A 60,948-nucleotide genomic window follows, 5' to 3' on the forward strand; every position below is an offset into this window, starting at 1 on the left:
TCCCTCAACTCCCAATATGAGGATTGCAACTAGGAGCTGCTGCTTTGCTCTCCAGGTGTGTGTGTTGCTCTTTTGGGCCTCCCCTGAAGCTCCACCATCAGCCCCACCCCAGCCTGTAGACCCAGTGTTCAGTGCATCCTGGTCTCACCTGAATGATATTATGAGCTGCTGCTGGAGAAGGGTTCCAGTAGATAGTCAGGCAGATGGGAGCAGGACAAGAGGGGGCCCCTTCCCACACCTGTAATGTCAGGCAACCATCAGGTGATGGTCCGGTGGTTTGTTAACTGTCTCTCTAAAATAACAATTGGGCACAGCTGGCTCCAGGGAAAGGCAGTCTCCTAATAGATAGAAAACACTTAAAACTGGTGATCAGCAGCTTCCTGATAAGATCTCAGGAGTTGAGCAAGTGGGCTCAAGCATGCACACTAAGAGGCAAAATGGCAGTTTAACTGGTATGTGATCTTCTAGAAACTTTCGGCTCGCAAGGGAGGAATGCCTCAAGTGAGCATGCGTACAACTCCCATAAACACACTGCACATGCAGACAGCCCACTCCAAGGGAACAATCAGGGAAAGAGGGATTCAATCTCAGAAACATGCCAGTGTATAAGACCCCAAGTCAAATGTCAAACTGTGCACTTGATCTCTCAACTTGCCTGCTTGGTCCTTTTCCAAGTATGTTTTACTTTTTTTCGTTCCTGCTCTAAAGCTTTTTAATGAACTTTCATTCCTGCTCTAAAACTTGCCAGGACTTTTTTTCTGCTTTATACCCCTTGGCCAAATTCTTTCTTCTGAGGAGGCAAGAACTGAGGTTGTTGCAGACCCATATGGATTCTCCACCGCTAACAGACGCACCCAACATGCTCTCTAGCTTGTGCTGCCAGGAGTAGTCTGCCCAATTTGCTCTGTGCTCATGGCTGCCTCAGCTGAGCTGTGGCTGTCTTCTCCAAGCCATGGCCACTCCCCCAGGCCTCCACCTGCCCCTCAGCTTGGACTTCCCAGTCAGAAATTCACACTCAATACCAAAGGGAAGACTGATTTTTCTAGTTCCAAGAATAAAACTTGAGCAGGTTCCTTCTCTCTACATGAGTGGACTTTACACAGCCTTGGATTTTTGAGAAGGTACAGTACGTTAAAAACATAAGCCAGCTGGCCAGGCACCATAGCTCACACTTGTAATCCCAGCACTTTGGGAGGCCAAGGCAGGAGGATCACGAGGTCAGGAGTTCGAGACCAGCCTGGCCAATATGGTGAACCCCCATCTCTACTAAAAATACAAAAATTAGCCGGGCATGGTGGCACACGCCTATAGTCCCAGCTACTTGGGAGGCTGAGGCAGAAGAATTGCTTGAATCCGGGAGGCGGAGGTTGCAGTGAGCTGAGATCACGCCACTGCACTCCAGCCTGGGCAACAGAGCGAGACTCTGTCACAAAAAAAAAACAAAAAACAAACAAAAAAAATAAGCCAACTTTAATATGGTCTACCCACAACTGACCCTCATTGGGAAGGAAAAGAGGAAGACTCCTGGCTAAAATAGAAAGTTAAAGTTACAGTTACTTAGCCAATTAGACATACACATTTTAAACATAGCATTGACATCTCATGTCTTCTACTCATATTATATTCTGTTCCATTAGACACCTAAATTATTCTATTATGAGAAATTCGCATCAGGCAGTTTAACGACTAAGATCTGCAGACTTTAATTACTTCGGAGATATTTGAGCAACCAAAGAAAGTCTTACTACAAAATGGAGCTTATTTAAGGGGCTCTAGGCCCTGAAAAGAATCTGACTAGCAAATCAGGTAGTTAGCTTTTTGCCTACAGAGCCGTTGATGGAGTACACACCTCACAGATGCTCCCATTGTCTCTCAGTCTGGTATGTGCGGTTTTCTTTTTCTAAACACTTTCCTTTTCAATTCCCCAAAGCCCCCTCAGCTTCCCTTACCTGATTAACTTCTGCTTACCCTTCAGGTCTCAGTTTAGATACTATTTCCCTTGGGAAACTTTTCTTGACCTTCAAGAATAAATTGAATGGACCCTAGAGGACTGCCTTGAAAATTTAATAAATTAATAAAAAGACGGCCGGGTGCAGTGGCTTACGCCTATAATCCCAGCACTTTGGGAGGCCAAGGCGGGCGGATCATAAGGTGAAGAGATCAAGACCATCCTGGCCAACATGGTGAAACCCCATCTCTACTAAAAATACAAAAATTAGCTGGGTGTGGTGGCGGGTGCCTGTAATCCCAGCTACTTGGGAGGCTAAGGCAGGAGAATCACTTGAAACCTGGAGGTGGAGGTTGCAGTGAGCTGAGATTGCACCACTGCACTCCAGCCTGGGTGACAGAGTGAAACTCCATCTCAAAAATAAATAAATAAATAAATAAATAAATAAAATAAAAATCAAAAGAACTGAATTTAATGTTCCTCTTGAATCTTCCCAATGGAGCTGTCATGCTCAGTAGAGCATTTGTGCACCACACAACCCTAGGGGAGACCATTTACATCTGAGACTATGTGTGGTGCAATGCACAACCAACACAACTCTATGTGGCTTCCCTGCTCCCATAGCTTGTGTACTCTGAGTGCCATCTGCCAGAGTGCCATCTGCCCTTGCATAGTGAGGGCGTGTTTACTCAACTCTTTCCTGTACTGACTGCAAGTTTCTTGAGGAAAAGAAACTGGACTTGATCATTGTTATATCCCCAGAATCTAAAACCGATCTTGGCATGTAGTAAGCATTCAATAAATGCTTGATAATTAACTTACAAATAATGTTTTAAAAATTATTAAGCCCACAAATACCTCAGAACAAAAATCATCACTGCTTCTTGCTTTCTATTTTGCCTTCTTCCATTTCTTTCCCTATCTTCTGCTACCCATCAGTCAATAGCCGCACCTGAGCCCTATAGGTACCTGCTATTCTATCACTGAGCAGGGAAAGCCTTTCATGATTATATTAGTTTCCTAAGGCTGCTGTAACAAAGTACCACAAATGATGTTGTTTAAAATGACAGAGACTTATTGTCTCACACTTCTGGAGGCTAAACTTTCGAAATTAAGATGTTGGCAGGGCCATGTTGCCCCTGAAACACATAGAAAAAACATTCCTTTTTTTGCCTCTTCTAGCTTCTTTTTTTTTTTTCTGGTCATCTTTGGCATTCCTTAGCTTGTAGATGCATCACTTCAAACCTCTGCCTCTGTTGTCATAAGACCATCTTTGCCCTCTGTGTCTCTGTGATGTCACATGATCATCTTAAAGGACGCTGATCATATTAGGCTAGGTACATCCTAATGATTTCATCTTAATTTGATTAAATCTGCAAAGACCCTATTTCCAAATAAGGTTACATTCATAAGTACTAGAGGTTAGGATTTCATATATTGAGTTCTCTATATATCCTTTAGAGGAGGGACACAATTCAACCCATAACAATGACACAGACAGTGGTTCTCAAACTCTCACATGTATCAGGCTCACCTGGAAGGTTTGTTAAAATACGGATTACAGCCAGGCACAGTGGCTCACGCCTGTAATCCCAGCACTTTGGGAGGCCAAGGTGGGCAGATCACTTGAGGTCAGGAGTTCAAGACCAGCCTAGCCAACATGGTGAAACCCCATCTCTACCAAAACTACAAAAATTAGCCAGGCATTGTGGCAGGTGCCTGTAAGCCCAGCTACTCAGGAGGCTGAGGCAGGAGAATTGCTTGAACCCGGGAGGCAGAGGTTGCAGTGAGCCCAGATCACACTACTGCACTCCAGCCTGGGTGACAAGAGCGAGGGTCTGTCTCAAAAAAAAAAAAAAAAAATAGAGATTACTGGATCACATCCAGGGGTTCTGATTCAGGAGATCTGGGGTGGAGCCTAAGAATTTCCATTTCTAACAAGTTACCAGTTGATGCTGTTGCTGTTGGTCCTGGTAGCAGACATTGAGAATTACTAGAGTAGGACCTTGCAACTCAAAATGCAGTCCTTGGACTAGGAGCGTCAGCATCACCAGGGGCCCTGGGAGAAATGCAGACCCTCTCCTGGACCATGCCCCAGGCTTTCTGAATGAGAATTTACATTCTAACATTAAAGTTGGAGAAGCCTTGATCTAGGAGGCACTGCCCCAGAACAAGCTGGAAAGTCAGCTAGCCTCCGATATAGAAGGAAGGTTCTATAAAGTCAAGCCAGTAGGCTCAGTTCAGTCAAGTTGGCCTTCTCATAGAGGTCTCTAAGAGCCTCAATTGGTATCTGGCTCTCAGAAGAGTTTCTATTGGGTCCACATCCTAAAACCTGCTCATTCCTGGGAGATACCAGGAAGTCATGCCTGAGGTCTAATTTTCAGACAAGCAACAGAACATAAGGTTGCACACACCACCTTTGCTAAAGAGACAATAAGGCTTATTCAAAGAAGCCAATGAAACATACACTCAGAGATGGTGACAGGCCAGAGGGAATTATGAGACCCGCAGAGGTACAAAAGAGCAGATAAGTAAAATGTATTATGAAGGAGTTTTCTTGGCACTTTGCCTGATCTACTGACTTATTTTTATTTCTTATAGTGCAGTTTTGTGGATAACTATTTATTTTCATGACTGCTTTAATTGGAGAAACAGGTTCACTTTGTTGTGATAAGGTTTGTGTTTCAAAAGCAAGGAAGAAAGTAGAAAACAATACAGTTCCTGCGAGTTCCTCTGAATGCACTGAAAGATTGTGCAATTCTCTCTAATATAGTTCCCAGTGATATTTTTTGGGGTGAGGCATTTGCTCTGGAAAAGAATGGTTTAAGTAGTTCCTATTATGGTTTCTAAATAAAGAGCCAAGCCCTGAACTGACCCCTGAACTAATGTGACAGAAAGCTCTGGCATTCAAAATGGCTGCAGTGCTTTGGGCCACACCTCTCTTCACTGGGCCGGGTCCATAACCTTCCAGCTGCTCTGAACCTGAGCCGGAGTTGTTTGCTAATTACCTATTCATTTGTACCCATTGTCCACTGCCAGAAGATACACCTCCAAAGTCAGTTTCTCTTGTGAAAATTTGACTAACAAGCAGTGGCATATTAGAGTTTCAGAGCTGACACCCACCTGACAACATCAACTCCAATCCCTCCTTCTTATAGGTACAGGGAAAGAAAGTGACTCAATGTGGCTCATGTAACCAGCCTGTGGCAGAACCTGGAGTCAATCCCAGGTCTATGGTCACTTCCAGCACTTCCCATGCCACCTCTTTATCCTGCCCTCTCCCTTGGAGATGAACTGACTTTGGAATTAACCATAAATTACCTGCCACAAACCCTTAGCAGCTTACACTTGAGTTCTCTGTTCCTAACCAACCCAAGCTATGGTATTGGCACAGAATTCTGTTTCTAGGGCTATGCCAGGTCAGGGATACACACAGCACCCAAAAATCATGCTATAGAAGGCTATAATGCAAGTCTGGCTATTCTGGAGCAGGTATATGAATGGAGCCAGCCTGCCATACTAGGTTCTATGGGAAACTGGGAGCACATGCCCCATGTAGCAGGGAAGCTAATATTTACCTCCAATAGCCAGGAGCCTTTGGGATTGAGGACCCAGTGTTGCCAGTCATATCTATTTTTAAGAGATGTTAGAATTTTGTTTGTTTATATGTGAAATCACTTGCATTTTAAATATTGGCTCATATTTTTAAATGTCTTTTAAAACACTGGCAGGCTAAACAAAATCCAGCCCATGGGCTGCCAATTCATCCTCTGCAGCATAGCAACAGTGAGGGATGAATGCTAAAGCCAGGCAGACCAGTGCGAATCCCAGCTCAGACCCTTGGTATGGCCATGGGCAAGGGAACCTCCCAGCCCTTCTACCTCCTAGCACTAATGGTCCAATCTCATAGCATTCTTGGGAAGACTGCAGTAATATAGGTGAAGCACTTAATGTGCTGCCAGTTACATCAGTACGCAAGAAAAGTTAGCACCGCCATTATAATAACCCTGAATCATAAAGACCTGAATGCCCTTAGTCAGAGCACCATCCAGAAAGCTCTCTAAGGCAAAGCCAGCACTCGTCTGCTAAAAGCCCTCTGTCCCTCTCAGCTAATTTCTGAACCAGTATCTTCCATGGCTTTGTGATCCCTGCTGGGAATTCAATGTTAAGGTAACATAGCAGCTTGTCATGTACTTCCCTGTGGCGTTTCTCTCTGGGGAGACAGAGACAAATGGAAAGAATGGACGAGGCGGGCTGCTCAAACCACTCTGGAGAGCCTTGGAGGATGCATGGACAGAGGAAAGCACAGCTTCAGCCAGGAGGCCCCAGGGTGTTTGTTCCAGGAGATAAACATCCTTCCAGGAACAGTTTAGATCATCTCATATAAAAAAGTGGCCTCTGACCCAAGGCAGTTTTGTTCTGTTCTTTCTCAGCCAGTCAAGTGTAAGTGAAGAATGTGGCTGAGATTGGGATCTGGCCTGGAGTGCCTCATAGGGGGACACGACGGTTTAAATGCGGCTGAACATTCTTTGGAATGCTGCCTGACTGGTGCTTTAGGTGTTACTTAAACTCTTAGCAAAGACAAAAGGAATCGAAAACAAGGTATACTAAACTGACCATTGTGCTATAGGGGCCTAGGGAAAGCTTCCCCACCCCCCTCTAAAATTTCCCTGAGGGCCGGGGGCGGTGGCTCACGCCTGTAATCCCAGCACTGTAGGAGGCTGAGGAGGGCAGATCACCATGAATATTCAGTGTGAATATTCATGTGAGGAGTTTGAGACCAGCCTGGCCAACATGGTGAAACCCTATCTCTTCTAAAAATACAAAAATTAGCCGGGCATGGTGGCAGGCACCTGTAGTCCCAGCTACTCTTGAGGCTGAGGCAGGAGAATCTCTTGAACCCGGAGGCAGAGGTTGCGGTGAGCTGAGATTATGCTACTACACTCCAGCCTGGGTGACAGAGAGAGACTCTGTCTCAAAAATAAAAAATAAAAATAAATAAAATTCATTGAAAAATCAACTCACAAAAGGCAGATTGATTGAAGAAAAGGCATACAAATTTATTAACATGCACACAGAATGAATTGCAGAGCGATTACCCCACCCCAACGGGATTCAGAAACTTATGTACCATCCTGGCAAAATAGGTTATGGGGTGATGGAGAAGAGAAATTCTATTATGGGAATTGCTGGAGAGAATGAATGGTTCAAGGAACAGAGATGAACTTGTATGTTATCTTGTGAAAGGGTCTGTTCAGGATCTCAGACAGATGAAGAAACTTCTTTTTTCTCTTTTTAGTAGAGATGGGGTTTCACCATGTTGGCCAGGCTGGTCCTGAGCTCCTGGCCTCAAGTGATCCGCCCACCTCGACCTCCCAAACTGCTGGAATTACAGGCGTGAGAGACCATGTCTGGCCAGATAAAGGAACTTCAACATCAGCCTGTCTTTGGGACAGACTGGGGGGGCCAGATGGGGAAGATCAGAAAGACCTTGAGGCTTCTTCAGTTAAGTATGTCAATGAGCATATTTTGAGGTATCAGTTTGTGAGCCCCAACAATGTTTTGGTATAGGGGGTCTTACGGAAATGCAGGGAAATTTGATTTCACTTACCACAGGGTCAGAGATGTATTTCTTTCATGGGTACCACAGCTGCTGAACCAAGCAGGTCTTCTCAGGACATAACCCACAGTGAGCATGTTAGGATGCAGGAACATGTGCAGGGCTCTGGCAAGAGGTACTGAAACATTGAAAACGGCCTTGATAGAGTATCTCTCTTTGAAAGAGGTTTAAAAAAGATACACTGAAAGTTATTTTGCTTAACACTGTCCATATAAACCAAAGAGGGCATTGAAATTACCAATGGCCCTGTATCTCTTGGGCAACAGATAAGGCTTATTTTCAAGATATATCTTTCCGTAGATCCTACTGTCCTGAATAATTTGTAGATTCCTGATGTATTGAATATTGAGAAATGCTTTTTAGTCTATGCCCAGTTATTTTCATGGATGTTGAAGAAAATAGACTAAGAGGAAGGGTTTAATATTTATGCAGCTACAAGTGTCCATTTTTCCCCCAGAAAATATACTACATAACACACACACTCTTTTCTTTTTTTTGGCATTATACAATTCTCTTCTCAGTGCTACAAAAGAACTAATTATTCACAGCAAGGAAAGCATGCTGTAATATAGTTGCAAGGGGCATTTTGTCTAGTTGTTAATTAGCCAAGTTTTTGGTGTCAGACAGAATTGAGTTTCAAATCTCACTCCACCACTTCCTAGATTTGAACTTGGGCAAATTATTTAGCCTTTCTAATCTTAGTTTCTTATAGCTATAAAATGAAGCTAATAATAGGATCTCTGCAAAGATTGTTATGAAAATTAAATGAGCTAATAGTTATATAGCATTTAGCAGGATTTGGCACATAATAGTGCTAAATCAATGGTAACTATTGTGAAACCAGAAAATCTGAGACAGATCTCGGTTAATTTAGAAAGTTTATTTTGCCAAGGTTGAGGATGCACTGGGACACAGCCTCAGGAAGTCCTGATGACATGTGCCCAAGGTGACCGGGGCACAGCTTGGTTTTATACATTTTAGGGAGACATGAGATATCAGTCAATATATGTAAGCAGTACGTTCGTTCCATCCAGAAAGGTGGGGACAACTCAAAGCAAGGCCCCCCCACTGGGGGCTTCTAGATCACAGGTAGGTGAGAGACAGATGGTTGCATTCTTTTGAGTTTCTGGTAAGTCTTTCAGAAAGAGGCAATCAGAATATGCACCTATCTCTGTGAGCAGAAGGATGACTTTGAATAGACTGGGAGGCAGATTTGCCCTGAGCAGTTCCCAGCTTGAAGGGGCCCAAGATATTTTCCTTTCACACTATTATTAAAATTTCCCTCCAATTTAACTCTTTCAATAAAACTCACATAACCAGTGTTTTCTTAAGGTGAGGTATACCTGTACTCAAGATGTGCTTAAATTCTGGTGAAGGAATGTTGAAAGAAATAAACAATTTCCTATGCCACTCAAAAGACCACAAGGATGGCTAAATAGTAGAAAGGCAAGTTTACTGGCAACATCAGTTTGCAAAACGGGAAGAGTCAGTCTTCAGTGTGTACCAACGGTATCCTCTCTTTGAAAAGGGAAAGGGCAGGTTGGGTTTTATGCCTCACAGGATCTGTATTACATAATAGTCATACATATTTAGCAGGTCTGGGGGGAAAGCCATACTTCTTTATGAGAGGAGTTGAGTGCATGCACAATGGGCAAACATATATATATAACACGCATCTCATGTTCATGTAGGGGCAGGGTTTTAGTATTAAAATGCGGTGGAGTTTGGCCCTTTACGCCAAAATGTAAACTATAGGACACAAAGACATAGAGATTGTGTGTAGTCTCTGTAAGCCAGCTGAAACTGGCTTGAGGTCTGCAGTTGCTAATCAGAAAAGAATGCTTTTCACTCTGTCCAATCAGAGTTGTAGTGGTCTGCGTTGTAAATCAGAGTTAGGAATTTGCCTGATAGCACCTATTGTTAGGGAGTTTAACATGCTCAAGGTTTTTCTTGTAGTCAGCATTTAGGAAGTTGCTGTGCCAGCCAAGCCCTGGACCCTTGACTCATAGGTAACTTTTGTTTTCTTAACCTTGGGATCCATCTTAGTTGATAAAAGGGCATCTGTTTTGGTCCGGCAGATCACATCTACTAGTCTACGTTGCTCATATTGCAGTTAGGATCCAGTCTCAATGAAGTCTGGCTACATAGTCTCAATGACAGCCTTGGAAACTCCTCCAGGGGTCATGAACATAGAATGGCCTTTCATAGTTTCCTGAGTTGGAACAAGACAGCACAAGGTCAAATACAAATCAGAAACAAGAGTCTTAATTCTTATTTCAATTCCTGTAATTGAAAATAAGGGAAGAGTTCTCCCCATTTCCCTTTAATTTTCAGAATTTATCTATCCTTTGCAAATGTATATAAATCTTTACAGTAGCTAAGTAAGCCTCTTGCCAGTCTCATAACTCAGAAATATTTCCTCAAGAACCTCAAAGCCATCTTTTTAAATGCAAACATCAGGAAAAAATTGCTTTTCTATCTTCCACTTCTATGGAAGAGTTAGAGTCTGATGGGGCTCAGGACACACCACTCAAAAAAAGACTGTAGGAAACTAGAATATGTCACCCGAAAATATGCCTCTTTGGCATATTGATTATTTTGAGCTGGTTATTTTGAGAAACTGAAGACACAGGAGTAGCTCTGAAAAGTTGGATGTTCATAAGAGAAACATATGTCTGCAAAGGAAATCACCATTTGCAAGGGTCTCTTCATCTTTGCACCAGGAAAAGAAGGCTAAATCACTAGAGACTCTTAAACAATGGAGAAGGTATCTACTTAAATCTGCAAAACAAACCTTACCTTTGTTTAAGATGCTTTCCCAGGTCATTTCATCTAAACCAGGCCCTCCTCCACATCTTTCCTTCCAGAGAAAGATGGCATCTAAGCCTGAAATTTAAATGCTTTCTTTGAGATATACTCCAGAGATTTACTGATTTCTCTGGGTTTTCTCCCATGTGTATGTGAGGTATACATTTTAATAAGCTTCTGTCTGTATTTCTCTTGTTAATCTATCTTTTGTTATAGGAAGTCCCAGTTTAGAGAACATTATTTTTTTTCCTCCCCTACTAGCCTAACTTTAGTGAGTACTTAGTGCCTTGCAAAACTATGTCCTGTTGGAAAGAGATAAGAAACTTGTTTCTCCTCTGGATAAAACCAACATAGGTGGTCCCTCAATTACCATGATAAAGTTAGGATAAATGATGTGTGACAAGTCGTCTTACTTGAGAACTAGTTATTATTTATCTCAAAAACAGGTTCATAATTGTCATATCTGCTTGGCTATTACTACGGTTTGAAAGTCCACTCCAAAACTCATGTTAAAATTTGATTGCCATTGTGATAGTGTTAAGAGGTGGGACCTTTAAGAGGTAATTAGGTCATGAGGGTTACACCCTCAGGCATGGATTAATGCCATTATCTCAGGAGTGGGTTAGTTTTCTTGGGATTGAGCTCCTGATAAAATAATACACGTCACCCCATTTTCTCTCTGCCTCATTGCTTGCTTACCGTATAATGCCTTCTGCCACAGGATGACCCTTGCCAGATGCCAGTCATGCTCTTGGACTTTCCAGCCTCCAGAACCATGAGCCAAATAACCATCTTTTTTTTTTTTTTTTTTTTATGAATTACCCAGTCTGCTGTGTTATTCTCTTTTTTTTTGTTGTTTTTTTTTTTTTTTTTGAGACGGAGTCTCGCTCTGTCACCCAGGCTGGAGTGCAGTGGCATGAACTCAGCTCACTGCAACAACCACCTTCCAGATTCAAGTGATTCTCCCACCTCAGCCTCCCAAGTAGCTGGGATTATAGGTGCTTGCCACCATGCCCAGCTAATTTTTGTATTTTTTAGCAGAGACAGGGTTTCGCCATGTTGGCCAGGCTGGTCTCAAACTCCTGACCTCAGGTGATTCGCCCGCCTCGGCCTCCCAAAGTGCTGGGATTAAAGGCGTGAGCCACTGCACCCAGACTGTGTTATTCTCTTATAGCAGCAGAAAGCAGACTAAGATTCCTATGTAAAGGGGTATAATACCTTTTTCTCTCTGCAGTCTCTTAGTGGATTGCCTGTGATGTGTATCACATTCTGGTTTAATGCTTATTTAATAACAAAACTGTTTTTTTCCTCCACTATCTTCATACAGACGTTTTCTGGGCAGAGAGAAGATGTTTTCAAAAAATTATATTTCCCAGCCAGGTACAGTGGCTTACACCTGTAATCCCAACATTTTGGGAGGTTGGGGCAGAAGGGCCGCTTGAGCTCAGGAGTTTGAGACCGGCCTAGGCAGATTAGGGAGATCCATCTCTACAAAAACAAAAACAAAAAAGAAATTAGCTGGGCATGGTGGTACATACCTGTGGTCCCAGCTACTCAGAAGACTAAGGTGGGAGGATTGCTTTAGCCTGGGAGGTTGAGGCTGTAGTGAGCCATGATTGTTCCACTGCACTCCAGCCTGGGCGATGTGTGTGTATATATATATGTATATATATTTCCCCAAAGTTGGCAAGGCCTTTAACCCCCACTATCAGTCACTAGATGTAGGTCACCTGAAGAAAGGGGGTACCCTAGATGTGCAGGCATCCTGCAGTGAAAGCAGCTGAAGGTCATCTGCCAACAGCACTCCCAGCAGCTGGGACAAGAAGCCCTTCTTTGAAGGGGCAGCAGAGTGGTAATCACAGTTTTCATTATAGCTTGGTTATACTGTTTTGTTTTGTTTAACTGCATTTTTCTTTCAAACTGCTCTCAACACTTCACAAACTAGCACATTTTTCTCACCCACTTGCTGAAGTCTCTTAAGAAGTGAAGTTCTCCTTGCCCTTCTCATGCCTATTTTTCATAATGAAAAGTGACATATGACAAGCCAGTGACAGTGACAGATAATCATACAGGTCTTCTGCTACTATAATATTGCTTACTCTTTATTTTGCTACCATAAACAGATGCTGTGAAGCCAAACCTGAAAACTGTTTTGGTTTTGTTTCTGGAGAATGACTTCTCAGAGCTCTGCCCCATCACAAGAGCTTCATGAACTTTCTCAGGCATATTCTACTCCCACGCTCCAGTACCAAAACTAAGATTTTGTAAGAGTACATGAGCATGTTGTATTAGTCAGCTTTTCAGAGAAATAGAATAATAGGATATATACAGGCAAATATAGAAAGAGATTTATTATGCGGGTTTGACTCACATAATTATAAAACTAAGCCCCACAATCTGCTGCCTGCAAATTGGAGCCGCACAATGACAGTGACATAGTTCCAGTCCAAGCCTGAAAGCCTGACAACCAGGGCAGCAAGTTGTGTAAGTTCTAGTCCAACTTCAAAGGCACAAGAACCAGGGCTACTGATGTCTGAGGGCGGGAGAAGATGGATGTCCTAGCTAAACAAAAGAGAGAAAATGCACCCTCCCTCTGCCTTTTTGTTCTATTTTGGCCATCTTCAGATTGGATGACCCTGATCCTCATTGGTGAGGGCTGATCTTCTTAATTTTGCGTACGTATATTCTGATGCTAACGTCTTCCAGGAACACCTTCACAGACAGACCTAGAAATAATGTTTTCACCAGATACCTGGGCATGCCTAGCCCAGTCAAGTTGACACATAAAATTAACTATCACAAATGTCTCAAACCACTGTTAACCAACTAAAGCCAGAGAGAATCTGGGAAATAGACCTTCCTGCCAGTGCACGGGCCTTCCTGCACCTGCCCCTTAGCCTTCTCCCTTAGTTATGTTTAGGAACCTCTCTGGCTATCTCAAATCATAGTCAGCATCAGGGACATCATCACAAAAGAGTCAATTACATAGTCAAGGGTGAATCTCAACTGCAGCTACTATGGAGGCAGTTTTGATGTCTGGATATTGTAGGACATTTCTAAGCTGGGTGATAGGTATATAATTTCTGGCCCTAGTAAAGTTGTCAGTTTAGCACTCCTGGGGATTCACCCATGGATCTCTTTTATTTCCTGCAAGAGAAGCCTTTGAAACATACAGTGCATTAAATAACCCTTCAAATTCAGCTGGCCCTCAGAGTATCATTTTATCCTTTTGTGCACATCAGGAAAGGGGCACTTGGAGCCATCAGAGCTCTAGGCCAGAGGTTCCCAGATTGTCTCTTCAGACAGATACAAATAAAAAGAGGACTGGGTGGCTTATTTCAGGCAAATAGAATTTATGATAAAAAGCATCAAATGGGCCAAAGAAAAACATTTTATATGGAACTAAGGTACAATCCACAATAAGGATCTAACACCTGGAATCTTTATGTGACAATAATGAAGTAGTTAGAAACATAAGGGGAAAAAATGCTTGAAACACAATATTTGTAGGAGATGTTTAAACACAAATATCTCAAACTGACCGCTCAAATAAATAAAATTGTCAACAAAAATTAGAAGATCTAAATCATAGAATCTTTCGTTATAAAAAGAAAGTATGCCATTTTTTAAACTTCTGTGAAACATTTACAAAAAAAGATCATAAATAGGACACAAAGATAAACTCAGTAAATTTCAAAGCATGAAATTTATATGAGCCATTTTATCATGTCACAAAGTAATAAAACTTGAAATTAAACAAGCAAATAAACCATCCACTTTAAGGTGGAGGGGAAACTCCCAAACAGTTATTGTGACAAAATAAAATAAAAATTTTAGATATAGACTATTATTAAAACAATAAAATGAGGCTGGTTGCAGTGGCTTACGCCTGTAATCCCAGCATTTTGGGAAGCTAAGGCCGGCGGATCACCTGAGGTCAGGAGTTCGAAACCAGCCTGGCCAACATGGTGAAACCCCATTGCTACTAAAAACTACAAAAATTAGCCGGGCATGGTGGTGGGTGCCTGTAATCCCAGCTACTTGGGAGGCTGAGGCAGAAAAATCACTTGAACCCTGGAGGTGGAGGTTGCAGTGGGCCGAGGCTGTGCCACTGCACTCCAGCCTTGGTGACAGAGCAAAACTTCGTCTCAAATAATAATAATAATAATAATAAAATGAGAACTGTTTTATGCACTCATGTAATAAACCCAAGTTACTGATTACCTGCTAGATACTATATACGGTTCTAAGAGCAGGATACACAACACTGCTCTAATGGAACTTATATTCCACCAGTACAGTGGGGAAGACAGCTTATAAACAAGTATATGAATAAATAAGAAAACATCTGGGGGTAACACTTGCTTAAATAACAATGAAACACAATGATGTGACTGAGAGTGACTGGCATAGGGGTGGCACTACTTTGGGTTGGAAAGGCCTCTCTGAGGTGGCATTTAAGCTGAGATCTGAACATTAGAAAGAATTCATCTGTGAAGATCTTGGAAAAGAACATTCCAGCAGAGAGATGACCTACACTGTATACCCAAGTTAGAGAACTGGATGCAGGAAGTGCAAAAATGAAAATACTTTAATTATTCATAGAAAATTCTTTGAAAAGGAGAAAGAAAATTATGAAGATAACAACCAAGATAAATAAGTGCAAAGTCAAACAAAAAAGATAAGATTGATAAATCCAAGATTGAGCTACTCTGGAGGAAAAGTACAAAAGATAAGCATCTAATCAATAATTTTTAAAAACACATATAGATATAAAAATAAATATAGAAAGCTACACAATTTTTAACAGAACTAAGATAACTCTAATACAAAAGAGAAAAAGAAAAGAAACAAGAAAAAGAAAAGCATATCAAACTTTAGATCAATCTTATTTATACATCTGGAATCATAAACCTACTAAATTGCATCCACAGAATATTAAATGACTATGCTTCATAACCAAGAAATCTTCATTCCAGATATACAAGGATAACTTAGAAAAAATATTAATATAACATGTTACATCATTTTTTCACAGCGGATAAGACATATCTTATAATCACAATGAATGAATAAAGGTTTTTGATAAAATTCAATACCTTTTCTGATTTAGCATTACTCTGGCAGCTTGGAGGAATAAACTAATGTGGATGCCTTGCTTCACTCAATATGGAGAAATGGTAAATGATATATGATGCATATAATTAAAAGAATAGCTAAGCTGAAGAAAAAAAGAAAAACAATAATATGTAAACAATAAAGGAATTTAAAGCCAGAATTATGAAATAATGAAATAATATAGTGATAACTTTGGGGATAGGAGTGAGGGTATCAAATCCAGATATTGGCTCTAATAATCATTCAGGGAAAGGACAGATATGGTTTGGGGCCTGCCTAAGGTGGTAAGCTATCACTAAGATCACTGCATAAAATGGGGACCTTGAGAGGTACCCTCCAGTGAACTAGAAACAAGAAATTCTCTGCCCAGAAAAGCAATAAGGAAATTTGAATCTGCCTAGGACTCTGATCAGAGGAAAAATTATTCCTTTAAAAACCAAAACCTCAAGACTGTTTTTAACCAAAATATAAACTACGCAGGTGGCATAGGCATCCTCAAGTCCAAGAAATTAACGTAAACTGGTTTGAAGCCAGCAAATCAACTTGGCAGAGGGAAGTGTGCATTTCCAACATCTAGAGCCAGAGTCAGCAAACTAAGGCCCGTGGGCCAAATACTGCCATGGCCTGCTCTTGTAGACTTTGTGTGTTAAGAATGGATTTTACATTTTTAAAAGGTTATTACTAAAAAAAAAAAAAAAAAAAAAAAAGGAAGAAGAGAAGGAGGAAGAGACAGAGACTGTGTAGCCTGCCAAGACTAGAATATTTACTATTTGGCCCTATATAGAAAAAGTTTGCCAACCTATGATTTACAGGACAAAGAGAGCCCAAAGGGATAAAATATCCTTACTAAAGATCAGCTTACAATAAAAGATTACCCTGCGACTAACCCATGCCCTATTTAGGAAAGTCAATAAACTCAATGACTAGTAGGATTAAGTAGCTTTGCAAATTTTAGACGATAGTACAATCTGAAGAGACTATAAAAATAGTATTTTTTAAATAATTAAACTGTATTCTTAGCTATTCTGGAGGCTGAGGCAGAAGAACGGCTTGAGCCCATGAGTTCAAGGCTGTAGTGCTCAATGATGGTGGCTGTGAATAGCCCAGGCACTCCAGCCTGGGCAATATAGCGAGACCCTGTCTCTAATAACAATATTAATAATGAAAGTGACAAAGGGAAATAGTTTCTTATGGTTTTTTTTGTTGTTGTTTGTTTGTTTTTTTCCCGAGACTGAGTCTTGCTCTGCCACCGAGGCTGGAGTGCAGTGGCGCCATCTCGGCTCACTGCAATCTCCGCCTCCTGGGTTCAAGCAATTCTCCTGCCTCAGCCTCCCAAGTAGCTAGGATTACAGGCGCCCACCACCACGCCTGGCTAATTTTTGTATTTTTAGTAGAGACGGGGTTTCACCATGTTGGCCAGGCTGGTCTCAAACTTCTGACCTCGTGATCCACCTGCCTCAGCCTCCCAAAGTACTGGGATTATAGGCATGAGTCACCGCGCCTGGCCGGAAATAGATTTTTAAAAAAACTTTCATAAAAAATGTAGTAGTTGGAATTATAATTCAAAGGAAAAATTAGATAGCAGATGTAAACACAACTGAGGAAGTAATCAATGGACTAGAAGGTAAATCTTAGAGGATTAACCAGAATGTAACACAAAGTGATAAAGGGATAAAAAATATGAAAAAGAAGTTAACAGTTAGGAAGAACAGACTAAGAAAGAATGATTAGTTGTAGTTCCCAAAAGAAAGATTAGGGGAAATGAGAAATAATTATTTGAAGATAAAATTATTGTGAATTATTAAGAAACAATAAAAATGTAAATCTTTATATTCAAGAAATACATTAAATCTTCAGCAGGATAAAAATAGATAAATCCAAAACTAGGCACATTATGGTAAATTATTAAAAACAAAAGAAAAAGAAAATAAAAATAAGCAGAGAGTGACCGGGCTCCGTGGCTCACACCTGTAATCCCAGCTTTTTGGGAGGCTGAAGTGGGTGGATCACCTGAGGTCAGGAGTTCGAGACCAGCCTGGCCAACATAGTGAAATCTTGTCTCTACTAAAAACACAAAAATTAGCCGGGCCTGGTGGCACGTGCCTGTAGTCCCAGCTACTTGGGAAGCTGAGGCAGGAGAATCTCTTGAACTCGGGAGGTGGAGGTTGCAGTGAGCCGAGATCATGCCACTGCACTCCAGCCTGGGTGACAGAGCAAGACTCCATCTCAAAAAAAAAAAAAAAAAGTCATCAGAGAGAAAACATAAATTAACACTGTGGCCAAGATTGCTATATAGCCACCCAAATATATTCTGAATCGTCTGAAAAACCAGAGTTGTAGTTGAGCATAAGGATGCTAATGTTAGCATTCTATGAGGAAAGCATGTCTTCTAGATATGACTTTAGAATCATGTAATATTTTACATAATTATGAAACAAACTTAAAGTTTAAAAAAAGCAATCCCTAAAATTGGAAAGTAAAAGGAAACAATCCTAACATGTATCTAAATAGTGACATAACCACACAGAGAGAGATTGGTCAGACTTTCAGAGGGAGGCTGAGGCAGGAGAATGGCGTGAACTGGGAAGGCGGAGCTTGCCCTGAGCCGAGATTGCGCCATTGCACCCTAGCCTGGACGAAAGAGCGAGACTCCGTCTCCAAAAAAAAAAAAAAAAAAAAAAAGTGACTTTCAGAAATAGTAATTTGACTGTATATCACTAGTGGTATATACCCTAAGAGCAAAAACAATGACATAGAACAATGTTAAACTACTCACAGTAATCATGTTGTTAGTGGTAGCAATGGTATTATCATGTGGGCATTGTGGGATAAAGCTAAAAGAGTAATTATGGTACTGTATTAGTGTGTTAGGGCTGCTGTAACAAAATACCACAGACTAGGAGCTTAAACAACAGAAATGTATTTTCTCACAGTTTTGGAGGCTAGAAGTTCAAGATCAAGATTCTGTCAGAGCTGGTTTCTGGTGAGGCCTCCCTTCCCGGCTTGTAGACAGCCACTTTCTTACCATGACTTCACATGGCCTTCCCTCCTTGCACATCGGGAGAGAAGGAGAGAGAGAGATCACTGTCTCTTCCTCTTCTTCTTCTCCTTTTTTATGATAGAGACAAGGGTCTCACTATGTTTCCTAGACTGGTCTCAAACTCCTGGCCTCAAACAATCCTCCCACCCTTGCCTCCCAAAGTGCTGGGATTACAGGTGTGAGCCACTGTACCCGGACATGACTTTTCCTCTTCCTAAAAGGATACCAGTCCTGTCAGATTAAGGCCTCGCCCTTATGATCTCATTTAACCTTAATTTCCTCCCTAAAGGCCTTATCTCCAAATACAATCATCCCTTGGTATCCATGGGGCATTAGTTCCAGGGCTACACACCATATCAAAATCGGCAGATGCTTATGCTCCTTATATAAAATGTATTTCATATATAATATAAAATGTTATTTATTTAAATAAAACCTACCTACATCCTCTCATATACTTCAAATCATGTCTAGATTACTTATAATACCCAATACAATGTAAATACTGTATAAATAGTTGTTATACTGTATTGGTTTTTTAATTTGTGTTATTTTTTAATACTGTATTATAATTTTTTTTCAAATATTTTTGATCCTCAGTTGATTGAATCCATGGATGTGGAATCCACAGATATGGAGTGGCAACTATATAGTCACTGGAGGTTACAACTTCAGCATATGAATTTTGGGAGACACAGTTCAGTCCAATAACAAGTACCATTGAAAATTGAAAATTTTCACATAGGAGAAACGAAATACAGATGTAAGATAGCTAAGACTAAGTGAAAAACCTGTAGTCCTAAATGTGAGTAGAAACTATCAGTATGAGCATATATATATATATACACACATACATATTTGTAATATAACTTTATATATGACTATATAATTTATATATATTATATCTATCCATTGAAAAGGCCTGAAAGAAAAGATAAACTCAGTAGCAATGAGACCACTAGTACCCAGATTATAATACCATTTCCTATTCAAATGAACCAGAGATTCTTAGAAAAAAATCTTTGACTCTAGGCCTGAGAAGGGAAATGTAAAAGCTGTACATATAAAATTTTGTCATCCCTGGTAGCAACCAAATTATTAGTTATCATTTCAGTGGGTTTATGAACCAACTTGAATAGTCTTCCCCAGCCAAATATAGGATAGTTTTATTTTTGGAATTGATTTTGACTACAGAGTATCTGAGCTTGCTTGCCCACTGGCTAGAATTCTATTAGTTACCTGATATCCTTTCAATAAATTCCTCTTTTGCTTTGAGTAAGTCAGAATTATTTTTTACTTTCAACTAAGAAACCAACAAATGAAACTTGCCTAGCATGACTGAAGGCATAATTGATGTTCAGTAAATGGTGATTTCCTTCCTAGGAGTCAAAAATCTACTATGACTTCTTTTCAGATTTTAAAAACTGTGAGGGAAACTTCCTGCCTATGAGGACTTTCCTCTTTCATGAGGGAGATTCTGCCTCTGTTCACATCCCCTGCAGCTCCCCTACTCTCCTCTACTCAAGGGAAGAAGGTCTGGAAGCCAACTGATCACAGTCCAAGGTTTTGACTGGGCCCCAGTAATCAGTGGGCAGGGCCACTGTCTCAAAATGTCAGCACCCAGTTCCTGTTTTCCCGCATTTTCTGCTTCCTATCTCCCAGTGGTAAGCAGACATAAGATCTCTTAGGTCTTCCTCAACCTGATGCTAGAGGGTAAATGCATTTAGTATTCCTCTCAGAGGTTGGATCTCTCTATCAAACAATATGCCTAAAATTTCCATTTGAAGAGAAGTAAAAAATCCCAGTTACACACTGAGGCTTAAGACATGCTCAAGTTCATCTTTTACCAGAAAACCCTGCATTGGGAATTATCAGGTGCTGACTTAGCTAGTAATCATATAATTCATTGATTCTCATTTCCTGCTGTTCCTTTCCTGGCACAGAACTCCCTTGAGAAACTAAAGGCAAGGTGGGACCATTTAAGGACTCAGATATTCTTGGGTTCCTCACAGAGGAGAAGATGGGTGATACCACCAAGTAACACCAAAACTCCTCTCTCATTCTTACAGAACCACCAAGAGATGGGAAACAAAGTGCAAAGGAATATAGCATGGATACTGACATTTCAACACAGTGACTCTGACGTTTATGCTTAGGGGCTCTGACAGGTCGGCATAGGGTAGAAAGGAGCAGAGGAGGAGGCCAGTGGGAGGAGAAGGAAGGCAAAGCGAGAGCATGGCCTCATCTGCGGTCTTCACTCGATTCTCTTTACCTCACTCCACTCTCCCCCATTAATTCCCACCTATACATCCAAGGAAGAGAGTGATAAAAAGGGTAATGAGGATGAGTCAAGTTCAAAGGTATTTTATTGGCCACATTCTTTTTTTGGGTGTTCATGTCCTGGGAATTTCTCTTTTGTACCTCTGGTGTGCTAAAAGCACACTTATACCACCTATGCTCCAGATTTTAAAGAGAGGCTCATTTCTCTCTCCTTTTGTTGGCATGGTTTTCCTTGGATTCATCTTTTCTTGCTGTCACAAAGTTAAAATAACAAAGCCTGAGAAAGAGGTATAAACTTAGGGGGAAAGTACCAAGACGGTCACTTGGACATTTATTATTATTATTATTATTATTATTATTATTATTATTTTAAGGGTCTTGCTATGTTTCCCAGGCTGGTCTCGAAATCCTGGCCTCAAGTGATCCTCCCACTTAGCCTCCCCAAACACTAAGATTACAGCCATGAGCCAAGACACCTAGCCAGGGCCTAGTTTTAGCATTAATTTTGCCTTTAGATTAGACAAGAAGAATCTTTCAATGGTTATCCCTAGCTTCGCAATGGCCTAGGGTAGTATTTGAAGCCAAAACATTCTTATAAAATGCATGCATTTGCCTGGCCCTGTCCTCTGAGCATGATGTCTCCCTTGTGGCACTCATGGACAAGGGCAAAGCTCTGGCAAGACAGTATTTGGGTGTTCAGAACCTTGAGCCCAAGCCCAATACTACCCCCAACCCCAAATACCATGTCTTCCAATTCAAATAACATGGATGATAATGGGTCTGCCATTCTAAAATCATGTCTGGCTAATGGCTTGGCAGGTGAATAATCTGCTATGAGCCTACCTGAGCAGTGGCTGCTCTTGGGACCAGAGGATGCAAACACACACAGCTGTGAGGAAGCCCCAGCTCTTGGGAACTGTTGCTGCAATCTCCAGGTCTACTGGCCTTGCTTCACTGTTTTCTGATGTCTCCATCAGCCCCATCCTGATGATCTCCTGGTACTCCCCAACTTTAAGGAGACCTGTTTGCTATGGAAGCTCTAGGAAATGCATAATGGTATGAGGTGATGGCTTTCAATAATGGGCCTTCACATTCTGAAGATGATGTGGTTGAAATGTGAATGGATCAGTCTGCTTGGGAGATGATCTTTCCAAGACAAGCTCCTGAACTGATGCTGCCTTATCTTCTTACGTTTGTTCCTTTGTTCCCAAGTCACTTACTGGGACTTCAGATGCCATCTCAGGTCCTCTGCTTCCCTCTTCTGGTCAATTGAAGGGAATCTTTATAGCCATTTAGAGCTCAGGGGAAGAATTAATATATGATGCTACCTAGTATAGAACCAAATAATAATCTCCTAGTGATCACTTTTCAATTCACAAAAAGCTACACCCAGGAAATAGGGTAATTAAAGATAACATTATTACCTATTAAATATGCTCACACTAAGGCAGTCATAACATCTATTCTACTGTACAGAACCAGAGGGAAGATGTTGAGCCAGCAGTTCTACATGTGATATCAATGTGTGTTTTTGTAGAAAGGGTTCTTTTGTTAAATGTATTTGGAAAATCTTAGGGTAAAATAAGTTACACAGGTTTCTTTACTAAAAAATTGCTCAGGGCCTTTAAATTTATAACGTGAATTGTGAATCTCCCAGGGGGATATGGTATATAATTTTTGATTGATGACTCCTTGATTGGAGAGAATTCCAAGGATTAGCATTCCATTCTGTAGAATACTCTGGGGGAAATGTGACACTAGACATTGAAAAGGTGAACTTAAAAAAGAAAGATCTTCACATTTTGAAATGGCAAGTGTCATCTCACCTAAGCCAACAGCAGGTCCGCAAAGCAAATGACCATTAGTACCTCTTGAGTTGATATCAGCCTCAAGTTTTTTTAAACCACAAAGCTTAGAGTTGGGAAAAGGACCCTAAAGGCCCTAAAGGTCCTTTGCAGACCAATCCCTCCATTTTGTAGATAAGATGACTGAGACTTAGAGAGCTATAAAGTATAGTCTCAAAACCCAGTGAAGAAATATAATTTTACCATGTATTGGTGGGAATCCAGGATACACCACTGTTTAGCTGAGAGGAGCTGTCCATCACAAAAAGCCTGCATTTTGACATATTCGATAAGCAGGTTTTTGTTTTTTTTTTTAACTTAGTTTAAGCCAGGTGTGGTGGCTCACACCTGTAATCCCAGCACTTTGGGAGGCCGAGGTGGGTGGATCACCTGAGGTCAGGAGTTCGAGACCAGCCTGACCAACATGGTGAAACCCAGTCTCTACTAAAAATACAAAAAGTAGCTGGGCGTGGTAGCACATGCCTGTAATCCCAGCTACTCGTGAGGCTGAGGCAGGAGAATCACTAGAACCCGGGAGGTGGAGGTTGCAGTGAGCCGAGATCATGCCATTGCACTCCAGCCTGGGCAACAACAGCAAAACTCCATCTCTAAAAAAAAAAAAAAAAAAAAAAAAAAATAGTTTAGAAGAGTATATATCAGGCCATCCGCTTCACTGGAAAGATGTACGCAAGATGCTGCAGCCTTTAACAAACAAGATCCAACTTATTATTCATTTATAAACCCACAGAAGGCACTTTTATAAAAAGACATCATCCTCATTCATGCATCAAATGGAAAGTCAGGAAATACAGTTTGCGTTAAACTCCAAAGGGCTTTGATGCTTTTTCATAAATGTTAGCACATTTGGGAGAACACCACAGCCTTCTGTGTTAGCTGAGACTATTCTGGTTGCTAGTGACAAGAACCCAGCTTGAACTAGTTTAGGCAGAATAAAAAGGAGGGTGGGGAGTAATTTATGGGAAGGCTCACATAACAAAAGGAAGAGCTGGCCGGGCAGGGTGAGTGAAAGAGCCATCAAGATTATCACCTTCACCTCTTGCATTTCTCTCTGTCAGTCAGCTTTACTCTTCTACTGCAGATGGGATCTGCCCCCTCATGGGGGTGGTGGCTCTCTTTGGCTCATAATTTCACATCTTCCCTACCAGAAAGCAATGGTCTCTAGTTCAAAGGTCCCAGAGAAGGGATCTGATTGGCCTTGCTTCTTCAAGGTGTACCTTTCTGAGGTAAGGGAAATAGGTCTTAATAGAGGCAGATAGCCTGGTGGGTATCAGTATGGGTTCTGAAGTCAAACTGCTTGAGCTCAAACACTGGCTCCCCTGCCTACTAGCTGATTGATCTTGAGCAATTTACTTAAGATCTTTTACCTCAGTTTCCTTATCTGTAAAATGGGGACAATAATGGTTTACAGGTTTTATATCACGATTAAATGAGAAAATATGTAAACAATTTTATATGGTACCCATCACAAGGCAAGTAATCAATAGTCATTAGCTTTTCTCATTACTGGTTCAGCTTGGAGGGTTAGGAGGTCATGCTTAGATCAATCACTACGGCAATTCAATGGAAAGATTAAGAGCATAAGCTCTATGGTCTGATGATGTGATTTCAAGTTCCAACTCCTGCACTTACTAGCTATACCTTATGCAAGTTGCTTAACTCTTCTGTGCCTTTGGTTTCTTCATCTATAAAATAGGGATAATAATCATTCCTATCTTGTAAGATGGTTGCAAGAAATAAAAGAGATGACAAATTTGAATCATTTAGCATCTTGCCTAGCACACAGTAAGCATGCAACAAAGTTATTATTAAGGCTGTGCAGGCGGTCTACCAAAAGATGATATCTTCCATTTGAATCATGACAGTAGGCGTATTTCATTCATTTATTCAATAAATACTTGTTTAGTGCTACTATTATGCTAGGCACTGTGCTAAACGTTAAGAATACAGGGTGATGAGCAAGACAGATAATGCCCTGAGTTCATGAAGCACACGTTAGTAAGGCTTTAAGCAGCGCGATATTATTCTGGGCAGGACAAACAACAAATGTCCACTATACCTACCAACTATTAAATCCCTAACTTCTGGCTGGGTGTGGTGGCTCACGCCTGTAATCCCAGCACTTTGGGAGGCCGAGGCGGGTGGATCACCTGAGGTCAGGAGTTCGAGACCAGCCTGACCAACATGGAGAAACCCTGTCTCTACTAAAAATACATAATTAGCTGGGCATGGTGGTGCATGCCTGTAATCCCAGTTACTCAGGAGGATGAGGCAGGAGAATCGCTTGAACCCAGGAGGCAGAGGTTGCAGTGAGCCAAGATCATGCCATTGCACTCTAGCCTGAGCAACAAGAGCGAAACTCTGTCTAAAAAAAATAAAATAAAATAAAATAAAATTAGCTGGGCGTGGTGGCACATCACTGTAATCCCAGATACTCGAGAGGCTGAGGCACGAGAATTGCTTAAACTTGGGAGGTGGAGGTTGCAGTGAGCCGAGATAGTGCCATTGCACTCCAGCCTGGGCAACAGAGCGAGAGACTTGGTCTCAATAAATAAATAAATAAATAGACCCCTAATTTCTCTGTTGATAACAAGTCCTTCAGATTTCTTATCTTCTGCCTTGTCTCAAAAACATAGTCACACTTAACCATTATATCTCTTTCTCCTTGTAAAGGGATACCTCTTTCTATTCTTGGTAGATAATTATGACTATGTATGAATGTACATACGTACTGTATGTATAAATTGTATTATATGTATATATTCTTTATGATATTTTGATGATCTGGTAGATCACTTACCTGTTAGGAGTTTGGGAGACCTACCACCTTGATTAGCCTCAAATTTAGGAGTAAAACTAAGACAGCAGAAGGTCAGCTTCTCCAAAAGATAAAAGAATCCTTCAAAAGTTGGTTAGTAAACTTACCTCACATTATATACAAAAATCATTCTTAGGTGGATTATAGATTGAATGGAAAAAGTAAAACAATAAAGCTTCTAGCAGATAACATAGGAAAATATCTTTATGAATTCTGGATTAGGAAAGTTTTCTTAAACAAGATCCCCAAAGCACTTAAAATAGTTTGAAAAAGTTGACTACATTAAAATAGTTTGAAAAAATTGACTAGATCAAATTCAAGAACTTCTGTTCATTAAAGTGCATCACTAAAGGAGAGAAAAAGCAAACCTCAAAGTGGAACACCATTTTTCAATACGTATAATCAACAAGGGGTTCAGGGTTCATATCTAAGATACATAAAGAATTCCTACGAACCTACCAGTCAAAAGAAAACAAAAACAGACAACACAACAAAAAAAATGGGCAGAAGATTTGACAGATAATGAATATGAAATGAGCATTAATTCTCAACCTCATTTGTTAGCAGGGAAATGTACACTAAAGCCATACTGATACACCACTATACCTCACTAGAGTATCAAACCAAGCTTTCAAGGTTGTAGAACATCAAGAACTCAAATGTTGTTGATGGAAGTGTAAATTGGCACAATTACTATAGCAAACAGATTGACATTATCAAATAAAATACAAGATATGCATAATTTATGACACAGCAATTCACCTCCAAGTTATATACCCTCATAAAACATATGTTTATGTGCACCAGTATACATGTTTAAGAATATTCATAGCAGTACTGAATAATAACTCCAAATGGAAACAACCTAAATGTCTATCAAGAGTGAAATAAATAACAAATTGTGATCTATTCATACTATGAAATACTATATTATGAGAAATAAGGAAAAAAGTACAGCTACATGATATATAGAGGATGAATCTTAAAGACACAATATTACATGAAAGGAGCCAAACAGTACAGAATATATACTGTATAATGTACTTTATATACAATTTTTGTTTTAAGACTGAATCTCACCATGTTGCCCAGGCTGATCTTGAATTCCTACGCTCTTGCAATCATTCCCCCTCAGCCTCTGGAGTAGCTGGGATTACAGGCACACGTCACCCAGCCTGGCTCTATACACAATTTTTTAAAACGCAAAATTAAACAAGTTTTAGGACTAAAACTATCAAAGAAGAATAAGGAAGTAAATACTATAAAAATCAAGAGAGTATTCACTCTTGGGGAGAGTGAGAGGTTACAATCAGGAAAAGGTTTTTACAGCTATTAGTAATGTTTTATGGCTTGACACAAGTAGATTACACTGAGGTTTGTTTTACAGATTGTTAACTCGTATATTCATTTTAAAAACCTTTCTGTATGCATGTTATATTTTACACACACTCACACTCAAGAGTAAGTATAGTGCAGACACAATGGACAGAGTCAGATAAAGGGTAGGACTGCTCAAGTTCAAAGTCACAGAGCTCTCTAAAGGAGGGTTGAAGATCACCAGCTTAAAGATGATCACCATCTTAGAACAAGCACTTATGCAACTTGCTGCTAAATGGGAAAAGTGGTGGCTTGCCCAACCACATTATATATTCTATTGATATAACTTGTAGAGAGGGATTTAGTTATAGAGAAAATATACAACAAACATTAAATCCATAGGTTTCAAATGATCAAAGCTAAAAGTCTCCCAGAACCCCTATCTAGGGGTGCATGCGCAACTCCACAAATTTGTAGTCATTGGAGGGGAAACTCAAGGGACAGATGGAGAGTTCCAATCATCAGAGCCTCTGCTGCCAGGACATCCTTCATCCTAGCATGCCCGTTTTTCACTGGACCTGGGCAACTGACTTGCTCCCCAGCTGCCACAGCTTCTCCAGCAGGAATTGCAATCATGTCTGCCCTGCACCATCACCTCCTCACCATTGTAATCATACCATTTTGCATCCTCCTTGTCTTCCCACAGCTTTCATGTAATCGAGGGGTTTGTATGCTGGTTTGTTTGGCTTTGGCTAGGAAGAGAAAAGTTTCTATCATAAACATGCTCCCTACATTTTCCCCATGCTGTTTAGTTCATGGACCCTTCCTATATCACTCTCATACTGCCCTTCACGTCCTCCCTAGTGCCAGCAGCCAGGGATTTTTTGATGTTTATTGGGTACTTATAACTCTTAAGCTTCATAATAATGAATGAGATGGGAGTATTATTATCCTTACATAGGCTTAGAGGGGTTAGGTACTTAATTTTCACATCTCTGCTTCCTTGCCCCTACTCACACACGTCCCATACAAATCTAATAATTTTTAAATATTTTCATTGAAATAAATATATTAAAGGCAATTTTGAAAGTGAATTTAATTTCTAATCACACCATTCTCACTCATTTTTCTGTTTTTCAAAGTTTTGCCATGTACATATATAATTATATGATTATATACATATTCTTTTTCTCGTTTTTTTTTAAATCAGAAATCTTTTATCTTTGTCTTGAGCTTAAATAACTCTCAAGATCTCGTTTTGGGATACAGCTTAGCATTGCATTGAGAAGATAAATAATAATCTGCTTAACCATTCCCATATTATTGGGTATTTAGGCTTTTTAGTTTTAACTAATAAATATTGTGTGCAATAATACATTTGTTAAAGTGAAATATAAAATTTTACATTTATCCCTGTTAAATTTAACTTCATTAGCTTTTGGCCAATTATTACAACATATCAACAGCTTCTTGAATTTTTACTTTGCTATCCAATGTGCTTGCATGATTCATGGATTTGATGAGTCATTAATTAAAGCATTGAAAATGGCAGACCCAAGGACAGAAGCTTACAGAGGTATATGTGCCAAAAGGCACACTGGAATGTTCAAAATAACACCCATGATATTTCCAAACTTGCAACAGCCCACATGTCCATTAGCTGCAGAATGTGCAAACAAATACATATGCACAGAATGGACTACAATATAAGAATAAAAATGAATGCACTACAGCTAGAACCATTACTTGGATGAATCTCACAAAAAGAAGCCAAACACAAAAGAATACTTACTCTATGGTGCCATTTTAATAAAATTTAAAAAGTAGACAAGACTGATTTATGATGTAAGGTATCAATATATTGGTTACCTTTAAGGAGGAGGGGCAGTTTGTGATTGGAAAAGCATGCAAGGTAGGCCTTTGAGATGCTAATGAATGCTTTACTTCTAGACCTGGATGATTGCATGGGTATGTTTATTTGGTGATAATTCATCAAGCTGTACTCTTAGGATTTGTTAATTTTTCTGTGTTTTGCAATTCAGTACGAAGTTTATTTATTTTGTTTTTATTTTTATTTATTTATTTACTTAAGATGGAGTCTCACTCTGTGGCCCAGGCTGGAGTGCAGTGGTGCGACCTTGGCTCACTGCAACTTCCACCTCCGGGGTTCAAGAAAGTCTCCCTGCCTCGGCCTCGTGAGTAGCTGGGATTACAGTACCTGCCACCATCTCTGGCTAATTTTTCTATTTTTAGTAGAGATGGGGTTTTGCCATGTTGGCCAGTCTAGTCTTGAACTCCTGACCTCAGGTGATCCACCTGCCTCGGCCTCCCAAAGTGCTGGGATTACAGGCGTGAGCCACTGTACCCGGCCCAAAGTTTATTTTACAAATAACAAGAATAATGATTTCAAAAGTTCATAGTGACAGCTGAACACAGTGCTGTGTGCCTGTAGTCCCAGCTACTTGGGAGGCTGAGGCAGGAGGATTGCTTGAGCCCAGGAGTTCAAGGCCGTAGTACGCTATGATTGTGCCTTTGAACAGCCACTATGCTCCAGCCTTGGTAACAGATCGAGACCTCATCTCTAAAAAACAAAAGTTGATAATGATGCTAACAATTATACATAAATCGATGAAAATTAAAAAGATAAAAATATAAGATTGGAGCTAGCTTGGAGTGGTAAATAGTGAGTTCAGTTTGAATATGTTGAAAGGGAAGTATTGGAAGAACATGCAGGTGAAAATGTTCAGTAAATAGTTGTATACGGGTCTGGGGCTCAGGGTAGAGCTCTGAGCTGGAGAGGAATATCTGGGAGTCATCAGTGTATTGATAGTAATTGAAATCATGGAAGTAGATGAGATCTTATACAGACCGAAAAAAAGCAATCTGAGGAGAGAACCTTAGGGGATTGTCTAGACTTATAGAAAGAAAGTTCATGAAGGAGGTGAAGAAGGAGCATTCAGAGAGAGAGAAGACCTAGTAGAGAGCAGTAGAAGCCAGGGGTAGAGGTTTTAGGAGGAGGAAATGACCCCAAAATGCCAAATGCCAGAGATACAGACAGCAAGTTAAAGACTGAAAAGTCTCCATTGGGTTTAATAACTAGGTCACATGTGACTTTGGTGAGAATAGAGTCAGTGGCATAACGAGGTCTAAGATGGGTTTTCCACACGGATGTCATCTAGGAAGATGGCAGAGTTTGGGAAGAGAGGAGGAACTTAAGATTTTGGGGGAGGTTGGTGATAAGGAAGTGCAGAGAACAAAGTAGCTAGATGGCATGAATATTGAGTAGTACTGGTCTAAAAGCAGCGTGGGGCCTGGAAGAATGCTGACTATCTACCTTCCCACTCTTTGGTATATAGGACTAAAAAATTCTCAGCCTCTATTCAGGAGGCTACAGTCAGAATATATGTCAGGAGAACACTGGGTTTCACACCAGATCAGGAAGCTGAGGAAACATTCTATGAAGTGATTGAGGGAGTCTTTTTATTATGGATGGTAATTACGCTTGAAACTGAAGAAGAACAGACTAATAGTCTTCCCCCCTTGGCTGCTTAAGCTTTACCTCTTGTAGTCTGAATGTTTATCTTTGTAACCATTGTAATCAATTAATGAGAATCCTTAGGTAGAATATTACTCTCCTCTTCCCTTTCTCTGTCTGTTCACTTCCCGGGCCCTTGGCTATCCAGTAATTCTACATTCTTGTTAGTCCCAATCTACTCCTCAATCAAAACATTTTCTTCTTCCAGCCCCAAACTTCAGATTCCTCTTCGATTTTTTGTTATATAGAAAATTCAAAGCCAGTACAGCCCTCCTGGGTGGGAGACTAAGGTGTGTTCTGTTAATTCATGAAAAATCAATTACACAGAAAAAGTCTGAAGATACAAAAGCTGTCATAGATTCCAGGGAAAATTGGAATTCCTGATTGGTCATTGAGAAGAAATCTAATGGTCCAGGGCCTGATTCCAGACATGTGCTGTATGCCCATGACCATTATGTTCAGAGGTTCCTGTATCCACGGGACTTACTTTTTCATGTGAATAGGATTTGATGGGCAGATGAGCAGAAGGAATGTGAATCCATGTTCTAGTCCATTTCCCTATGGCTTCAATTTCATCCTCCACCTTTTGAGCAAAAGAATGACACCATAAAAACTGCTTTTCCACTTCGTCTTCTACTTGGTTGCCTCATTCTCTTTCCATTCCTTCTTTGGGGATTTGCTCCAGTGGGTGGCACAAGCTAGAGTGAGAACTCAGTGGGTCAGAGTATGGGGAAAGCCTGGTACAGTGTCTAACATGAAACACAGGTGATTTTCTTCTTCCCAAAGTGGGAAATCTGGGGCTGGGTGTGGTGGCTCATGCCTGTAGTCCCAGTACTTTGGAAGGCTGAGGTGGGCAGATCACTTGAGGTCAGGAGTTCCAGACCAGCCTGGCCAATATGGTGAAACCTGTCTCTACTAAAAATACAAAAATTAGCCAGGCATGGTGGTGCGTGCCTGTAATCCCAGATTCTTGAGTGGCTGAGGCATAAGAATTGCTTGAACCCAGGAGGCGAAGGCAGTGAGCTGAGATCGCACCACTGCACTCCAGCCTGGGTGACAGAATGAGACTCCATCTCAAAAACAAAACAAAACAAAACAAAAAACCAAACTGGGAAATCTGGTGGGTGGGAGGTACCTGACCAATGAGTTCACACAGGCTAATCTTTCAGACTTCTGGGGTTCATTCCAATAAAGATTCGATTTAATTAAAGAAGAATCTATAAAGTGTCTATTTTGCATGCAGAGCAATATGGGAAATACATAGAAGAAGCATGTGTAATAGGCTGCATAATATCCCCCAAGGGCCTCAGGTCTTAATCTCTATGATTAACCTCTATTTTTCAAATATGTTAGTGTTAACGTATCTGGGAAAAGGGTCTTTGCAGATGTAATTAAGTTAAGGATTTTGAGATTAGAAAATTATCTGGGATTATCTAAGTGGGCCCAAAATGCAATCACACGTATCCTTAAAATAGAGAGGCAGGCCGGGCGCGGTGGCTCATGCCTGTAATCCCAGCACTTTGGGAGACTGAGGGGGCCGGATCACGAGGTCAAGAGATCAAGACCATCCTGGCCAGCATGGAGAAACCCCATCTCTACTAAAAATACAAAAATTAGCTGGGCGTGGTGGCAGTTGCCTGTAGTCCCAGCTACTTGGGAGGCTGAGGCAGGAGAATCACTTGAACCCGGGAGGCAGAGGTTGCAGTGAGCCAAGATCGCGCCACTGCACTCCAGCCTGGCGACAGAGCAAGACTGTGTCTCAAAAACAAAACAAAAAACAAACAAACAAAAAAGAGGCAGAGGGAGATTAGACACAAACACAGAGAAGACCATGTAAGGATGCAGCAGAGAGAGATTTGAACATGCCAGCCTTGAAGATGGGAGCAATGCAGCCAACGAACCAAAGAATCCTGGCAGCTGCCAGAAGCTGGAAAAGGCAAAGAATGGATTCTCCTCTAGAGTGTCTGGAGGGAGCACGGCCCTGCCAACACTCTGATTTTGGCCTAGTGGTGCTGATTTCAGACTTCTGGCCTCCAGAACTGAAAGAGAATAAATTGCTATTGCTTTATGTCACCAAATTTGTGGTAATTTGTTATAGCAGCCACAGGAAATTAATACAGCATGTAACAGTTTGGAAACAGCCCAACTCTCTGGAAAGGACATAGGAATAGGTATGCTGGCTTACACACACACACACACACATCCCCCAAGGTGATGAAACAAATAATACAGGGTCAAATCCAGCACTAAAGTGCATGCCATCCAGCAGCAGTATTTTATGGTGTAAATGTCTTAGTTCACTGGAATCCCTGGTGTCATTCAGTGCCTCTCACTCAGCATTTCCACACAGGCCCACCTCACACATGACACCACCCTTCACAAGGCTCTGCACAAGGACCAATCAGAACCTCAAGCTCAACACAGACAAGAGTTCTGTTGGAACTCTAGGAAGAAAGCCATTCTCTGAAACCTTTCTGGGGCTGGAGCACTTGTCAAGAGTAAACAGAAAAGGAATAAAGCTTGCCTCTTTTTTTGAAAAACCCAGCTGGACAATGGGCATATTCAATGGCCAAGGCCTCCTCTAATTGCTGGCTTGGGAAGAACTGGAGATAACTCAGCAATGGAGAGACAAGGAGGGCTCCTGGGGAACAACTTGGAGACCGAGGAATCTTGCTGAATGCCAGCAGGTTGTAGACACCAAGTGGTGGCTCTTTAGTTGCCATTACAGCCCTGAGGATTGAGTGCCGATCTATTTCATCTTGAGAAGTTAATATTATTTAATCACGGAAAGTAAAGGCTCCATGTAATTTCATTGGAGCAATCAATGAAAGCATGAGAAATGCCACGCCAGGTCATAACAGTAAATATCCCCAGCACCACATTCTGGCTAGCAGAGGTATCAATGGAGGTCTGTGGGTAGACACTCTCAAAAGGTTAGGAATGTGTACTTCTCTCCCTTCCCGAACAACTCTAACTCGTCTAAAGTGTGACCCATTAGCACCGTTAGCATCCACTAGTTGTGTAATCCTTTGGTTTGAGAATTTAGGGCAAGAACTCTGGCTATTATATTTTCTGCTTACATGCTGAAAAAGGCAGGGCTTCCCTTCATAGTTCAGAATGGTCAGTGGTACCTTCATAAAGTCCTTAACAACCAGTCCCAGATTAAGGTCCCTGTCAGCACAAGCCTTGTCCAGGTGACAGTTTATTTTCTATTGCCCTTCCATACGGAGAAGAACAATGTGAGCTGTCCCAGTGACCACTATATTATGCTACTTCTGATTGTGGTTGCACAGGCTGAATTAACCTCCCTGTGATTTAGAAGTGGAAGGGTCTGAATTTCATTATAGATACAACTTCCATGTTCTTCTCCTTGGCTGGGGCACAGGGATTTTCTTGGAGGGGTCTTGTCATTACTATGCAGATTGCTTTCCTATCATTTGATTGAAATTTCAGGAAGAAGGAAGGTCATTAATGTAACTTCTTCCTCAATTTCTCATTTTAGAAAATCTGGAAGCAGAGCCAGTATAATTCAGCGTTACTGAGCCCACTGAGCTCTCCAGGGAAGTATAAATTGAGCACAGAAGCTCTGAAATGGATTGTAACCACAACATCAGAGGTATTCTCAAAAGATCCATTCTCTTGGAAAAAAGTTTGCCAAGTGGAGCTGGATCCACAGCTGCCACTCAAGGCCTGTTTTCCGCAGAGTGCTGTTAAAGAGATTTTACCTGCTTCATAACCCATCCAGTTGTGTAAAGCAGAGGGTGTGAGGGCAGCCACTGCAGGGGTGAGTGCGTGGGTCATTCTATGGGTCTCTTCAGAAAGAGAGCTGCTGTTATATCAGACCTACAAGAAGCAAGGCATGTGTTTCCCAATGCACCACCCTGTCATTTTACCCCTAGAGCCCATTTGGCATCAGCCAACATAAGTAAGGCAAATCTGTTGAAGGCAAGAGACTTGTCAGGCCAAGTTCCCACCACAGGTTTTAGCTCATTGTAGCCTGAACTGGACATACTGTTATGATTGCACTTCATTCTCCTTACTTAACCAGGATATCAAGAGCGATATAAAGGACATTTACTGAAGTATCAAAATAGTATGAGATCAGAAAGAATCTAAATATCTAATAACAAAAGACTGATTAAACTACAGTACATCTATATCATGGGATACCACATATCCAGTAAAAAAAAAAAAAAAAAAAAAACATGGGCCGGGCGTGGTGGCTCACGCCTATAATCCCAGCACTTTGGGAGGTTGAGGCGGGCGGATCACTTGAGGTCGAGTTTGAGACCAGCCTGGCCAACATGGAGAAACCCTTTCTCTGCTAAAAATACAAAATTAGCTAGGCGTCGTGGTGCCCACCTGTAATCACAGCTACTCAGGAGGCTGAGGCAGGAGAATTGCTTGATCCTGGGAGGCGGTGGTTGCAGTGAGCCAAGATCATGCCATTGCACTCCAGCCTGGGCAACAAGCAAAACTCCGTCTCAAAAAAAAAAAAAAAAAGAAGAAGAAAAAAGAAAGAAAAAAGAAAGACAGGGATTAACATAAACCATATGAAATTACTTCAAAATATATTAAATGAAAAGGGTAAGGTGCAGAAACTATGTATCATGGGAACACTTTAGGTAAATACAAAATTATTTGTAAATGTACATATCTATATACTAGTATATAAATGTTATACATATAAATTTTATGCTAGACATTTTTTTTCCAGAATATTCAAGGAAGCGTCAAGAGTGGTTGCTTTTGGGGATATAGAGCTTCTTACTTTTACTTCTTTCTATATTTTTTATTGCTAAGTATATATTGTTCTTAATTTTACTTTCATAACAGCTTTCCAAAGTCTCTCCGACCATCCCTCAGAAGGCTTTCCAGCCTCTTCCTCTTGACTCCAGGGTACCTTCTATGGTTATGTAGGCTGCATTCTGAACGTAAGCTCCTAGCCCGTGGGACAGAATCCAGTCTGAAGCACGCTTGTCTAGCTGTGAACCCTGTCACTGTGCTGTATCCACTTAGAGGCACATCTTTTTTTAATTCCCCAAAATGCCACCATATGCGCTGGTGGCAGCTCTGCACAGCTCTTCATTCTACCTTTCCCTACCACCCACCCTTTATTTCTGCCACAGTTTGATTTGGTTCTTGCTTCTCACCTACCCTCTTCAGTTTACCTCTTCAGAACATCCCTCATATCCTGCCTTCCTACGCTTAGCCCAGGAATCAGTGAAACTCCAGGCCCATCCACTGCCATGCCCAGCCCAGGCCTGAAATCAAGCAGCCCTCCCAATTTACCCGAAGGGAAGCCATGCTGAGGTGCTCCTGTTGCCCCAACTTCTGTATGTGTACCTGCTGGTATTTATCACGCATAGTTTATGGACAGCAGCTCTAATTATCCACACAAAGGGCAGTGGGTATTGGCACATATCATTCAAAACAGCAGATGACCACAAAATTAGGGCTTCAGGAAGTTGTCCTTGGAAGGTCATTGGTGATTCTTTTTAATATAGATTTTGCCACCGTAGATTTACTCGAATTAAAATTAACTCATATTCTGTTTCGTATCTACTGAATGTAGTAGGACTGAAGTAAAAAAAATCTACCAGCAATTAAATTGACCAGAGATAAAAAAAAAAATGTGTTTGGGACAATCTGCCTAAAGGGGGCTATATTTAAAACCACATTTAGATTTTTCCTTTCTGTTTTAACATAGGAGCCTTTTCTCAATACTAATATTCAACCTAAGGCCAAAGTACACTTTCTTCAAACTTTTTTCTTATCTTTTATAAAAATCTTGTGTGAGTGCATATGCTATTAGTGAAATTGGTTTTACAAAGCACCCAAAACCTACTCTTATTTAGTTGTAGCCACTTGAATGTCTGTCAGCTTCAACTCACTTTCTTTGCTGCTCCAGTCTTTGAAGGGAAACATCACCAGCTTATTGATCTTTACATTGCTGGCACTAAATACCATTATTTTGGCTTGCTTCTTTGTCACAACTATAAACATAAATGAAACTTCACATTTTGACTGTTGACTTAAAGGCTTACGGTACCAGAAGGATAAAGGTTTCCAATATATTAATTATAATCACTAGGGGTGTGTGTGTGTGTGTGTGTGTGTGTGTATGTGTGTGTATTGGTGGGGGGGGGCTTGTTTTGTTTTGTTTTTCTTTTGAGATGGAGTTTCAAAAGGCTGCAGTGTAGTGGCGCAATCTCGGCTCACTGCAACCTCCACCTCCCGGGTTCAAGCGATTCTCCTGCCTCAGCCTCCTGAGTAACTGTGATTACAGGCATGCACCACCACGCCTGGCTAATTTTGTATTTTTAGTAGAGATAGGGTTTCTCCATGTTGGTCAGGCTGGTCTTGAACTCCCAACCTCAGGTGATCTGCCCATCTCGGCCTCCCGAAGTGTTGGGACTACAGGCATGAGCCACTGTGCCCAGCCGTATGTGTGTGTGTGTGTGTGTGTGTGTGTGTGTTTACTCATCTTTTGTAATGGTTATGCTTGACTTAGCATATTGGCACATTTTATCAGAGTAATATATATCCACAAAGCCATACTGCTCCTACATGTGAGAATTTAGTTTACGCATTTATGAATGGGTCTATCCGTATCCATTCATGAATGGACATCTTCTCTAAAAAGTATAAAATAGATTATTGTATTCTACAACTATGAGAGCATTAAGAAACAGTAAGTTTTCTTTCTTTCTGTTTTTCTTATTTTCATGGGGTCTCTACTGCCCTGCATGTGGCAGTCTGTATGCTACATGTGATCCCAGAATTTCTACCTAAGGAAGGAACAAGAAGTATCTACCTAGCCCACAAAAAGACATGACTCTAGCAGCAAACTGCAGCTTGTAGCTCCCAGATAAGTTTGTCAGGATGGAAATGTCAATTTGAGCCAGTGTGCTTTCTGTTTTTATAAGACAATTTAGGGAGGTGGAATGGTTGTCACAGCGTAGGAGTTGTTATCAAGAGTTTTAAATTCAATTGAGAAGGAACCAGGAGGTACATACATAAGCAAGGAATGAGAAAGGCATTTCATAATTTAGCAAGAAACTGACACTTCCCTCTTATCCTTTACTGCAAATATTTTTTCTTTTTCTTTTTTTTTGACAACTGTTATAGTTTTACTTTATTCTAGTTAACTTCTTTTTTTTTTAATTTTTTTAGTGTTTATTGATCATTCTTGGGTGTTTCTCAGAGAGGGGGATTTGGCAGGGTCATAGGACAATAGTGGAGGGAAGGTCAGCAGATAAACACGTGAACAAAGGTCTCTGGTTTTCCTAGGCAGAGGGCCCTGCCGCCTTCCGCAGTGTTTGCATCCCTGGGTACTTGAGATTAGGGAGTGGTGATGACTCTTAACGAGTATGCTGCTTTCAAGCATCTGTTTAACAAAGCACATCTTGCACCGCCCTTAATCCATTTAACCCTGAGTGGACACAGCACGTGTTTCAGAGAGCAGGGGGTTGGGGGTAAGGTTATAGATTAACAGCATCCCAAGGCAGAAGAATTTTTCTTAGTACAGAACAAAATGGAGTCTCCTATGTCTACTTCTTTCTACACAGACACAGTAACAATCTGATCTCTCTTTCTTTTCCCCACATTTCCCCCTTTTCTATTTGACAAAACCGCCATCGTCATCATGGCCCGTTCTCAATGAGCTGTTGGGTACACCCCCCAGACAGGGTGGCGGCTGGGCAGAGGGGCTCCTCACTTCCCAGACGGGGTGGCCAGGCAGAGGCGCCCCCCCACCTCCCAGACGGGGTGGTGGCTGGGCAGGGGCTGCCCCCCACCTCCCGGATGGGGTGGCTGACCGGGCGGGTCTTTTTTTTTTTTTGAGACAGTCTCTCTCTGTCACCCCGCCTGGAGTGCAGTGGCTCCATCTCAGCTCACTGAAACCTTTGCCTCCTGGGTTCAAGAGATTCTCCCACCTCAGTCTCCCGAGTAGCTGGGATTACAGGTGCCCACCACCATGCCCAACTAATTTTTGTATTTTTAGTAAAAACAGGGTTTCACCATATTGACTAGGCTGGTCTGGAACTCCTGACTTCAGGTGAAGTCCACCTGGCTTGGCCTCCCAAAATGCTGGGATTACAGGCGTGAGCCACCGCACCTGGCCTACTACAAAGATTTTTAAAAATCAGTGATGATAACTGTAATTGCTAACAGGTATGCCATGTAGAGATGACCAGAGTTGTTCTGTGATGAGAGGAGCCTTGTTTGTAACCAACTTATTGCTTCATGCCTGAGAGCAAAAGTGGCTTAGGTTTAGCTGGGGTTAGATCTAGGGACTGGCACTTACTAACTATGTGACTTTGGAAAAGAGGCCCACTTCGTTACCTACAAAATGGGGTTCATAATAGTGCCTATCTAGTAAGGTGACTGAATGGATTATGGCTAACAATACATGTGAAGGGTTTAGCACAGTGCCTAGCACATAGTAAGTGCCCAATAAAAGTTTATTTACTGTTTTGCTTAAGCATTTGAAAGCAGTTTACCTTGTTAAGTAGGCTAACCCATTTTGAATATTTTTCAACAAATGCTCTCTTCCCAAAACATATACAAGTAAACTACAATGAAGTCTGGGTGAAATTATTATAAATTCCATATTAGTGGTGACCTAAATAAATGAGGTGTCACTGTTTTCCACTATCTGTGTCAATACTTCCCTCCTTTTGTACAGATCATTGAGAGCTGAATTAGCCTAAATAGAATGTTAAAGTTGTAATGCCCAAGTGGACTTATTTAAGGAGTGATTATGGCTAGAAAGTGGTCTGTAAAAATAACTCTCGCCCTTACATCACATCACTTGCTTCCTGCGGCGCCTTGAAGTTGTCCTGACAAACAGGCCTGCCCTCCTGCAGACCCAGGATTCTATTCTGCCTCACACATCCCTAACACAACTGCCAGCTGAGTTCTAATTGCAGAATCTTCATTACCAGGGATGATTGAAACTATAAAAAGAACCCAGCTGAATTTTTCACATCCTGCTGGGTGAGCACAAGGACCAGCTCTCCTGTTCCTGCTCCCTCCCCCAGCAATTATCCTTGGTACATGTGTGGTCTAGCTTTCTGCAGGGAGCTCTGAGCAATTGATAGATGTTATCTTCCTTCTCCTCCAAACCTCCCTGCCCAGGAGGTGTGTTGATGACCGTGACAAATATGCCTGGTCTTCCTCCACAGCTGTGGAGACAGGAGGTTCATTTCTCAACCTTTCCTACCTAAGTATCTTGTCCAAAGTCACCTAGAAGTGACAGATCAGAGAGAGGTAAGAATCATTTCTCCTAGCCCCCTAGGCCTTTGTGACAACCTATTATACCCTATGTGAAAATTTGCCTTTTTTTGTTTTGTCCTTTCTTATTTCAGTGAGCATTTCTAAAGCACCTGCTGAGTGCTCAGTACTGCATTAATTGTAGTGAAAGGGGATATCCAGAAATAAGAGGCCACCAAGGAATTTAAAATCTAGTTGGAAGGCAAAAGGCAGGACTGTTCTTGGTTCTGTAGCTAATAACTTTAAGAATCAAGGAAAAAATGTATGCAAATTTTACATAAAATTTATGCAAAAAATAACTTTTCCTATCTGAAAGAGAGAGAAAAAGAGCACATGTATCTGTATATTTAGAAAGAAAAAGAAATGTCTGGAAGGAAGTGCATCAGAAAAGTTAATGGTAGCCATCTCTGAGACGCTGGGTAACAAAACGTTTGAGAAGGTGGTCTCTGAAGACACAATGACACAATCTAGGTTTAAATCCTAATTCTGCCACTCACCATTGCCTTGTGCATGTTACGTTTCACCTAAGTTTCAGTTTTCTTACCTATACAATGGGATGGTAATTTAGTATCTGCTAGGTTTGTTGTGAGGATTAAATAGGATAATATAGATAGAGCATTTAGCAGTGCCTGGCATTTAAATTCAAGTGCTCTAAAAATGTAACGGTTTCTAGTGATGAGATGTTGAAGGAGAGGCATAAGAGGGGAAGTCTTCGAGGAGGCATGACTTGAACTGGTCCCTGGTGAATGGTGAAGACTAGAATAGTCAGAGGGGAGAGCCAGGGGTATTCTGGGTTAGGGAAACATCTTGAAGGAAGAGACAGAAAGGAGCCTCGGCTGTTCTCAAAAAGAGAGAGGCCTGTACATGAACTAAGAAAAAGGTTGCATAAGGAAACACACAGTGGAGACAGAAAGTTTCGTTGCTTTCTCTTTTGCCCCAGCCCCTACGCATGCACAGCCTCTCCCATCATCAACATCCTGCATCAGATTGGTATATTTGTTAAAACTGATGAGCCTACCTAGGCACATCATTATCACGCAAAGCCTATAGTTTAAATCGAGGTTCACTCTTGGTGGTGTACATTCTGTGGGTTTGGACAAATGTCTAAGGACTTTTATCTAGAAGGTCTTGTTTTTTCAACTCCCTGATTCCCCTCCGCAAAAAGAGACGCAGCAATTAAGACAGCAAACAAAACCAATAAACAAAACCACCTGCAGATAACATCTTGAACAAAACCAGGTATCAAGGCACCTCCATAAACTCCAAAATATCAGAGGGTGAGGCCAAAGCCCCAAGTAAAATGACCTTATTGATGTCAACAACAAACTAGAAGGAAGCAGAGGAAAGACAAGAAACATATGACAGTTCCAAGAGCCAGGGAAATCAGAGATGACTAATAAATACTTGGCCTCAAAAAGAGGGGACTCCACTAAGGGGATAAACTGCACAGACCCAGCTGAGGCTGGGAGAGGTCGACTCAGGCTCTAAATGGTGGTTTGTAGTTGGCCAACTTCCCCTTCAGGGGGAGATTCAAAATAGAGAAAACTTTTTAAATGATTCTGCCCACCCCAACATTATTGAGAGGCAGAAAAATTGAGTTCTAGGCCAGTAGAGGGGTGGCATGTTCACTGTATGATTCTGGAAGCCTGCTGTGAGGAGGAGGGATGGACAGGAACAGAAAGGAATACCTCAGTGCCCTTTCTTTCTGCCTTCCCATCAAGACAGTACAACGCCTATGGAAAAAGAAAACAACAACAAAACCTCAACCAGTATCTAGGACAGAGCTATGAGGACTTAGATTATGGGGGCAGGGTCGCCTTATGAAGAGGAAACAACCAGCAATGATCAAACCCAGGCTCTGATCCGTTGACTCCCTTCATCCTCCTTACAATCAACAGGAATGACCCCAGTGAGAGGCTGAGATTAGGCTTCTCCCCTCTAAGTCAAATGTCCTGTCAAATAGCTGACACCTACATGGCAAAATGAAATTACAGTGAAAAATACCAGATAACTGAGGAATGCAACCACTAAAAGAAAGGTAATAAACTTCATCACTCCTACTAGATGGGATAGATGTTAAAAAATTAAAATAGGCCGGGCATGATGGCTCATACCTGTAATCCCAGCACTTTGGGAGGCCAAGGCAGGCGGATCACTTGAGGTCAGGAGTTTGAGACCAGCCTGGCCAACGTGGTGAAACCCCGTCTCTACCAAAAATATAAAAATCAGCCGGGCGTGGTGGCACATGCCTATAATCCCAGCTACTCAGGAGGCTGAGGCAGAAGAATCACTTGAACCTGGGAGGCAGAGGTTATAGTGAGCCAAGATTGTGCTCCTGCGCTCCAGCTCGGGCGACAGAGTGAGACTGTGTCTCAAAAATTAATTAATTAATTAATTAAAAATTAAAATAGGCATAACATATACTATCAAAGAGAGAGATTATCGTATATTATTTGTTGTTGTTGGCTTTTTTTGTTTGTTTGTTTTTGAGATGGAGTCTCGCTCTTGTTGCCCAGGCTGGAGTACAATGGCATGATCTCGGCTCACTGCAACATCTGCCTCCCAGGTTCAAGCGATTCTCCTGCCTCACCCACCCAAGTAGCTGAGATTACAGGTGCCTGCCACCATGACCAGCTAATTTTTGTATTTTTAGTAGAGACGGGGTTTTGCCATGTTGGCCAGGCTGGTCTCGAACTCCTGACCTCAGGTGATCCACCCACCTCGGCCTCCCAAAGTGCTGGGATTACAGGCATGAGCCACTGCACCCGGCCTGATCGAATATTGTTAACATGAAGTGAATACAATCATTTTTAAAAGAACCAAGCAAAAATACCAGGTAGAAAAAATATAACAGCTTAATTAAGGAAATTAAGTGAAGAGAGAAAAAGCAGAATAGATTCAGAAAAATTTGAATTTGTGAACACAAGATTCAGCTGAGGAACTTCACAAGGCACCAGGAAGAAAACAGTGAAAAAAAAAATTAGAATAAAAATATTAACATCCATGTAATAGAAGTCCCAGAAGGAAAGACAAAGGAATTGTGGTAGATTGCAAAACTATGCTCCTCAGTGAATCTCACCTCTTACAATGCATGATCAGTCCCATCTCACATTCATGCTGAACTTGATCATTTGCCTTATTTTGACCAGCGGGACATCAATAAATGTGATGCAAGCAAAAATGTGTTAAGTACATGTGCTTTGGGGTTGGGGTGGGATATGTGATCATGTAACTTACTTTAGCCAATGAAATATCAGTAAATTTGAAGCAAACAGGCTTAGTAAGCACTTGTGCCAAAAGCTGCTTTGACCATCTGAGGAAGCCTACTATAGCTTTCTTGAGGACAAAAGATCACATGGAGAGAGGGGCCTAGCCACTGCTGTCTAGATGAACCCAGCCCTCTGGATTCTCTTCAGCTGAAAGCAGCCACATGAGTATGGCCAGAGAAGAGCAGTGGAACCACCCAGCCAACTCACAGAACCACAAGAAATAACTGTTGTTCTTGCAAGCCACTAAGTTTTGGGTAATTTGTTATGTATTTAGCAATAGATGATTGATATGGGAGATAATATATGAGTAAAAAAGACCTAAAATTCCCACAATAAAAGATTTTAGATGAAATAAATATTTTAGATAGAAAGACTAACACAATACCAAAAGAACAAGAAAAAAAAAAAGGCAGAAAAAACCTCCCTTAGGATTTATAGTATAATTCCAAAAGGCAATTCTACAATCATGCAGAAAGAGAATATATGACTTACAAAGTAACACAAATACATTTGACATCATTTGTCTCAATTGTGACATGGGAATCAATATGTCAATGGAGTGTTATTTCCTTTTTTTTTTTTTTTGAGATGGAGTCTCCCTCTGTAGCTCAGGCCGGAGTGCAGTGGTGTGATCTCGGCTCACTGCAACCTCCGCTTCCCGGGTCCTGGTTCAAGCAATTCTCCTGCCTCAGCCTCTGGAGTAGCTGGTAGCTGGGATTACAAGCACGCACCACCATGCCCAGCTAGTTTTTGTATTTTTAGTAGAGATGGGGTTTCACCATGTTGGCCAGGCTGGTCTTAAACTCCTGACCTCGTGATCTGCCTGCCTTGGCCTCCCAAAGTGCTGGGATTACAGGCGTGAGTCACCACGCCTGGCATAATGGAGTGTTATTTTCAAGGAGTAAAAATAAAAGGACTTCTAACCTAGAACTAAACTTTCCCATTTAAATGTGAAGATTCAATAAAGATATTCTTGGGTAAACAAGGCTAAAGGAACTTTAACATGCAAGAGACATTCCAAAAAATACTCCTTGGCTAAAAACTAAAATTAACTCATCAACTCAAAAAGTTAAATACAATAAAGAAGAAAAACAAAACCAAAATTGTTTTCTTCAAAAAGATTTGTAAGATAGACAAACCTCTGGCAAGAGTAATGAGGGAGAAAAAGTAAGATACAAATAAATAAGATATAGAATAAAAATGGAAAATAACTAAAAATATAATAGATTTTAAACATAATGAAAGAATATTATGAGGAATTATATGCTAATAAATTTGATTACACAAATAAAATGGAGGCAGAACTTTCTCAAGCAAAATTATTGAGGCAAGAAGAAATAAAAAATTGGAATCAACTATAATCAATTAAAATAGTCATCAATAACTTTGTACCTAAATGTGCACACACACACACACACACACACACACACACCCCTCTTGCATGCACACCCACACACGCCTCAAGTAAATTTTACAAAACTTTCAAGGAATAGATACTCTCTCTCTTATCAAAGATGTTTCAGAAAAATTTAAAGGCCTGAAAGTTACCCAACTCATTTATATATAAACCGGGTTCCAAAATTGAAAGGACACAAAAAAGCATCCTGTATGCTAGCAACAGCCAGCTGAAAAATATAATATAAACAAAATACTATTTTCAATAGCCACAAAGTAATAACATATCTAAGAATTAACCTAAAAAAAGAACCTCATAGGGAAAATTTAAAAACTCTATTAAAGGACTTAAATGTTTATGCACAAATAAAAAGACATACCATGTTAATGAATGGGGAAAGTTCAAAATTATAAAGAGGTTATTTCTCCTCCAACTTAATTTGCCTACTGTAATTTTAATATTTTAAGATCTTAAACATATACATGGAATGAAAGTTTATAAATAGCTGGTAATCTTGAAAATAATGAGTTCATGACAAGAGGGAGAGATGACAAAAGAGAAATAGGGCAGAACTCACTGTGGCAGATATTAAGTATAGAACATAAAGCTGTAATAATAAATATATTGATATACTGGAGGAAAAAACACATGAAGGTGTACTGGAGACAAGGAGATCAGCTGAACTCTCAGATGATCACAAAAGTACAGGCAAGGAGTGATGAGTCTCAGCATTATCTTGGTAGACTAGCAGTGGGAGCAGCACAGCAGGGTCTGTGAGATATATTTTATCAAAAAGCCTTGAGGATTTCCCAACTGAATGGATATAGGAGTCAAGGAAAAAAAAAAAGATTGAGTTGTGCAATGGGAGATGAGTCTGACAAGATGGATTAAAGATAGACTGTGCGGGATCCTTTATAAGAAGTTAATCTTAGAAAGGTTAAGTGTTGGGGCACATAGGAAATGAATCAACAGAGAAAGAGGCCAATTAAGCTAATTGGAGAAACACCCATTAAACTGTTGCAATTGTCAGGTAGGGAATGATGAAGGATGGAACTAAAACTGTGGGAATTGGGATGGGAAGCGGAGAGGTTGAGATGAGAGATATTTAAAATGTTGAATCTAAATGACTTGGTATATTAGTTAAAGTGGATAGCAAAAGAGGAGAAGGGTTCAAGAAAGCTCTGAGTTTTCTAGCTTTCTTAGGAGGTAGGTGGCAGCAGCCTTAGTCAAGGAAATTCAGGGGTCACCATTTCAGCCAGAAGTCAACTTAACTTTGAATATCCAAGTTTGGATGCTTCCTACAAACGGGTAACCGGAAAGGAAGCTCTGGAACTTCAGAGAGAGGTTAGGCCTGCAGATATAGAATCGAGCATCTGACCAGAGTGTGGGAAAGTAATAGAAGCCATGGATATGGCCATATTTCACAGGAAATGAACATAGAAGAGGAAAGTCAGGTGGTCGAGTTCTCCAGGAGTCTGTGGTCCCAAGGCAGAATCCAGCACTGCCTTTGAGAGGCCCAGGGAATGCCAGGAAAAGTGAGAGCCACACTTGGCAACTGTCACATCACATCTGCTCTCTGTGGCATGGTTTCCTCACTGACTATCAGAATACATAAATATATGTAGCACATCAAACAGACAAATCCACTCTGCACAGATCTGCCTAAATATTTAGACAGAGCAAAGCAGTGACAGAAATGATTAAGAAATTGAAATTCCAGTCACTAAAGGTGATCAGTGAAACAGAGAACAACTCTCATTTCAACCTCTCGTCATCAGACCCATGGTTGACTTGTCACTTCCAGAATGAGCAAAGAATAGTTCAGCAAATGTGGGAGGCTTTGTAGATTTCTGATGGTGTGTGGGTTAGCCCTTAATTCTCCTTTGGTGAATTTTCTTCTTGTGGCATTCCACCATCAGAGGTTAGACTGGGGAAGTGAGCAAAGGGCAGGGGATAGGTGCAGTTAAAAGAATATTGAATTTGGCACCAGAAGATTGAGTTGAAGTCCCAGATCCACGGGTTACTACCGATGTGACATAGCCTCCCTGAACCTGTTCTTATCTGTAAAATAAGAATGTTAATTCCTGACCTGCCTACCTCCCAGTGCAGGTGAGAGTCGAGAGCTAATGTGTGCCAGTGGTTTTTGAACTGTGTTCTTCAGGGTTCTGGGCTTCCTCTCTGAGACCATAGGTGCCACAGCTACAAGGGGGAATGAGCTTAAGTGGTATAACCAGAGGCAGTGCTTTAGCTCCCCCATGCCTGGCTATCCCAAAGCAGCCCGACTTTTATCTGTATCTGCTGCTAAAAATACAGAGGGCAAACTCACTGCCCTGAATTAATGTTGGATGAAAAAGAACATGTGGCTGAGCGTGGCTCACGCCTATAATCCTAGCACTTTGAGAGGCTCAGGTGGGCGGATCACTTGAGGCCAGGAGTTCGAGATCAGCCTGGCAAACATGGTGAAACACTGTCTCTACTAAAAATACAAGAATTAGCTGGGCGTGGTGGCATGCACCGGTAATACTAGCTACTCAGGACGCTGAGGCAGGAGAATTGCTTGAACCTGGGAGGCAGAGGTTGCAGTGAGCCGAGATCATGCCACTGTACTCCAGCCTGGGTGACAGCGCGAGACTGTGTCTCAAAAAAAAAAAAAAAAAAAAAGAAAGAAAGAAAAACAACAAGTATCTGAAATGAGCTTTTTGGATTATCTGTGAACTGCAATTTCTGGTATCCTCTCTTCATCATCAGATAATTAAGAATTCATTGTATGTGATTTTTTATTATAATAAGTTGGCTCCTAGTACTATCCTAAATTACATCTCCTATAAGACCACAGATTTACTTATTGTGATTACATCTATGGACCGGGTGCTGAGTTGCCAGGTGAAGACTGCTACCATCCTCTACTACTCCTGATTTAATTGCAATGCCCCATCCTGCAGCCCAGCAGAACTGCTGTGAAGATGCAATGTCCCAGCTGTTCTCTACTGCAGAGACACCATTCAGGAGACTGAATCCCTGCTCAGCACAGAGTTCCTGGGGAAAAACTCAATTTCCCTCAAAGTTTTAACACAGGCTGGGCGCGGTGGCTCACGCCTGTAATCCCACCACTTTGGGAGGCTGAGGCAGGCGGATTGCCTGAGCTCAGGAGTTTGCCACCAGCCTGAGCAACACGGTGAAACCGCGTCTCTACTAAAATACAAAAAAAAAAAAAATTGCCAGGCGTGGCGGCGTGCGCCTGTAGTCCCAGCTACTCGGGAGGCTGAGGCAGGAGAATTGCTTAAACCCGGGAGGCGGAGGTTGAAGTGAGCCGAGATTGCGCCACTGCACTCCAGCCTGGGCGACAGAGTGAGACTCCGACTCAAAAAAAAAATTTTTTTTAGCACATTATTTCACACCATTAGACCAAGCTCTATCACAAAAGAAGGTGCCAGGGACGAGAAGCAGAGCTTAGGTTTTCTGCAGGCAGATCATTAATGACTTTACTCTGGTGTGTCTTAACAGGGTTCCCAGGAGCTCAGGATCTGAATGGTCTGTAGCAAAGTAATGTGAAATGGGTTGACAAAGGAAAGAATCAGCTCTGCTCTAGTTTTACAAAGAGTGGCATAAATCCTGATCAAAATAGTGACCACAGGAGCTGGAGATAATTAATTATTATTTGTATATAAGAATATCATATGTTACTCACGAGTCCCTCCTTTATAGCAATAACACCCAATAAATGGTAGTCAGAAATAAAGGGAGTATTTACTTTAGGAAAGCTCTTAAATTCTCAATTATCTTAACCTCTGAAGACTGCAGGGCTTTCAATCCGCATCTCTCCAGGCAGTAGCTTTTGTAGTCAACCCACTGTTTCCAAGGTCTGTTTCTACCTTCTCAGGGATGCATCACACAGGGTTTGTCTCTCCTCAAGTGTTGCTTTCTCTAATGCCACCTGGTCATCCAGCCAGGACATGGGAGGAAGTATGGCAGATTTCATCATTTCTTTCAACCAGGGAAAAGGGAGGATTGGAATAGTGTTTCCTAAAGTTGTGTTCAAGGCCTTGGTAGTTTCTGGATATTATTCTTTTGTCAGATGAGTAGATTGCAAACATTTTCTCCCATTCTGTAGGTTGGCTGTTCACTCTGATGGTAGTTTCTTTTGCTGTACAGAAGCTCTTTAGTTTAATTAGATCCCATTTGTTAATTTTGGCTTTTGTTGCCATTGCTTTTGGTGTTTTAGGCATGAAGTGCTTGCCCATGCCTATGTCCTGAATGGTATTGCCTAGGTTTTCTTCTAGGGTTTTCATGGTTTTAGGTCTAACATTTAAGTCTTTAATCCATCGTGAATTAATTTTTGTATAAGGTGTAAGGAAGGGATCCAGTTTCAGCTTTCTACATATGGCTAGCCAGTTTTCCCAGCACCATTTATTAAATAGGGAATCATTTCTCCATTTCTTGTTATAGTTTCTAGCATTATAGGAAAATGAGAAAAGTTTTGGGTCTTGAAGTATGGTGAACAACAACACCCTATGTAGGAACTAAAGGGAAATTCCAGAATCCTTCCTTCATTTGCCCCAAGTTGGAGTAGGAAAGAGGAACACTGCCCTGTTGGCAGCTAGGAGAGCCATAGGATCCCAGCTCCCATCAGCTTGCATCATGGAGGTCTGGAGTGAGGACCATGTAAACTGAACGGCCGGGCCCAAAGTACAGAGTCCATACTGTCAGACCTCATTTGGAGATTTCTAGAACCTTACCAGGAGCTCCACTTGCTTCTTCAGAGAATTTAAGAACACAAGAATTACCACATGAGCTCAAAACATGATCCATCCAGCCTAGAAGTTGCTTTATCATGAAAATTCCAGAGATGTGTTATGGCAGGACATGCTGCCCCCAAAGCCTCAAACCCCAGATGTCTTTAGCTATTGAGAGTATTTCTAAGAGCAAAGTCTCCATAATTTGGAAGAACGCTTCTATAGCATAGGCTGAGGAGAAAAACAGAAACTGGGAAGAAAACTAGTTAGTTGTGGAAAATCTATTTGTACAAAGACCTGTGATAGGTTCTTTTACAATAAGCATCTTTAAGACTTTCAATAACCCTATGAATTGGGTAATATTACTGCCTATTTTCCAAATGAGGAAACAGAGAATTAGAAAGGCCAAGCCCTGTGCCGAAAACCACATCACTAATAAGAGGTAGACTGAGATTTTCTTCAGCCTTTGCATTCAATTAACTAATTGCTAAATCCTAGGGGTTCTGCCTCTTAAATAAGTCTCAAGTCAGTCTCCTCTTTGCCAGTTTTATTACCATGAGCCTGCTTCAAGTCTTCACTGTTTTGTTTTGACCATTGCAATGACCACTTAACTGGCCTTCCTACATGTGTCACTACCCCCGCTTTCCCCTTCCCTCCCCACCCCACTCCACCCACCACAGCATCCTTCACTCTAGCCATGTTTTGCCCATACCACTCACTACAGACTGTCTTAATAAAGTCTTTTTTCTTCCTTTAAGTCCCAACTTATGGCATCACCCCCTCTGAGAAGCCCACCCTGATATCTCAGGCACACTTAGAAGCTCCTCCCCAGTGCAATACCTTGCGCGTGGGTCCTTCACAGCAGTGGTTGCATTGTAGCAGAATTGGCCCTTTAAGTGTCTATATCTCGCCAGACTATGAGTCTTTTACAGACAGACACCAAGTCTCTTTTCATCCATTTATCCCCTGCACTTACACTGTCTTGCCTACAGTAGGCACTCAAGAACTTGTTGAATAAAATGAATGAATGGAATGAGTGAAATTTTTAAATACTTATCGAATCAAAGAAATGAGTAAATGAAATTTTAAACAAGTTATCTCTGACTCAAAAGCTAAACTAATAAAAGAATCTTGAATCATTACTAGAATGTTAGATTTCTCTTGTAAACACAAAAGGAACTAGAAAAATAATTACAGAGTAAACTTGATATGTAAAATTTGAATTTCAAACAGATGAAGTAATATTATTACTCACTTCAGCTACAAAAGGTACACATGGACCCATAATACATTATATTTATGTAACACTTCATAGTCTTCAAAGGATGTTTATATACTCTATTTCATTTGAATCTAACAGCAATCCAGTAGGGTAAAGCAGAGGAGGTATTTATTAACCCAGTTTTTCAGATGAGGAAACTAAGGATCAGGGAGGTTAAAGTGACATACCCAAAGTCACACAGAGGCAGAAATAGAAAAGATCCTGGCCGGGCACAGTGGCTCACGCCTGTAATCCCAGCACTTTTGGAGGCCTAGGCAGGCGGATCACGAGGTCAGGAGATCGAGACCACCCTGGCTAACACGGTGAAACCGCATCTTTACTGAAAATTAGCCTGGTGTGGTGGTGGGCGCCTGTAGCCCCAGCTACTCGGGAGGCTGAGGCAGGAGAATGGCGTGAACCCGGGAGACGGAGCTTGCAGTGAGCCGAGATCGCACCACTGCACTCCAGCCTGGGTGATAGAGCGAGACTCCGTCTCAAAAAATAAAATAAAATGATAAATAAATAAATAAATAAATAATAGAAATAGAACAGATCCCAAGAATTCTAAGTGCAAGTTCATCAGTCTTGTCTACCAGGTGACCTCTGATAGCAGGCTTTGATCATTCCATTGACAGTGAAAAGGTGCAATGATTATCATTCTCACGAACTTCGAAAATCCCCTCCTGACTACAGGCAAAAGGGTCCCAGGCATCTTAAGAGGCCAAAAGACTGAGGGCAGGCAACTCCTTCAGAGTCAAGACTCCATTCCGTTTGACAAGTCTCAATCTTCCTAGCAGACAGCTGACACTATGATTGATTCGGCTGCTCCATTGTATCAAGCTCTAGGTTCCTTTCTGAAGGTTGTGGCCAGAAAGGATAGGTGGGGCAAAGTCAAGGCATGGGAGGAGGGCAGAGAGGTAGTGAGGGGAAATAGAGGCAGGCAGACCTGGGTTCAAAATCTAGTTCCACCTCCTTCCTTTTCCAGATGGATATCCAATTGCTCTAGCACCAGTTGTTGAAAACACTTTTCTTTCTCCATTGGATTGCTATAGAGCCTTTGTTGAAAATCATTTGACTGTATGTATAAATGGTCTGTTCTAAGGCACTCTATTCTGTTTCAATGATTTATTTGTTTCTCCTGATGCCATAGAGTCTTGATAGTGTAGCTTTATAATAAGTCTTGAAGCCAGGTAGTTTAAGTCCTTTAACTTTGTTCTCTTCAGCATTTCCGTAGGCATCCTAGGTTCTTTGCATATAAATGTGAGAGTCAGTTGACAATTTCTACAAAAAACTCTAGTGAATCTATAGATCAATATGTGGAGAAGTGATATCTTAACAATATTGAGTCTTCCAATCCATAAACATGGTATATCTATCTACTTATGTAGGTCTTTAAAATTTTCTCTTAGCAATGTTTTACACTTTACAGTGTAGAGATCTTGCACATCTTTTGTTAGATGTATTCCTAGGTATTATATGTTTTTGCTGTTATTGAAAACAGAATTATAGGTTTTATTTTTTTACTTTTCAATTATAATAACAGCAAATGTGAATTTACCTTGGAGTTAATACAGCTTAAGCTCCAGAGTTCTCCTTTGCAAAGGCCCTTTGCAAAACCTTCTGAGGTAGCCTAGCAGTTTTATAATCATAATTTTATATTATTTTTATTAAGTAGGGCCCTCCAAAATTGTACACCATCCAGATCACACAATACTTAGATTCCTCCCCTGCCTGCTAGTAATGTTCTTGTCTCTCTGAGAGCCTCAGTCTTCTTATATCTAAAATTGGAATAAGCTTTATCTATCTCCCCAGCTTATTTTTTCTAATGTGGTAAAACACACACACACAACAAAATTCGGTGTTTTTTTTTTTTTATACTTTAAGTTTTAGGGTACATGTGCACAATGTGCAGGTTAGTTACATATGTATACACGTGCCCTGTTGGTGTGCTGCACCCAGTGACTCGTCATTTAACATTAGTTATATCTCCTAATGCTATCCCTCCCCTCTCCCCCCACCCCACAACAGGCCCCGGTGTGTGATGTTCCCCTTCCTGTGTCCATGTGTTCTCATTGTTCAATTCCCACCTATGAGTGAGAACATGCAGTGTTTGGTTTTTTGTCCTTGCGATAGTTTGCTGAGAATGATGGTTTCCAGCTTCATCCATGTCCCTACAAAGGACATGAACTCATCCTTTTTTATGGCTGCATAGTATTCCATGTGTATATGTGCCACATTTTCTTAATCCAGTCTATCATTGTTGGACATTTGGGTTGGTTCCAAGTCTTTGCTATTGTGAATAGTGCCGCAATAAACATACGTATCTTTATAGCAGCATGATTTGTAATCCTTTGGGTATATAACCAGTAATGGGATGGCAGGGTCAAATGGTATTTCTAGTTCTAGATCCCTGAGGAATCACCACACTGACTTCCACATGGTTGAACTAGTTTACAGTTCCACCAACAGTGTAAAAGTGTTCCTATTTCTCCACATCCTCTCCAGCACCTGTTGTTTCCTGACTTTTTAATGATTGCCATTCTAACTGGTGTGAGATGGTACCTCATTGTGGTTTTGATTTGCATTTCTCTGATGGCCAGTGATGATGAGCATTTTTTCATGTGTCTTTTGGCTGCATAAATGTCTTCTTTTGAGAAGTGTCTGTTCATATCCTTTGCCCACTTTTTGATGGGGTTGTTTGTTTTTTCTTATAAATTTGTTTAAGTTCTTTGCAGATTCTGGATATTAGCCCTTTGTCAGATGAGTAGATTGCAAAAATTTTCTCCCATTCTGTAGGTTGCCTGTTCACTCTGACGGTAGTTTCTTTTGCTGTGCAGAAGCTCTTTAGTTTAATGAGATCCCATTTGTCAATTTTGGCTTTTGTTGCCATTGCTTTTGGTGTTTTAGACATGAAGTCTTTGCCCGTGCCTATGTCCTGAATGGTATTGCCTAGGTTTTCTTCTAGGGTTTTTATGGTTTTAGGTCTAACATTTAAGTCTTTAATCCATCTTGAATTAATTTTTGTATAAGGTGTAAGGAAGGGATCCAGTTTCAGCTTTCTACATATGGCTAGCCAGTTTTCCCAGCATGGTTTATTAAATAGGGAATCCTTTCCCCATTTCTTGTTTTTGTCAGATTTGTCAAAGATCAGATGGTTGTAGATATGTGGCATTATTTCTGAGGGCTCTGTTCTGTTCCATTGGTCTATATCTCTGTTTTGGTACCAGTACCATGTTGTTTTGGTTACTGTAGCCTTGTAGTATAGTTTGAAGTCAGGTAGCATGATGCCTCCAGCTTTATTCTTTTGGCTTAGCATTGACTTGGCAATGTGGGCTCTTTTTTGGTTCCATATAAACTTCAAAGTAGTTTTTTCCAATTCTGTGAAGAAAGTCATTGGTAGCTTGATGGGGATGGCATTGAATCTATAAATTATCTTGAGCAGTATGGCCATTTTCGCAATATTGATTCTTCCTACCCATGAGCATGGAATGTTCTTCCATTTGTTTGTATCCTCTTTTATTTCATTGAGCAGTGGTTTGTAGTTCTCCTTGAAGAGGTCCTTCACATCCCTTGTAAGTTGGATTCCTAAGTATTTTATTCTCTTTGAAGTAATTGTGAATGGGAGTTCACTCATGATTTGGCTGTCTGTCTGTTAATGGTGTATAAGAATGCCTGTGATTTTTGCACATAGATTTTGTATTGTGAGACTTTGCTGAAGTTGCCTATCAGCTTTAGGAGATTTTGGGCTGAGACGATGGGGTTTTCTAGATATACAATCATGTCATCTGCAAACAGGGACAATTTGGCTTCCTCTTTTCCTAATTGAATACCCTTTATTTCCTTCTCCTGCCTGATTGCCCTGGCCAGAACTTCCAACACTATGTTGAATAGGAGTGGTGAGAGAGGGTATCCATGTTTTGTGCCAGTTGTCAAAGGGAATGCTTAATAATTAAGAGCTTACCAACCAAAAAAAGTCCAGGACCAGATGGATTCACAGCCGAATTATACCAGAGGTACAAGGAGGAGCTGATACCATTCCTTCTGAAACTATTCCAATCAATAGAAAAAGAGAGAATCCTCCCTAACTCATTCTATGAGGCCAATGCCTGGCAGAGACACAACAAAAAAAGAATTTTAGACCAATATCCCTGATGAACGTCGATGCAAAAATCCTCAATAAAATACTGGCAAACCAAATCCAGCAGCACGTCAAAAAGCTTATCCACCAAGATCAAGTGGGCTTCATCCCTGGGATGCAAGGCTGGTTCAACATACGCAAATCAATAAATATAATCCAGCATATAAACAGAACCAATGACAAAAACCATATGATTATCTCAATAGATGCAGAAAAGGCCTTTGACAAAATTCAACAACCCTTCATGCTAAAAACTCTCAGTAAATTAGGTATTGATGGGACGTATCTCAAAACAATAAGAGCTATTTATGACAAACCCACAGCCAATAGCATACTGAATGGGCAAAATTCACTGCTTTAACCATTTTAAAGAGTACACTTCAGTGACATTAAGCACACAATGTTGTGTAACCATTACCTCTATCTGGAATTCTAAGTGCAAGTTCATCAGTCTTGTCTACCAGGTGACCTCTGATAGCAGGCTTTGATCATTCCATTGACAGTGAAAAGGTACAACGATTATCATTCTCAGGAACTTCTAAAATCCCCTCCTGACTACAGACAAAAGGGTCCTAGGCATCTTAAGAGGCCAAAAGATTTTAACCTTTTTGAATGGTTAAAATGGCTGGCCTTTTCAAATGGTTTTAACCATTTTAAAGAGTACAATTCAGTCATATTAAGCGTGCAATGTTTTGCAACCATTACTTCCATCTAGTTCCAGGACTTTTTCATTACGCTAAAAGGAAATCCTATAACTATTAAGCAGACACTACCCATTCTCCCTTGCAACAACTAATGTGCTCTATTCATGGGTTTGCCTTTTCTAGATATTTCATATGAATGGAATCATACAATATGTGGCTTTTTGTGTCTGGCTTCTTTTATTAGCGTAATATTTTCAAGATTCATCCATGTTGTAGTATGTATAAATCATTTCTTTTTATGACTGAGTAATATTCTGTTGCAGTATACCACACTTTGTTTAACCATTCATCTGTTGACGTACATTTTGGCTGTTTCCATCTTTTGGCTATTGTGAATACTGTTGCTATGAACATTGTGTGCAAGTTTTTGTTTGGGCACCTGTTTCCAATTCTTTTGCGTGTATACCCAGGAATGGAATTGCTGGGTCATATGGTAATTCTATGTTTAACTTATTGAGGAAACACCAAACTGTTTTTCCTCCTAGAGTTATTTTGAGGATCAAATGAGCCAACACATTTATAAAGCTTTTAGTATAGTGCCTGGCACATAGCAGGAACTCAATAAATCATTACTCAAAGATATAATTCAAATTATACACAAGTTATCAGCAATAGAGTACATCTGCTGTAAAATGTGTCATATGTTGGAGGGAACAATTAGTCCCTGCTCCTGATTTTTTGTGTGAAGTGACCTCCATTAGAATAACATTCCAAGCCTCTTGCTCCATCCCCTTTCTCATTCCTTCCAGAAAAAGAGGAATGATTTACCATCTGGAAGACCAAAGTAGGCCTGTTCTTGTCAGTCCATTTTACTGTTCCCTTGGGATCTACATGCCTGTAGGGAGCATGTATTTCAATCTCCTCTGTAATTCTGTGCCGTAGAGTTCTAAGGGGCATGCCCCTATATTGGAGGTCTGAGGCTGTTTCACTCAAAGATTGGCATGGCAGATGTAGTAGGCAAATTTAATCTCAGGGCACAGTACTGGCAAGTATACTCGCTAATGGAGCCAAACCACCTTCTCTAAGCACCTTCATGAGTAATAAAGATTATATTTTTGATTTACAGCTGCCTGACCCCTGTGTATCTTACACAATTGGTTCTGTCAATGAGAAGAAAGGGATATTGTATATTGCTTCCCTCCAAAAAAAAAAACAAAACCCTGATATACCCAGGTAAATTAACAAGGCTGCTTCAATCCCCAAGTTCTTCTACTTCGAATCTAAGTAGGTTAAAAAACAAACTTTAAATTGAGATCAAATATAACGAGTGACTGTCTTTTTCAGAGAGTTTTTTATTCTTTGATCTTGGAAAAGTTAAAATTAAAATAGAAAGGCATTGGGCTATTCTGTGGTATTATTATAGTAAACCTTGATATAGAAAATGCTTTGCAAGCAATTCTCCATTGTGGAGAGCCTTTATTTCAATGTCCTTATATTCTTAAATTACCAACTTTGAGGTGGCATTTGTTTTCATTTTTGCACTTAGTAGAGCATAATATCACATTCACTCTTTTTTTCTCCTGGGGTGAATGCAGAATTGATAAGTAGCGAATGTCTTCTTTTAATTCAATTCAATAAACATTTATTGAGCACCTGCTATGTGCTAGGCACTGTGCCAGGCATTCTGGGGGAGACCAAAATGTGTATCCTTCAGTTTCATATGCAAACAGCTTTTAGTCTAGTGGCAAATGAAAAAAATGATACCTACGTAAGTATGAGGCAAATTTTAGCTGATTTGGCTTTAAATGGGTTTCAGCCATTTGGTTTGGATGATTAAAATCTAATACATCTCTACAAAGGAAATTGGATTCAGAATTTTTATTTCATTACTATTCCCATGCTAGTTATCCTCCCTTCTGTCAGACTAAATTTCTCTCTTCCTTTGGAAAATGACATGTTTTCTACAGTTGCAAACGTATTCCAACCTATTCAACTAGTTAATTAGCTTATTTTATCTTTATGAACTAATCCTTTAAGCAGCTTAATTGAGTAATTTTTTGCTGCTATTATATTTTTCAGACAGGTAATAGGCAACATCAGGCTAGTGAATGAACAAATTAATGGATAAATAGAATTCCAGACTGAAACTCAGAAAACTCGAATTTTAGTTTTATCCCAAATATATCCTTTAGAAATTCCTTTCCCCAAAGTTACTTCTCAGGGTTCGGGATCACACTGTCTAAATTTATGTGTTTGTTAGGTGGATCAAAAGGTGTGGAAAACAACAACATCTAGAGTATTTATGTCCAGGAAAACCTAAGTATGAACATATTTCCATAGATGGATACATTGATCCATTCAAGGCCCAAATGAAAGGTGGCTGTAGCAAAATTATTTAAATGGGGCTATGAAGCCAGGCTGCTCAGCCTTGAATCCTGACTCTTTACCCTGCTAGCTGTGTGACCTTGGACAAGTGAGGTGACTCGGTTTCCTCATCTGTAAAATGAGGATAAATCGTATTGTCTGCTTCGCAGATTTGTTTTGGGGAATAAAAGTGAGTTAATATTTGCAAAGTACTTAGACCAGTCCCTGGCACATGGTAAAAACTCTGGAACTTCAGTTGAAACGCAGTCATGAGTTTGGGATACAGAAAGAGGGCTAAAAAATAGTGCCCCCAAAGGACATAAGAAGGTAGAATAAGGTAGAATGAAGTGAAACAAAAGAATGGGCCAAATGAAGAGAAAGTTGTAAAAGAACACAAGGCAAGTGTTTGGCTCAGAGATAGATAGTGACTCCATTGCAGCGTATAGAAAGAAAGGACCCAAACCTTTTTGTTTCTTGTTCTATATGACCCTGTACAACTCACTTGACCTCCTTGTCCTCTAATTCCTCCCCTACAAAAAAGATGACAGGCAGTAGAAAGTAGTGGTTAAATACCAGCATCACCATTGACTAGCTGTGTGACCTTGGGCAAGTTACTTAACCTTTCTGGGCCTTAATTTCAACTGTTCCATGAGAATATTAATAGTTCCTAACATTGGGGCTCAGAAAATGATGCCCCAATCATGGTGCTTTGGCATGCTGAGTACTTTGAACTAAAGGAGATTGGAAGCCTCAGAAGCAGCCTCAGAACCAAGGTTTCTCCAACCTTCTCCTGCCCCACAGTCTCTTGCCCCTCTTTCTTCCCCAAAGTGTCATAGAAACCAGAATTCCTCCTCCCCAACGCAAATCATAGAAACTGGAACACCTCTACCCCCAGAGAAAACTGTAAAACCTAGATATTTCTCTAACTTTCCCCTGCCTTTCTGTGTAGGAGCTGGTCATAAAGAAATTCTCTGACTTACTGTGTCTGATTGTAGGTTATAAGACCCTCATTCCAGAGTGGTACTGCCCTGCGTCTGGGAAGAAGGAAGGCCACACAGAGAGACCAAGAAGAATCCTAACAGACAGGGCTTGCTTGGTTTCCCCCTCAGTCTCTCAGCGTTAGATCAGACCTCTTTGGTCCTACCACGTTTCTACATGGCTGTCCATTCTTCATCGAATCTAAGAATAACAATGGATAGTTTTCCCTGGGTCTTTGGGTCTTCATTTCTGAAGGCTTCCTGTATCAGGTAAGACTTTGATTAAAGAAATCTGTTCTGTTTTTCTCTTGTTAACCTGTGTTTTGTTATAGAAGTATCAGGCATCACCCTTATGATGGGTGAGGAAAGGTATCAAACAAACACTCAAGAGGTCTCAGGATATCAGTTTGCATGTAAAAGCATTTTATACACTTCAGAGGCCTCCACCCTACAAATATTAGAGCTTATTACGACCTTCAAATTTATTTACTGTTTTCCATTTAGATAGTGATGTGGCCTAAACATTTTCCTTCTGTCTTCATCCAACTGATTTTTAAAACAAATTGAGAATCTCGGTCAGTAGTGAGATTTCATAGCTTCTATCTCTCCTCTCTGTGGGCTGACTTCCTAGCTAATTCTCTCCCTCTGGATAGCTGTAAAAGCAAGAACTACTGCCAGGACAGCTCTTATCAAAATATTTTAGCACTTCTGCATCTGGTCCTGGCCATAAAATAGAAGTGAAGAAACACTTATGTAAAGCTTTCAGAGCTGTGAAGGAAAAAGAAAGCTCTTATATTATTGGCTCTGGTTCATATATCTCCAGGACAGCAAGGAAAAAATAACTAAGATTTAAACCAAAAAGGCATTCAGTGAAAGAAACTTAAAGACATGACATGAGCACCAGCAACTAAGATAAACAAGACAGCAAAAAAGAGTCAATGTTGTTGAGTGAATTATCTTTCCCCTGAGCTCTGTTCAGCTCTGTGTACCCAGTAAACTAATGAGCTGGGCCAGTGGGAGAACTCAATATGCTAACAAATCAGCTTCCAAGCAATTGTTCCCACCCTTGTCCGATTGCTGTGCTGGCAGCTCATGTCCATACCAGTGGATCCCTGGGTCCCGAAACCTCTTCCTCCTCTGCAGTCAAGTTCTTTCTGTCCTAGCACTTCTCATGATCAAATAGGAAATGGATAACACAGACAGCATTCATTTAATATTTACTGGGCATCTACCATGCTCCAGGCACTGAGCTAGGATCTGGGGTATGCAGATAAACAAGACAAAAGCCTTGCATTCAAAGAGTTCTCTTAAGTAATGGGAAAGACAATAGCAGTAAGATGTGGCAAGAACTAAGGAGGTGGGATGCCCTGAACACACACTTAAGGGAGTTACTGTTCTCTCCGAAGGAGGTGGGAAAGACAAAAGCCTTAACGTGGCATTTCTTATATATCAACTGTCTTATAATCCTCATGACATCTCTTATGAAAGGGATATGATTTGTATCACTTTATAGATTAGGAAACTGAGGCTCAATGTAATTAAGTCACTTACTCCACTTAACAAGACGCTGAATCTAATTCTTACTCCAAAGCCTCTGCTCTTTCCAGTAACCTTATTTTGTTGACATGACAGGATGATAATGCTGGTGGGATTCAAAGGGAAGGGGAAAGGGTGGGTAGGAAAACTAGGTGAAATTGTGAGTAATTTCATGGCAGAGAGGGAAGGTAACTGAAAGAAACAGGGAGGAGTGAAGAGAGAGATTACATGAAGAAAGAGAGAAGGCAGCATTGTTGTACTGAAGCCTGCCCTAATCTACACTCATATTCAGGAATTTTGCTATCTGGTTGTTATACCCTTGGCAGCTTAATCCACAATGGTGGGAGTACTTATAGGACAGAAATTGGCAAATCTTACAAATTAGTGTGTTTCTCTCTCCCAGAGACCCAGTTAACCAGCACACCACTAGTGAGAAGGCTGGGAGAGCACGTGGATAGCTGTGGAAGCAATTACAAATAGTAAATTTCTTCTGGGGGAAAACTGAAGTCTTAAGTCATATACATCCCATCTGTTCACATACCTCTATTTCTAGTGATGAAAAAAGTGCGCTGAATGGAGACACTGGTGTGTAAACGCTAATTGATTTTCCTCTTTCACATGCTATAATAGTGAGGATTCTTTGGATTGCAAGTGACAGAAACCAGTGCAACTGGCTTGATTGAAAAAAGGGTTTATTTGCTTAGACACTCTTATCAGCAAGTCCAGGGAAGGATTTGACTTTAGGGATCCCTGAGAGTTAACAAGTGCTCTCGGTTGTCAGCTCTAGGTTCTTTTTCTCCCTCTCCATTTTTCGCCCTTATTTCTGGATGTTTGCCTTGCTCTTTCCAAATGCATAGATGCTTTCTATGCAGAAGTAGTGCAGAGAAGGGAGTCCTGAGTAGGAAAGGGATGAAATGGCCCCAGGCATTGCCATGCTTGCATCACACCAGCTTGGTGACCCCAGAGGAAAGAGACAGCTTTTCCCTTCTAGCATCCAACTCTATCCCA

At 40.8% G+C, this 60,948-nt stretch overlaps 1 long non-coding RNA gene across 1 annotated transcript; it reads left to right on the forward strand.

The window, feature by feature from the left end:
- The first annotated feature begins 32,795 nt into the window (after positions 1–32,795).
- Positions 32,796–58,635, forward strand: LOC107973987 (uncharacterized). The gene is made up of 3 exons (XR_001716540.2): positions 32,796–33,033; positions 33,849–33,962; positions 58,423–58,635. It is a non-coding gene; the product is annotated as an uncharacterized LOC107973987 (long non-coding RNA).
- Positions 58,636–60,948: the final 2,313 nt, after the last annotated feature.

This window comes from Pan troglodytes, chromosome 1 (genome assembly GCF_028858775.2).
Source record: "Pan troglodytes isolate AG18354 chromosome 1, NHGRI_mPanTro3-v2.0_pri, whole genome shotgun sequence".
NCBI lineage: Eukaryota > Metazoa > Chordata > Mammalia > Primates > Hominidae > Pan > Pan troglodytes.